The 65771-nt window shown below is 43.1% G+C and overlaps 1 protein-coding gene and 1 pseudogene across 6 annotated transcripts; one reads left to right on the top strand and one right to left on the bottom strand.

Moving 5' to 3' along the window:
• Window positions 1-8170: 8170 nt before the first annotated feature.
• On the top strand, window positions 8171-52203 carry fbxw9 (F-box and WD repeat domain containing 9). Of its 6 annotated transcripts, none has more exons than XR_011883748.1 (13): window positions 14178-14596; window positions 20194-20377; window positions 33846-34321; window positions 38042-38181; window positions 38522-38650; window positions 39199-39311; window positions 41988-42079; window positions 42256-42404; window positions 44608-44721; window positions 44913-45002; window positions 47225-47290; window positions 49067-49248; window positions 51855-52203. XR_011883748.1 is itself a non-coding variant. In XM_072248173.1 (12 exons), the coding sequence occupies exons 3-12, from the start codon at window positions 33880-33882 to the stop codon at window positions 49139-49141; spliced, it is 1410 nt and encodes a 469-aa protein (XP_072104274.1). In that variant the 5' UTR covers window positions 8171-8190; window positions 20194-20377; window positions 33846-33879; the 3' UTR covers window positions 49142-52203. The 6 variants fall into 6 exon arrangements, 4 of the variants coding, with proteins under 4 accessions (XP_072104274.1, XP_072104271.1, XP_072104272.1 ...); XR_011883747.1 differs by having other exon boundaries at window positions 49708-52203; XM_072248173.1 differs by lacking the exon at window positions 14178-14596 and adding an exon at window positions 8171-8190 and having other exon boundaries at window positions 49067-52203.
• Window positions 52204-52844: 641 nt separating this feature from the next.
• LOC140191159 (guanine nucleotide-binding protein G(I)/G(S)/G(O) subunit gamma-7-like) lies at window positions 52845-57618 on the bottom strand (annotated as a pseudogene).
• Between the last annotated feature and the right edge of the window lie 8153 nt (window positions 57619-65771).

The following is a 65771-nucleotide window of genomic DNA, read 5'->3' as shown; positions in this document are numbered from 1 at the left end:
AAAGCATCTCAGTGAGTAGCTCATGAAACGGCTTCACTCCAAGTCCTGCATAGCTGATGTAGTATTTTGTGGCGATAAGTGTCATGATTAATATTTTTGTAAATGGCCTATATCCTCTTATGAGTGTTCAGTTCAATTACGCCCAAGGACTTGAATGCCTTTGCCTCGTGTATGTGAGCATTGAGCTTTATGTCTATCAAACCTGAATCCAGCCTGCCGTGGACTCTGATCTCTGAAGCAAAGTGTCGCCATTTTGGTGTGGACCATATAGATTACTAGTATCACAACAGTTTCCCACCAAAAATAGTGCTGTATAACTGGCTTACAGTGACATGGATACAACTTCCCACGTTTATTGGTGCACTTTGGCAGTGTTGATCAGTGTGAACTATTCATACCCATTATTCTTATTCTAGGGAAGCAGTGTTCTTAACCATTTTTGACTGTCCTGTTTTCTCTTGGCAAGTTTGTTCCTGTGAAGAGTCTTTTTAAAATGTTTTCCAGCTGTTAAGTGAAGTTCTAGGGTCATAAGGATTACAGTTGGTCAAACTTGCCCAGAGTCTGTGCGTCTGTTGCATTAGTTAGGCAGGATTCTATTCACTGCATTCCTCCCGTTTGTCTTTAAGCTTAAAAGTGAAAGATTTTTGTCTGTCCAATTTAATGTGAGAATACTGGTCTGCAATTGAGTTTGATTTTGCTGGGGAATGTGGAATGTCTGGCTCTGAGCTGTCCTGTGGGCTGTGTAGGCACTGGTCATTCATGCATGTTGCCAGGCAAATAGATTGCTTAAACCCTTAATGAGTAACCAGACTTGGTGTTAGCTGGTGTTCCACTTGGTGGTAGGGGGTGATAGTTGAGCAGGAATTTTGGACCAGACCCAGTAACTTCATTTTTGGCCACCTACCCTTAATGTTGGGATTTCATTCCCAGTTTCTTGCCTTCAAGTTTGTCTTGTGTTTGATTTTCTACAAACATTCCCAGAAATCCTCCCACAGTCCCAAAATTGGCTAGTAGGTTAATTGGCTCGTGTAAATTGTCCTGTAATTAGGATGGGGTTAAGTCGGTGGGTGCAGTTCATCGGGCTGGAAGGGCTTATTCTGTAGTATCTTAAATAACCCTCTCTCCCCCTGCCCAAAGTGAGATATTCTTATACGTTTCTGATTTCTGCAGTTTGAAGTGGCACTAGGCAGTTAGTGCTGTCTGTCTGCTGCCATAGATCCTGATAGCAGATCTTTAGACACATTGCCACTAGAGTGGTAGGGTACAAACCTGCCAGGAATTGTCTCTTTTTTTGGGGGGGCGGGGGTGCAGTGGATGGGTATGGAATTCCCTTTGGACAAAAAATGGGACTAAGAGCCTAGGGCTCCTCTGTGAAGCAAGTCCAAATATTAACTTTACCAGCAATCACCAAGACTAGGGTCAAGTTGTATTTTGTATGGCTTGCAATGGGTGCTGAAGAAAGCTGTGCTTGGAGTACCTACCGATAGATTGTGTTCATTGTCTGTTTTAATTTATTAAGTTTGTGTTTAGCTGTGGCCCTCTACAGTACCAGTAAGTAGGCGAGAGTGATCTCTGAAGGTGAGTGAAACTGTTAAAGGGTTTGTGGTGCTCCTCTGCCATGACATCTAGAAGCAAACAGTTGACTTTATCTGGCTGTATCTCAGACTGTCTGAGCACTTGTGGACTGGATGTTGCATGCTCAATGTGATGCATACTTTCCGTATCCTTAAGTGTTATTCATAGATGTAAACAGCAGTGTATCTTTGTCATGCTGATGTAATCAAGATGTAACTTGGGTATATTGTTTGAAGATCTAAACTGGGAAGGTGGTGATTTCAGGGAGTTGGGTGGGTTAGGGGGAAAGGTAAATGGGGAGGGGGGAAGAAAGGGTAATTTGGGATGTTAGTGACAGAGCATTGAACAGATATCAAGCTGCTTTGTTTTAACTGTGTGACCAAGAGTTTTTGGTATATTTTTTGCCTCTTCACTCACTACCATTTCCGTGAGTGAAGTTACACCAAAAAAGTCAAAAGCCCTCACCAGGCCTCGTTGGCTGAAAGGTGTTCTTCCATTGTTTGGTGTTCCGGCAATCAATTGGAATTAGGCAGAGGTGAGATTTCCCCGTGATGGTCTGCAGAGCAGTCATTTTCCCTGGGTGTAGAAGAGGAAGTCAAGGTGGGAGCTCGCCTGGAAACAGCAAGCATTTTTACAGGGGTGTCTGATATGTATTGCATAACTAAATTGTATTAATAAATTATGATTAAAGGGAGGGGTGGGAACCCCTTAGGAAACCTTTGTAGGGATTTGAATTCTACGTCTCCTTTCCTCTGGCTGAGAGTCGAGCAACTGCATTTGCTGTGGTCTGCTTCCTGGCTATGCTGGGTACTAGTCTAACCAACATGACTGCGATGAAGACTGAATTGGAATTTCGCTGCTCCCTGGTTCCACTGCTGCTTGCAGATGGTGGACCCTGTGCACGGACTTTGAGTGGGCAGAGGATTGGCACATTTTCTCACATTGGGATGGACTCTTATACCTGTCTTGTGGTGCGGACCACTAGTAAGGAAATGAGTTGTGTCAGTATACTGTGTACTGTGTTAACATTATCACTGATACTAATCTCAATGGCCTGTAAAAAGATGGTTTAGCTTGATTTTTTTGTCAAAAGTTATCAATTATACAACAAACTATAATGGTTGACTGTTCTAACAGTCCTATTTCAGAATATTTTTATGGAATTTGGGTTTACAGAAAAGATTGAGAATAAAAACACTGTAAGCTGTGAAATCTGGTTCAGGCAAAGAAAGTATCTGAGAAAAGTCTCCCTGCTAGATTTTGCCAAGTCCTGCTGCCTGCTTTTGCCAGCAACTATTTGTATTCAAGTAGAAAATCTCAGTGCCTGCTTCTGAAATGCTGCTGTTGTGGTAATACATTCTTCGGAGAAAACCCAAACAGGAGACCATTTATAAAATGACCTTCATTCACAAAAGCTGTGCAGTCTCCAGTTCTGAGATGTGGTAACTGGGTGCATTATAATGTGGGAAGGCAGTCTGTGGCAGCTGGGTGCATTATAATGTGAGAATGCAGGCTGTTTGGCAAGTCTGAGCAGTGAGTGAGCCAGATCAAGTCTGGCTAAATTGAAATAAGTATCCTTTGATCTGCATGAAGGCAAGCTCTTGCAGGTGTGCTGCTCTGTCAAAAAGTTTGTTATCACACTAGGTGCTCAGAAGGGATGAATTGACTGTTTCTCAGATACTCTTATTGCTGAACCTATGACTAAAACTGACCCCTCCCTAAACTCCTGTACAAGTGTTATGCTGTTGTCCCCTTTTAACTTTGAGTTGTATATTTGTAAATGTGCGGTGTGTTTCCTGTGAATTGATCAGTGTAATGCCGGCCGTTTGCACCTTTGCTCAACTGAGATTTTTTCTCATTTTTATATAAATTTGTTTTTTTATTTTTTTCCTTTATGGACTAAAATCGGTTTCTTGTGACTCTAGTTTGTGCAGTCCTGTTTTTTTATTATGATTTCACAATGAATTGGGTTTCATCTTTTGGAGCCCAGCTTTAGTGACATTGATCGACAGTGGTCTGGAGCTTTCACCTGCACCACATTGAGAAAGAAAGGCTCCATGAAAAAGATGTCATCTTTGGCTGCCGGAGGGAATTTAGGAAGGTTATAAACAACAAAAAGTGGGCACTGCTGCAGAATTTAATAGTAGGTGAGATTAGGAAACTATTTCAAACCAACAAACATTGACATGAAGAGAATGGAAGTAAACTAGCAAATGATATAAAAACAAAGCTTTATAAGCTTATGTACACTAAAATAAATGCTACTGACAGATTAATAATGGACAGATTGTACTGGTTTGAATACTTCATCACAGAAGACAACATCTTGATAAAGATGATGACAGGGCTATATAGAAACAAGCAAAAACAATTTCTAACACTAGACAGACTACTGATTTAAAGGATGATGTACATTGGACCTGATGGCCTGCATCGAAGAAAGTTTAGTGGTTGCTGACCATGAATATAACAAAACACTGTATTCTGGAGATGTCCAAGTGGATTAGAAAGCTGCAGATGGAATATCTAGACTAATTAGCCTATCATCTATGACTGGGAAGTACTGCAATTCATTACGTAAGGCCAAGACATTTCAAAATAAAGCAGAATCAACTTGGTTAACATGAAGGAAATGTATTTGACAGATTTGCTAGAATCTGGGTTAACAGTTTGTAAAGAGGCCACCAAAAAGCCTGCAAGGAGATGCAGACAGGCTGTGGCAAAAAATTGACAGTAGAATGTAATATGGGAAAACATTAATTTATCCTTTAAACACAAATTGAGCTTTGAGTATATAATGTAGTACAAAATCATCTTGCCAACTGGTACACTAAACAAAGTTGTAAATGGGTATGACAGAAACTAATGTTGTTGGCCTTAAAGGATATGGAGAATGAAAGATTTTGGTGCCACTACAGGATTCTGGTGAGGCCATGCTTGGAATATGGAATTCCATTTTTAGGAATTAACAACTTGCATTGGAGGCTATGTAGTGAAGTTGTTTTGAGTTGGAGGGGCAAACAAGAAAGATCAAACATATTCAGCCCATGCTCTTTAGTGTAGAAGACTGAGGGGTGTTCATATTGAAACAAAATTCTGAGGGGAATTGATTTTCTTAGGTGGGCTTAATTCCTACAAGGGGACCTAGTTTTAGAATAAGAGGTTGCTAATTAAAAGTGAAGAGGAGGAATTTGAGTCAAGAAATGTCACCATTCTGTCCCCAGTATCATTGAATGTATTCAAATCTGAGACTGATGTTCATTTGAACTATAGGGTAACAGGGGAATGGTACGGAGGCCACATCATGACCTTTTTAAATGGTATATTTAAATTTAATGTCTTAAAAATCACTAGTAACTCTACTAATGGGAATAGTTCATCTCAGTGTAGCATCAAATCTCTTGACATCTGCTCCAAGAAGAACAGCCACCTTGCTGATTCTCAAACTTAATTCACTGGGAGCTACTTTAGTAAATTGTTTCTCTGTACCTCTTGTGCTTCATCCTAAAGTGTGCTAATCACAATTGGAGAGTTGGCAAACTGCCTTTTCGAAGTCTAAAAATATTCCTAGCTTCTGTTATGTAGCCCAGAATCCAATGTTATCTTGTCAGCAATTAGCATCCTAGTTGTCTGCATGACAGGTGAGTCAGGGCAGTATGATATGGAAATCAAGGTCTTATCCATGCAGCAAGCTTCCCCTCCACACAATACTGTTTGCCAGTCAGCGTAGAACTCAACTTGGAGCTGCTTTAGGGACTCCAGGTCTGGATTTTTCCTTAGTGTTTACTCCCAACGCCTTCCCCATGAGTGAGTATACTGCAAAGCAGCAGAGTTTTGAAATCACTTTTCCTTCTAGGTGAGCTATCCACCATTACAGACAAGCCCCATCTTCCCAAAGCAACTGGTTGTATGGTGCCAGTAACTCACCTTTACCTCTTGTCAGAAATGGTTTCACTAGGCTTAGTAGCTAACCCAAGCGTAAAGGACAGAAGCCGGACTTGGTTGTCAGAGGCTATTTGAAATGCATGCCTTGGGAGCATTTGATAGGTAGTGGCAGCTTATCCCCACTACTGCCCCTGGCTCTGATGACCTTAGCCTGTCAACAATACACATTTATATCCCAACTCTTAAATAAAAGTATTGCAGAAGATGAGTCAAATTTCTTGCTCTCACTGAGCATCCTGGTAAACCATCCCCATCCTTCATAATACCAAGTGTCATCTAACTAGTTTTATAGAGCTGCAATATTACTTCATGACTCTTGAACTCAAACTTCTGACTAGTGAAGGCCAACACACCATACTCCTTAACCACCCTATCAATTTGTGAGGCAACTTTGAGGGATCTGTGAATATGGACACCAAAGTCCCTCCATTCCTCCATACTGCTAAGGATTCTGCCTTCAAGCCAACCTTACAATGTGTAATTTGTATTTCTCAGCCCAACTGTGCATGCTATCAATGACCCATTGAATCCACAACAAGCTTCTACAGTAGACACACCACCTCCAACCTTTGTGTCATCAGCAAACTTGCTAACCTACCCTTACAATTCCTTGTCCAAGTTATTTATAACAATCAGAGCAGGAGTCCTGGAACAGATCCTTGCAGACCACTGATAATCGACCTCCAAGATCTTTCCCCAAAATCATGCCTCTTTATATTCAAGCGTTAGATCTGGGTACTACTCAGTTTAAAAAAAAAAAAAAAAAAAAAACAAACAAACAAACATGCATGCTTGGGTTGAGTAGAAAATTTCCAAAGATTTGCCATCAAGTGTAGTGAGGATACTTTGAGGTCATCATAGCTGTGGAATCCCCATTCAGGAATTACTGGTTTGGTTTTAATATAATTGCACCTTCTAGGGAATGCAGTTCTAATCTACTTACCTCCTATTACCACACTCATCTCTCTTCTCTCCAGTCCCAATCCAGTGAATATCTGTTGCACTTGCTTGACAAAGACTTCCTTAAATTGGGAAAAACAAAATTACAAACAAGTCTCACCAAAGTCTTGTGTAACACTTCAGTGCTCTCCTACTCCAATTCCTCTGTAATAAAGGCTAATGTCCTGGTGTCTCCATTCCTTATGATGTAATAGCAGCTATTCAGAGCCTTATGATGTAATAGCAGCTATTCAGATTCCTTATGATGTAATAGCAGCTATTCAGAGCCTTATGATGTAATAGCAGCTATTCAGATTCCTTATGATGTAATAGCAGCTGTTTCCCACTTCCCCATAACTTATTTAACCTGCTCCTCATGTCCCCTATGATATTCTTGTGCCCACCTGCACTATGGATAATTTACAACAGAAGATTAAGCTGCCAATTGACATCTTTGGGATCTGGGATGAAACAAGAGTACCTGTTAACATACCAAGAAATCACAGCGAGAACATACAAGGTTGGGATTGAGGCCAGGCTGTTAGAATTGTGAAGCAGCTGCTATAACCTTCTCTCTCCACCCCTCCAAATTGGTTAGGATTTGTATACAAGAGCATCCAGTTCCTGCCAAATAAACATGTCTTTCATCAGAAGAAATACTTAATAATTTTTCTCTAATATCTTTGCATGGTTTTATCCTCCAGTCATTTGCTTCTTATTTTGACCTAGTAAGAGACCTCCCAGCTACTGCCTACAATCCAGGTCAAAGGCACCACGTTCTGTAAAGGGTTTGTATGTTCCCTTGTGACTGAGTTTCCTCCTACGTTCCAAAGAAGTAGGTTAATTGATCATCTGTTATTGGGCAGTGTAGGCACATTGTGCCAGAAGGGTATATTACTGTGCTGTATCTCTAAAGAATTTTTTTAAAATCCTATCCAACCTTGCATTAAGAAACTTGGATAAATTATACTTGGTCTCTGCAGTCTGCTATTTTGTATGAATAATTGATCCTTTAGCCCAGTATTTCATTATCCCACTATTGAAAGCTCACCAACTTGGAAAATATCCCAAAGCTCCCTAATATAGGGACTCTAACTTTTAATTATGGCATATTAATGAATATTTTTGGTAATTTAAATATTCTAGACTGGCTTCTCCTTTATCTTCCTTAGTTATTAAATTCTATGAAATAACTATTTCCCCAACAGGTTTCTTAGCTTTCCTAACAGTTAACTGTATCATATTAACTCTGAAGTTAACTCGTTCCTAGTTTTCTTTGCGTACTGATAGTTTTGTCTTGAAAGTATTTTTGCAGTGTTAGGTCATTTAGTCTGTTTGAAGATTCATGTCCTCCACAACATAGCATTTCATTTGTTATACGTGCTTTAAATTTATTCCATATGCAATGGTAGAAAAAGTAATACACTATACTGAATATAGTCTGCAAATGCTTCTAATGTTTCCACCCTTTTACTCATGATCAATCTGTTCCACAGCTTTGCTTTCGTGAATTCTCCAACGCTTCTTCCTTCTTGCTCCACCCCACCATAGTGCAATTGATTATCTCTAACCTTTCACGCAGGTTATGGTTTTTGGCTTTTCCAAGCAGCTAATTCAAGTCGGTTGTGTTTCTTTTGTGGACACGTTGCTATAGAGTTAAGGCAGCCACTTTCTATTGGTGTTGTAGTCCACCCACTCCTTTCCTTGGTTCCTGCTAATTAAAGGAGGACTGTAAGTATGAATATTTCTCTGACTTAACACTGAAAAGACTTCTATTTGCCTTATTTACCTCTTTCTTATACTAGATGTCAGGTTTGTGACTCTGTGCTGCACTATATTGTTCCATCATAGAGTTGTAAAGTCCAGACCCTACTACTTTGAACCATAATCAATGCACACCACAGTGGCGTTGAAAACCCTTCGCAGGTAATAACAAATAGGTTGTTTATAAAGTATTGTTTGCAGATTAATGAGGCAGCGCATGAAGCCACCAGCTTGTGCAAAGCGGCTGCTCCTGCTCCCTTTCCTTTGATTGATCTGGAGTAAATTATTCAATGAAGATAATGCACAGTTCCGTAAAAAGAGAAACAATGTTTGGTTAACAATTAAGACCAGTAAGAGATAAATAAAATACAATTAATATGTTGAAAGCAACAATACTTAAAGAGCCTTCAACCTGAGTAATACGTATATAGTACAGGTCTTTACTTCAATAATTACCTAGGGTTACCCAGAGCCCTGTATTTTTCTAAGCTCTATGTACCTATCCAAGTCTCTTAAAAGACCCTGTCGTATCTGCCTCTACCACTGTCACTAGCAGCCCATTCCATGCACTCACCACTTCTTTTAAAAAAACAACTTACCAAGCGCCTTAAAACTGCCCTCTCATGCTAGCCATTTCAACCCTGAGAAAAAGCCTCTATCAATGCCTCTCATCATCTTGTACACCTCTAGCAGGTCACCTCTCATCCTCCATCGCTCCAAGGAGAAAAGGCCAAGTTCACTCAACCTATTCTCATAAGGCATGCTCGCCAATTTAGGCAACATCCTCGTAAATCTCCTCTGCACCCTTTCTATAGTTTCCACGTCCTTCCTGTAATGAGGTGACCAGACCTGAGCACAGCACTCCAAGTGGGGTCTGATCAGGGTCCTATACAGCTGAAACATTACCTCTCAGCTCTTGAACTCAATTACTCAGTTGATGAAGGCCAATACACTGTATGCCGCCTTAACCAGTCAACCAGCGCAGCAGCTTTGAGTGTCCTATGGACACGGACCCCAAGATACCTCTGCTCCTCCACACTGCCAAGAGTCTTACCATTAATACCATATTCTGCCATCATATTTGACCTACCAAAATGAACCACCTCACACTTACCTGGGTTGAACACCATCTGCCACTTCTCAGCCCAGTTTTGCGTCCTATCGATGACCTGCTGTAACCTCTGTCAGCCGTCTACACTATCCACAACATCCCCAACCTTTGTGTCATCAGCAAATTTACTAACCCATCCCTCCACTTCCTCGTCCAGGTCATTTATAAAAATCATGAAGAGAAGGTCCCAGAACAGATCCCTGGAGACACAGCACTGGTCACCGACCTTCAGGCAGAATATGACCCATCTACAACCACTCTTTGCCTTCTGTGGGCAAGCCAATTCTGGATAAACAAAGCAAGGTCCCCTTGGATCCTCTGCCTCCTTACTTTCTCAGTAAGCCTTGCACGGGGTACCTTATCAAATGCCTTGCTGAAATCCATATACACTACATCTACAGCTCTATCTTCATCAATGTGTTTAGTTACATCTTCAAAAAATTCAACCGGGCTCATAAGGCATGACCTGCCTTTGACAAAGCCATGCTGACTATTCCTAATCATATTATGCTGCTCCAAATGTTCATAAATCCTGCCTCTCAAAATCTTCATCAACGTACCAACCACAGAAGTAAGACTCACTGGTCTATAATTTCCAGGGCTATCTCTACTCCCTTTCTTGAACAAGGGAATAACATTTGCAACCCTCTAATCCTCTGGTACTTCTACCATCCCTATTGCTGATGCAAAGATCATCACAAGAGGCTCAACAATCTCCTCCCTTGCTCCCCACCGTAGCCTGGGGTATATCTCATCCAGTCCCGGTGACTTGTCCAACTTGATGCTTTCCAAATGCTCCAGGACATCCTCTTTCTTAATATCCACATGCTCAAGCTTTTCAGTCTGTTGTAAGTCATCCCTACAATCACCAAGATCCTTTTCCGTAGTGAATACTGAAGCAAAGCATTCATTAAGTACTTCTGTCTCCTCTGATTCCATACACTTTTCCACTGTCACACTTGATTGGTCCTATTCTCTCATGTCTTATCCTCTTGCTCTTCGCATACTTGTAAAATGCCTTGGGAATTTCCTTAACCCTACTTGCCTTCTGGCTCTCCTAATTTCATTCTTAAGCTCCTTCCTGCTAGCCTTACAATTTTCTAGATCTCTGTCATTACTTAGTTGTTGTTTTTTTTTTTTTTTTGAACCTTTTGTAAGCTTTTCTTGACTAGATTTTCAACAGCCTTTGTACACCATGGTTCCTGTACCCTACCATCCTTTTCTGTCTCGTTGGAACGTACTTATGCAGAATGTCACGCAAATATCCCCTGAACAATTGTCACATTTCTTCTGTGCATTCCCCTGAGAACACCTGTTTCCAATTTATGCTTCCAAGTTCTTGCCTGATAGCTTCTTATTTCCCCTTACTCCAATTAAATGTTTCCCTAACTTGTCTGTTCCTATCCCTCTCCAATGCTATGGTAAAGGAGATAGAATTGTGATCACTATCTCCAAAATGCTCTGTCACTGAGAGACCTGACACCTGACCAGGTTCATTTCCTAATACCAGATCAAGTATAGCCTCTCTTCTTGTAGGCTTATCTACATATTGTATGTGAAACTATAATGGGTGCAGGGTCCAGAGCAACACAACAGCATCGAGAGAATACCTGAATTAGTTGTTGAACGACAGGCTTTCAGTCTCCACCCAGTGCTAAGTTATGATTAAAAGGTTACAGTGCACTCTGTTTCAGGGGTGGCCAACTTTTTATATTCCATGCGTCAATTTTTTCATGCATGAGTTCAGATGCGATTTTTTTCACATGCAAGTTTTATATTAACATTTTTACATTTTTGGGGGTACAAGAGCTGTATAGCTCATCTGAACTCGTGAATGGAAAAAATTGACGCATGGAATGTAAAAGGTTGACCACCCCTGCTCTATTTGTTTACTTTAATTTTACATGCATAAAAACCTTAAAAAAAAATCAGCATTATGGATTTGTTCTGGTTAGATTTTCATCAGCGACAATCTTTGCAAACGTATGAATTTATCTGTAGCATCATTATCAGCAGATGCTTTATCTTTTAAAATCTTATGGCAGTGCCTTTTCCGTTTCTGCAAACTGCCTGCTGAATATTCAGTTAACTTCAATTTTTGGTTCATTTTTCTGTTCATTGCGTATGTCATGTCATGTCTCAGATCTGTCTGTGGTGCACTGAGACCTGTGCATTGCCTGGGAACCTTCCCAGCATCTTGTGGATTTTCTTTTTAATGGATTTTGGAGGTTTTTGTATTTTTGGAATTTCAGATGAGGGCTATATGATAGTCAGTTAAATTGAATACAAAGAAATTGTACATCAGTTCTTCCAGGTGAGGCAACACCTCATCTGTGAGTCTTTCAAGGTCATCTATTGTATTTGGTGCTCCCAGTGCAGCCTCTACATTGGTGAGACATGGTGTAGTTTGAGGGGCTACTTTGTCAAGCAACTTCACTTCATCAGGTGTAAAAACGTGGTATTTCCCAGTGGTCTGCCATTCTGACATGGCCTCCAGTGCTACAATGAGGCTGCACTCGAGTCAGAGGAGCAACACCTCATATTCGTCTGAGTTGTCTCCGACCTTAAGACATGAACATGATTTTTTTAATAACTTCTGGCGATTCTGTTTCCTCCCCCCCCCCACTTTATCTCTTCCAAAGTATCAGCTGTTTATTCCCTCCATTGATGCTGCCTGAGTTCCTCCAGCATTTTGTTTTTGTTGCTGAAAATATTTCCAGCATCTGCAGTATATTTTATGTTCTGGACTGTCGGGGTGGTTGATCCAGTTGTCTAATCTTGAGGTTAGAATGGTTCCCGTCTAGTGATACTTGCAGCAAGGGTAGACTTGGATGTCTTCCTCTCCATTCCTGCTTACTTTAACCATACAAACAAGTGGAAGCTGCTGAAACATGGAGCAAATGCTAACAATCTTAAAGTGGACACCAAAGGTTTCTTCAGATCTGTAAAGTGTACAAGAGAGGCAAGAGTGGATATCGGACCACTGGGAAAACGATGTTGAAGAGATAGTAATGGGGGACAATGAAATGGTAGATGAACCGAATAAGTATTTTGCACCAGTCTTCACTGTGGAAGACAAGCAGTATGGTGGAAGTGGAAATGTGTGAAGTTCTTATAACTAGAGAGAAAATTCTTGGGAAACTGAAAGGTCTGAAGCTAGGTAAGTCACCTGGACCAAATAATGTACACCAGGGAGGTGGCTGAAGAGATTGTGAGGCATTAGTCATGATCTTTCAAGAATCACTAGATTCTAGAATAGTTCTGGAAGATTGGAAAATTGAAAATGTCACTCCACTCTTCAAGAAGGGGGAGAGGCAGAAGAAAGGAAACTATAGGCCAATTAATCTGACCTCAGTGGTTGGGAAAATTATTAAGGATGAGGTCTCTGTGTGCTTGGAGGCACATGATAAAATAGACCATAGTCAGCATTGTTTCCTCAAGGGGAAAATCTTGCCTGATAAATCTTTTGGAATTCTTTGAAGAAATAACAAGCAGGATGGACAAAGGAGGATCAGTTGATGTTGTGTACTTGGATTTAAAGAACGCCTTTGACAAGTTGCCACACATGAGGCTGCTTAACAAGCTACGATCCCATGGTATTACAGGAAAGATTCTAGCATGGATAAAAGTGGTTGATTGATAGGAGGCAAAGAGTGGGAATGAAAGGAGCCTTTGGCTGCCAGTGACTAGTGGTGTTCCACAAGGGTCTGTTGGGACTCATTCTTTTCATGTTATATGTCAATGATTTAGATGATGGAATTGATGGCTTTTTTTTTTGCAAAGTTTGCAGACGGTATGAGGATAGGTGGAGGGAAGTGGTTTTGAGGAGGTAGAGAGGCTACATAAGGACTTAGATATTTTAGGAGAATGGGCAAAAATATGGCAGATGGCATACAGTGGTAGGAAGTGTATGGTCATACACTTGTAGAAGAAATGAAAGGGTTGACTTTTTTTAATGGAGAGAAGATACAAAAAAAACAGAGGTGCAGAGGGACTTAGGAGACCTTCTGCAGGATTCCCTAAAGGTTAATTTGCAGGTTGAGTCTATGGTGAGGTAGGCAAATGCAATGTTAGCATTCATTTCAAGAGAACTAGAATATAAAAGCAAGGATGTAAGGTTGAGACTTCATAAAGCACTGGTGAAGCCTTACTTGGAGTATTGTGAGCAGGTTGGCCACTTAGAAAGGATGTGCTGAAACTGGAGAGGGTTCAAAGGAGATTATCAAAAATGATTCCAAGATTGAATGGCTTGTCATAGGAGTGTTTGATAGCTCGGGGCCTTTATTCATGAGAATTCAGAAGAATAAGGGGTGACTTATTGGAAGTCTAGCTAGAGTCTTTTAAGTGAATCTGTAGAATTCTTTGCCACAGGCAGCTATGGAGGCTAAATCTTTATGTATACTTAAGGCAGAGTTTGATAGATTTTTGATTGGTTAGGGCATGAAGGGATACAGGGAGAAGGCTGAGAGCGAAAAATTGGATCAGTCATGTGGCGGCAAAGGGATTATTGATGTTTCAACTTGCTACACTGCTTTTGGAGTGAGAGCTCAGAAGGAAGAAAGCCAAGCTAGAGAGGTGTGTGAAATGGGCTGATAAAGTAGAGCGTGTTGAGGTGGGGGGGGATGATGGGCAAATTGAAACGTGGTGATGGTTGGTGGAAACAGTTAGAAAACAGTGCTGGGGGGTATTTGATGCTGGGAATATATAGGCACGAAAGGTAGAAATTAATTATTTAAGCAAGAGCGTCTACAGTTCTAATCTACAACGCGGTTCAGTGCATAAACTGAATGGATATGTAAAAACTAAATGTGTTCATGTGATTTTTAAAAGATGATGATCCTGTTAAGGACAAATGGCAAAATTAGAAAGCCGTCGTAATCCGGGAGATGAGGAACGGAAGGGGCCGGATCGCAAGCCGAGCCACAGCAGCCTATCCGTAACCCTAGGCAACCCTAGGCGCTCCTGGCCGAGGACTCCGAGCACAAGACGGGGGCGGTGCCTATGATGCGAAATGCTGCAAACCGCAGCAGGGCAGTGACGTCACAAAAAGTCGCCGAGGGAGAGCTTATGTCACGTGGTATTTGTGACGCAGGCAGCAGGCGCCGTAAGCAGGCGGAGCCAGGATGCAGCGGCTAAGCGGGAGCGAAGGCGGGTCAGGGAGGGTTTGCCGCCCGCCGGAGGTATCCGGACCCCCAGCTTCTCGGTTCAGGCCGCCGCCTCAGAAGGGTTCAGTTACGTGCCGGACGCGACCGGCTACTGGTGGTATGGGTCAAGGGTTAGTTTGAGGGGCGAGGTCAGTTGGAGGGGGGAAGGTTAGGGCCATGGGGAAAGGGTGGAGGGATGCAAGGGAGCAGGTTAACTTGGTACATATATAAGCCAGAGGAGATGGTTGGTGATGTCGGGGGTTTTCTTGCGTTATCCTGAGAATCCGGTTTATTGCTACTGACATATGTCATGAAATTTGTTATTTCCCAATTCTCTCCTTTGGAGGTTCGAATAACGATCTCCAGGAAATGGAAATTTAGCAGTTGGGAGTCCGAAATTTGGGAAATAATAGAACATTGTTTGAAACATACATAGAAAGAAAAACGAAGTTAATATTTCAGGTCTGAGGCCTTTCAACTGGAAGAGAAAGGTAACAAAACAAAGAAAGGTGGGGTAAGGGATTGGATTCTGTTCTGTATTCAAACTCCTGTGTAGGAGTACTAAACATAGCTGAGATGAGTCAGAGAGAGATGGCACGGAACCAGGCCCTTCAGGTCATTGTCCATGTTGATCAAGATACCGACCTGAGCTTCTCCTGTTTGTCTGCATTTGGCCTATATCCCTTTAACTCTTTTTGTACATTTCTTCTTAAAACTTGTTCCACATGCCCACCAACCTGTGAAGGGGAAAAAAATTGCCCCGAGGTTCCCTTTAAACCGCTCCCAGTTCAGTATACGTAAACCTATGTTCCCCAGTATTAGTTTCCCTGACCCTAGGAAAAGGACTGTGATTATGTTGATAATTTTGTATAGCTCTGATCCCATTGTCCTAAGGAGTCGCTCCTTAAGATACCTTGAATTCTACATAAACTAGTATCCATGATGGAGCTGACTAATTTTACAAATTTCTGCAACTTACTTTAATCTTGTACACCACACACACACACACACACACACAACCTAGATGGTGGTGCAGCAAGTCACTATATCTCCATGGTACATTTCTAGAAGTTTTTGAGTGCTTTAGTTGACAAACTAAATCTCTCCAACTCCTAATGAAATATGGCTGCTGTCTTGCCTTCTTTATAGCTGTATCAATGTGGTGTGCAAACAGCAGGAATTCTGCAGATGCTGGAAATTCAAGCAACACACATCAAAGTTGCTGGTGAATGCAGCAGGCCAGGCAGCATCTATAGCAAGAGGTGCAGTCGACGTTTCAGGCCGAGAGTTCAGGTTAGGTCCTCAGAGATGTTGACACCCAGGAACCTGAAATTGCTCACTCTCCCCACTCTGATCCCTCTGAGGATTGGTTTGTGGGTTTTTTTTATTAAAAAAAAAAAGAAAATCCTTAGAAAGCAGTGAAATAAGATTGGAAGATGTAGAATCCTTCTGGGTAGAGACAAGAAACTGCAAGTGTAAAAAGACGCTGATGGGAGTTCACACAGGCCTCCGAACAGTAGGCAGGGTGTGGGGTATAAATTACAATGAGAGATTTAAAAAAAGGCCTAGAAAAAAAGCAATGCTACAGTGTCATGGGGGATTTAAATCTGCAAGTAGATTGGGGAAAATCAGATTGGTGCTGGATCCCTAGAGAAGTTGCACTCAGCAGCCACTTTATTGAGTACACCTGTACACCCACTCATTAATGCAAATATCTTATCAGCCAGTCACTGGGCAGAAACACAATGCCTAAACGGGAATCCGTTGTTCAAACCAAACATCAGAAGAGGGAAGAAGTGTGATGTAAGTGACTTTGACCGTAGAATGATTGGAACCAGACGGGGTGGTTTGAGTATCTCAGAAACTGCTGATCTGTGATTTTTCACGCATGTTTTTAGAATTTACAGAGAATGGTGCGATAAACAAAAAAAAAAAAAAATCCAGAGCTGAAGTTCTGAGGGTAAAAATGCCTTGTTAATGAGAGAGGTCAGAGGAGAATAGCCAGACTGGTTCAAGCTGACAGGAAAGTGACAGTAATTCAAATAATCACGTGTTACAACAGTAGTGTGAAGAAGAGTGTCTCTGAATGCACAATGCATCACCCCTTGAAGTGGATTAACTACAGCAGTAGAAGATCACGAGCATACACTCAGTGGCCGCTCTTATCAGTTTCAGGAAGCACCTAATAAAGTGGCCACTGAGTGTATTTTAGAGCGGTGTGGTCAAGTCCCCTAGGGAAGAGGCACTTCTGGGTTGGACGTTGTGTAGTGAAACAAATTTAATTAGGGAGCTTAAGGGAAAGGCAACCCAAAGGAGGCAGCAAACATAATATAATGGAATTACCTCCTGTAGTAGTTCATGAGGGAGATGCTAAATTTGCTAATTCGTGTATAAATCAGTAGATTCAGTTTAGTAAAGGCATGAGAGGACGAAGTCAATGGCGGCAAGTAGCTATCATGACGGTCAAGAGTAAGCTAGCCAATAACATAAAAGAAGATATCAAAAGGTTTTTTTCGTAAGTGTAAAAAGGATGCAGGAGTGAACATGAACAGGCTAGAAAGTGCCACTGGAGAGGTAGTAATGGGGAACAGAGAAGTGGCGGATGGACCAAATAAGTATTTGGCGCCAGTCTTCATTGTTGAAGACAAAAGCAACATGCCAAAAATTTGTGAGTGTTAGGGGCAGAAGTGATTGCAGTAGCTGTTACTAAGGAGAAAATGCTTGGGAAGTGAAAAAGTCTGAAGGTAGATAAGTCACTTGGACCAGGTGAGCTACATCCCAGGGTTCTGAAAGAGATACTTGAAGAGACTGTAGAGGCATTAACAGTGATCACTTGACACAACGCCACAGCCAGGCTCCTGACAGGTGCCCAGAAGAGGGACCATATTACTTCTATCCTGGCCTCTCTCCACTGGCTAGCAGTACGGTTTAGAATTGATGTGAAGGTTCTCCTGTTTGTTTTTAAAGCCCTAAATAGGCTGGCCCCCCTCCTATATCGCAGACCTTCTAATCCCTTATTCTACTTCCAGGTCCCTCAGGTCGGCTGACTTGGGGCTCCTGGCTGTCCGGCAATCTAAATTTAAGTTCGGGGGTGACAGCGCCTTTGCTGTTGTATCCCCTAAGACTGTGGAACAGCATTTCCCTCCCTATCAGATCAGCCCCCTCCATTGACTCTTTTAAGTCCAGGCTCAAAACTTACCTTTATTTGCTAGCATTTGAATCTTCCTGATATGGCTGAATTTTGGCTTGTGCTTAGGCTCATGTGTTGTTTATTTTGTGCCTATAAGATGTGTGCCTTGTTTATACCTGTGTTTCTTGCATTTGTACAGCACTTTGGTCACCATGGTTGTTTTTAAATGTGCTTTATAAATAAATTTGACTTGACTTGACGAGATTCCGCAGATGCTGGAAATCCAGAGTCTCACACACAGTGCTGGAGGAACACAGCAGGTTATGGAGAAGAATAAACGATGTTTCGGTCTAAGACCCTTCTTCAGACCTGAAAAGGACCCAGAATCACTAGATTCTAGAGGACCGCAAAATCACAAATGACACAGAAATGGAGACAAAAGACAGAAAATTATGCATCAGTTAGCCTGACTTCAGAGGTTGGCAAGATGTTAAGAGACCATTATTAAGGATGAGGTTTCGTGGTATTTGGAGGCATACAGTGAAATGGTCTGACATCAGGTTAGTTATCTTGCTTTGTTGGAATTCTTCAAGGAAATAACAGGAAGGGTAGATAAAGGAGAGTCAGTGGATGCTGTTTACTTGGATTTGCAGAAGTTCCTTTAAAAAAAAAGTAACATAATTATCTTTTCCATCCTCGAGAGGTACACCCCTTACCTCTTACAACCCTCAGCCCAGACACACAATTGAGGAAAACAGACAACAGGTCTGTAAGGAGGGAAATATTCTTCATTATCTAATCTTAGGGTACAGGTACTAGTGTACAGCTATAGACTGACTCCACGTTCCAAGTTCACACAGTGTCGACTTCAAACTTCCATTTTATTTTGGCATGAACCAAGGAGGAATCACTATTAACTCTTTCCTTAGAGTCTGTTAAACAAGACAGGAGCCCATTTTATTACAGGAAAGATACTAGCATGAGCAGAAAGCTTGACTGACTGGCAGAAAGCAACAGGAAGGAATAAAAGGGGCCTTTTGTGGTTGGTTGTTGGTGACTAATGGAGTTCCGCAGGGATTGATGTTGCTTCCACTACTTATCACCAAGCTGGATGATATATCACCATCTAACGGGTAGTGTTGAAGAAACTGAGTTTGCAGAAGGACTTGGACAGATCAGGAGAGTGAACATAAAAGTGACAGATGGAATACACTGTAAGGAAGTGTATGGTCATGCACTTTGGTAGAAGGCATTAAAGATGTCGACCATTTTCTAAATGGAGCAAATTCAGAAATCGGAGATGCAAGGGGACTTGGGAGTCCTAAAGGTTAACTTGCAGGCTGCGTCAATAATAAGAAAGTCAAATGCGACGTTAGCATTCATTTCTAGGAGTAAAATATAAAAGCAAGGATGTAATTCTGAGGCCTTATAGGCATCGGTCAGACCACAGTGGAGTAGTGTGTATTTCTAAGAAAGGCAATGGAGACGGTCCAGAGGAGGTTCATGAGAATGATGCTGGAAATGGAAGGTTTAACATATGAGGAGAGTTTGATAGCTCTAGGCTGTTACTTGCTGGAACTTAGAAAGAATTAAGAGTATGAATATTGAAAGACAAACATAGAGTAGAGGTGGAAAGGATGTTAGATTAGATTATAGGATGTTTCCTATAGTGGGTGAGTCTAGGATCAGAGGGCTCAGCCTCGGAACAGAAGGATGTCCCTTTGGAACAGTTGAGGAATATCTTAAGCCAGAAGGTTGTGATTCTGTGGAATTCATTGCCACATGCAGCAGTGGAAGCCAAGTCATTGAGTGTTTTTAGCAGAGGTAGGGCATCAAAAGTTAGAGGAAAATGGGATTGAGAGGGAAACCAAATCAGCCATTATCAAATAGTGGAGCAGACTTGCTCTACTCATCTGTTTTCGGCCTATCTGAGCTGTTGCTTTTGTGCTAACCATCCTCCCCATCTTCATGATACTGAAAATTAACTTGTTTTCTCATTCTCTGTTCCAATGAAGGGCCGTGGATCTGAAATGGTAATTTTGTTTCTCTTGCTGCAGATCTTCTGAGTGTGTCTAGCATTTCTTGTTTTTATTTTGGGACTTCAGTGTTAGTCTTAAAACTAGGAAGGATCAGTTGTAGAATTACAAGCTGGTCAAAAAGTATTTGATGCTTTGTGAGAGTAATGTCACTGTGGCATCATAATGATATACACTCAAGCTATTGTTCTTGCACTGGCTCCTTGAAAGAGCTCTCTAATTAAGCCCTGTTCTTTCTGCATAACGCTGAAAATGTTTCCACTTTCAAGCACTTTTCACAATACCCTCTTGATATAGTCCAATCACACATTGCAGATTGCAACAAACTGCTGTGTTTAAAGAAAAGTTTACCTCTGATTGCCAATGTCTTTGTTTCCTTTGGTTACTGACCCTTCAGCCATTGTAACAAATTACCCTTCATGCGTAATTCCATGTCAGTCTAATTTCTTAACTTGATGCATTGGGGCTCAAAGTATTTAGGCTCTGAGTATAGGGAAAAGTTGGCTTGTGTATTTAAACCTGGGTAAAGTACTTTTGATCTTTGATTAGTGCTGACTCTTGAAACACAACCTCAGGACGGTGTTGTACGTGCCACGCCGGCGGTCGATTCTGGCTTTGAGGGAGGGGCTGCTGAGACTGATTTCAGTCCAACTGATGAATCGCAATGTGGCATCAAGTGATTTGTGGAGACATATTCCATCAGTGTTCTTCAGCTGTGGACTATTCCTGAAATGTAAGTCTCGCACTCAATATCTTCTTTTAGCATATGAGGACTTTATCCTTTGTTTAGTTATTGCTATGACATTGCCTTTTAACCACACTTAGAATGATCTGAGGACTGGTATTCTACCAATGTTTTATTGAGCCTTGCACAAAGTATTGGTTCAAAATAAGTTTTGCAGTGTCTTTTGAAGACCCAAGGTCACCCAAAGTTCTTCACAACCAGTGAAATTATTTATATGAAAGGCCTTTCTTTTAAGTCCCACACTATCGGGCCTCTACCGGAATGGGTTGTGTTGTCTGACTCACTGTTTCCTAACATCTTCCCTACAGTTTAGGTCCCTAAGCACCTCCTGGAGACTCTTCTGGAATTTATATTCTGCATCCCCAATCCCAGACACCAGACTTGCCTGTTTCTGCAGCCAACACTGCAAAACAGACCAGTCACATTCCTGGATTGGAGCAATTTATTGTGCAGTGCACTGAGGAGCATGTTTCTGGATGAGTAGGTTGCGGGGAAAAATATGGTTAATGATGTTAAAAAATCATGGTCTAATAACAGGATTTAAATGTTTTTTTATGTTTAAGACATGTTTTATGTAGGTTAAGCAGTTTTCCCCACAGAAGTGAATACCTGTATTGTCTTTTGCAGATAACCTGAATTAATAAAAGTAATTTTACTTTCTTATCAATACTTTTATTAATTTTTATATATATATGAAAATAGTACAGAAAAAAATATGTCAATACATTAAACTAAATCGCATGTAAAGACTCCTTACTCTATATTTGTACGAGTCAATTAGTTTGTAACATTGAAAAATAATAATTTTATTTTTAAAAAAATCTAACCCACTACCAAGACTGAAGCTGATTAGTAGGGGAAAAAAAAGAAAAAAGATTGTTAGTCATCATCTGTGCTTTAAGAGCAAATCAAAGATTTTTAAAATAATTCAGAAAAGGTCCCCACAATGTTTGAAAGTCTTGATTAGATTCAAAGATTGAACATCGAATCTTCTCTAAATTTAAACATGGCATCACATCATGTAACCATTGGGCGTGAATAGGAGGGGCCACATCTTTCCATTTAACCAAAAGTGTCCTTCTGGCCATACGAGACATAAAAGCCAAAATGTGCAAATCAGGTGGCTCCAAAATAATATCCTTTCCTCCAACAATACCAAATAAAGCAATCAAAGGATTATGCTTGAAATTTACTTTAAAAAGTATCGAAAAGGTTTGAAATACTTTCCAATATTTTCCAAGACTCGGACATGTCCAAAACATATGAATGAGTGAAGCTTCTCCATTACTACATTTATCACAATATGAAGATATGTCTAAATAAAAATGAGACAATTTATCCTTAGTCATATGGGCCCTATGGACCACTTTAAACTGAAGGAGAGAGTGACAGGCACATAACGATGAAGTGTTGACCAATTTAAAAATTTGATTCCAAGTTTCCTCAGAAATTGAAGTCTGTAAATCTTGTTACCAAAGATTTTTAATTTTATCTAAAGGAATACTTCTCATTCCCAATAGCATATTATAAATATTAGATATAGATCCTTTATAAAAAGGTTTCAGATTAAAGATTACATCTAGTAGATTCTTATCAGGACTTTTAGGAAATGTACTTATTTGAGACCATAAAAAATCTTATTTGCAGATATCAAAAAAAATGCATTTTGGGTAAACTATATTTAGTTGACAATTGTTTGTAGGGGGAAGTCTTTATTCATTTGAACAAGTCCTGAAAGCATTTAATACCTAATCTATCCCATTCTTTAAAACCCACATCAGTCATAGAGGGTTTAAAAAAAATTAGAGAAAATGGGACTCTAAAGAGAAAATCTCAGTAAGCCAAAATATTTTAGGAATTGTATCCAAATCCTCATAGTGTGTTTAACTACCAGATTATCAGTTAACTTACTCAAAGACAAAGTAAGTGAGGATCCAAGAAGAGAAATAATAGAGAATTTATTAACAGAATTAGCTGCTTAAAAAAACCCACATCGGGCAATCCTCACGATTTATGTAATATAACCAAAATGTAAGATTTCTTGTATTAACGGCCCAACAATAAACTATAAAGTTTGGTCAGGCTAATCCTCCATTCTTTTTATCTTTCTGAAAATGAATCTTACTTAATCCAGAACGCTTATTCTTCCATCTATAAGAAGATATAATAGAGTCAAGAGAATCAAAAAAAGGATTTAGGAATGAAAACTGGCAATGCCTGAAAAAGATATATAAATTTAGGTAACATATCATTTTGATAAAGTTAATTCGACCAATTAATGATAACAAAAGAGGCGACCAATTTGATAGTATTCTTTTTACATGATTCAGTAGAGTAAGAAAATTTTCTTTAAATAGACACTTATAATTTTTGGTGATTGTTACACCTAAATATGTAAATTGGTTTCTTACAATTTTAGAAGGAAAGTTAGAATTTATTGGTATCAAATTGTTCAAAGGGAAAAGTTCACTTTTATGTAGATTTAATTTATAACCTGAAAACTGGCTAAAACAGTAAAGAAAGCACATGGGGTAATGAAGACTCAACATTAGAAATAAATAGCAGTAAATCATCAGCATACAATGAGACTTGATGAATAGTGTCTCTCTTTTAAAATACCGGTGATATCATTAGATTCTCGAAAAGCAATGGCTAAAGGGTCTAAGGCCAGCTCAAAAAGCAAAGGGCTCAACAGACAACCTTGTCTAGTGCCACGTTGAAGCTTAAATGGTTTGGAGTTCTGAAAATTAGTGATAACCCTAGCAGAAGGGGCTAAATAAAGTAATTTAATCCATTGAATGAAAACAGGTCGGAAATTAAATTTTTCTGAAGTTTTAAATAAATTAACTCCATTCAACTCTGAAAGCTTTCTCAGCATCTAGGGATACCACACATTCCGATTCCATGTTAGAGGGAGAATAAATAACATTTAATAACCAGCGAATATTAAAGTGAGAATATCGAATTTTGATAAATCCGGTTTGGTTACCAGAAATGACAGATGGTAAAATATTTTCAATCCTATGGGCCAAAACTTTAGATAAGATCTTAACATCAACATTAAGTAAAGAAATTGGTCTATAAGAAGAGCATTCAGTTGGATCCTTATTCTTATTAAGAATGAGCGAAATGGAAGCCTCATAAAAAGATTGAGGAAGTCTGCCCGGCTTAAATGAATCTGAAAAAACGGAACATAAATGAGGTATAATCAGTGAGGAAAAGATCTTGTAAAAATTCTCCAGAAAATCCATCTGGACCCGGAGCTTTCCTCAAACGTAATGAGTGCACAGCCTCAACAATTTCCTCAAAGGAAATAGGTTGTCCGAACAGTTTTCTGTTGTAGGCAGAAATTGTAGGAATATTTAGTTGTTCATTACAGTATCATCCTTAGAAGATTCAGAACTATAGAGTTTAGAGTAAAATTCTCTGGAGGTATCGTTTATTTCTAAATAATTAGTTGTCCTATCACCATTAGCTTTGCATATTTCTTTAATCTGTTGTTTAGCTCTAAAGATTTTAACTTGATCAGACAATAGTTTACCTATTTTATCTCCATGAATATAAAATTGACTTTTATCTTTTAGGAGTTGGGTTTCAATTGGATAAGTTAAAAGAAGATCATATTTAGTTTTAATTTCAGCAAATCTTTTATATAAAGCAGGTTCTGGAGCCGTAATTTTACTTTCGCCCAACTTAAATTCAAAGCTGCCATCAGGAAGGAGGTACAGGAACCTTAGCTCCCACACCACCATGTTCAGGAACAGTTATTACCCCTCAACCATCAGGCTCCTGAACCCCAACACTGAACTGATTCTACAACCTGTAGACTCACTTTTAAGGACTCTATGCCTCCTGTTCTCAAAAATATTTTTTAATTATATGTAATTGTTTTTATTTTAGTATTTGCACAATTTTTTTTGTCGTTTGCACGTTGGTTGCTTGTTTTTGTGTACGGTGATTCTATGCACAAGAAAATGAATCTCAGGATATAATGTGGTGACTTGTATGTACTTAGGCAATAAATTTACCTTGAACTTTCGAACTTTGTCTTGTCCACAATTTGGCTACAGTTTTGTTTGAAGTTCACCTTAAGTTGTGTGGAGCCTTATTTATGTGGTTTCCTTTGTAGGGTATGGAGCAGCTAATTTGCCTGCAACAGGCTTCCAGGGAACACCTCTGTTTGTTATAGCATACTGCCTGCCTTATACCAAGGGATGTTTGCACATTGTGGACAACACAAAATCCAACAATGAGCTGATTCTGGTTATTGAAGCTTCTAGTTTATATCATGAATTGATTGCATGATGTGTTCCATCTGAGTTAAGCAGTTGGAGCTGAAACTAGATGAACTCTGGGTCATTCAGGAGGCTGAGAGTATGATAGGACATTTCATTAGCACCGATGACATAGGCAGAAAAGCAGAAGAAATCCTATGCTTGATATTCTGGGGTTCCATTGTTTTAGATATGACAGTGTGGGAGGGGTTACAAACCACCAGCTGTCCGAGGAATTTCGAGGAACAAATTTGTAGGCAGATCGCAGACGTTGCAGGAAACAGGGTTGTTACAGTAGTTGATTTTAACTTTCCACATATTGTCTGGGACTCCCATACTGTAAAAGGACTGGATGGGTTCAAGTTTGTCAAATGTGTTTGAGAAGGTTTCCTCCTTCAGTACGTAGAAGGGAGTGCGCGGTACTGGATCTGCTATTGGGGAATGAGACAGGGCAGGTGACAGAGGTTTGTGTAGGGAAACAGTTTGCATCCAGTGACCACAATGCCATTAGTTTCAAAGTAAATGTGCAAAAAGATAGGTCTGGTCCGTGTATTGAGGTTTTAAATTTTAGAAAAGCCGGTTTTGATGGTATCAAAAGTTAGCTAGCAAGTGTGGGTTGGGACCGGCTGTTTTCTGGCAAAGGTGTACTTCGTAAATGGGAGGCCTTCAAAAGTAGAATTGAGAGTACAGAGCTTGTATGTGCCTGTCAGAGTAACAGATAAAGATAACAAGTGTAGGGAACCTTTGTTTTCAGGAGGTATTTTGGCCCTGGTTAAGAAAAAAAAGGGTGGGCAGCAGGTATAGGCAAGTAGGAACAAATGAGGTTCTTGTGGAGTACAGGAATTGCAAGAGAATGCTAAGAAAAAAATCAGGAGGGCTAAAAGGAGGCATGAAATTGGTCTAGCAGACAAGGTAAAGGAGAATCCTAAGGGATTCTGCAGATATGTTAAGAGCAAAAGTATTACAAGAGACAAACTTGGTATTCCTGAAGATTAGACTGGTAATCCATGTGTGGACCAAAACAGATGGGGGAGATCTTGAGTAAATATTTTGCATCTGTATTTACTCAGGAGATGGACACAGTCTGTAGAAGTGAGGCAAAGTGGCATCAACTTCATGGGCCATGTACAGATTACAGAGGAGGAGGTGTTTGCTATCCTGAGGCAAATCGGGGGGATAAATCCCCCAGGCCGGTCAAGGTATCACGTCGGACCCTACGGTAGGCAAGTGTCGAGGCCCCAGATGAGAGATTTAAATCATCCTTAGCAACACGAGAGGTACCAGAGGGCTGGAGGATAGCCAATGTTGTTCTGCTGTTTAAGAAAGATTCTAAAGATAAAATAGGAAATTATAGGCCAGTGAGTCTGACATCAGTTGTGGGGAAGTTATTGGAAGGAATCCTAAAGGACCAAATATGTAATTATTTGGATAGACATGAACTGATTAAGAAAGGTCAGCATGGTTTTATGTGTGGCAGATCATGTCTAACCAGTCTTAGAGTTCTTTGAGGAAGTTATCAGGAAAGTGGATTAAGGTAAGGTAGTGCATATTGTCTACGTGGACTTTAGTAAGGTACTTGACAAGGTCCCACATGGAGATTGGTCAAGAAGGTTCAGTCACTTGGTATTCAAGATGAGGTAGTAAATTGGATTAGATATTGGCTTTGTGGAAGAAGCCAGGGAGCGGTCGTAAACGGTTGCCACACTGACTGGAGGCCTGTGACTAGTGGTGTGCCACAGGCATCAGTGCTGGGCCCTCTGTTTTGTCATCTATATCATCGACCTGGATCATAATGTGTTTAACTGGATCAGCAGATTTGTAGATGACACCAAGGTTAATGGTGTAGTGGACAATCAGAAAGCTATCATGGCTTGCAGAGGGATCTGCATCAGCTGGGAAAATGGGCTGAAAAATGACAGATGGAATTTAATGCAGCCGAGTGTGAGGATTTGCGCTTAGAAAGGATCAACCAGGGTAGGTCTTACACAGTGAATGTTAGGGCACTGAGGAGTGTGGTAGAGCAAAGTGATCTGGGAATACAGGTACATAATTCATTGAAAGTGGCATGACAGGTAGATATGGTCGTAAAGAAAGTTTTTTGCATATTGCCTTCATAAATCAAAGTACAGCAGATGAAATGTTATGTTGAAGTTGTATAAGACTCTGGTGAGGCCTAATATGGAGTATTGTGTGAAGTTTTGGTCAAAGCTGGAAATATGAACATAGAAATTTATAGCGCCTTACAGGCCCTTCGGCCCATAATGCTGTGCCGAGCATGTAATTACTTTAGAAATTACCTAGAGTTGCCGATAGACCTCTATTTTTCTAAACTCCATGTACCTATCCAGGAGCCTCTTAAGAGACTCTATTGTATCCACCTCCACCACAGTCACCAGCAGTCCATTCCATGCACTCACCACTCTCTGCGCAAACAACTTACTCCTGACATCTCTGTACCTACTTCCAAGCACCTTAAAACTGTGCCCTCTCGTTTCAGCCATTTCAGCCCTGGGAAAAAGCCTCTGACTATCCACACGATCAATGCCTCTTATCTTATACACCTCGATCAGGTCACCTCTCATCCTCTGTTGCTCCAAGGAGAAAAGGCCAAGTACACTCAACCTATTCTCATAAGATATGCCCTCCAATCCAGGCAACATCCTTGTAGATCTCCATGCACTCTCTCTATAGTATCCATATCCTTCCTGTAGTGAGGTGACCAGAACAGAACACAGTACTCCAAGTGGGGTCTGACCAAGGTCTTCTATAGCTGTAACATTACCTCACGGCTCTTTAACTCAATCCCATGGTTGATGAATGCCAACACACCATATGCCTTCTTAACAACACTGTCGACCTGTGCAGCAGCTTTGGGTATCCTATCGACACAGACCCCAAGATCTCTCCAATCCTCAGCACTACCAAGATTCTTAACATTTATATTATGTTCTGTCTTCAACTGGACCTACCAAAATAAACCACTTCACACTTATCTGGGTTGAAGTCCATCTGCCACTTCTCAGCCCAGTTCTGCATCCTATTGATGTTCAGCTGTAACCTCTGACAACCCTCCAGACAATCCACAGCACTCCCAACCTTTGTGTCATCAGCAAATTTACTAACCCACCCTTCTACTACTTTATCCGGGTCATTTATAAAAATCACAAAGAGGGGTTCCAGAACAGATCCCTGCAGAACACCACTGGTCACTGACCTCCATGCAGAATACAAACCATCTACAACCACCCTTTGCCTTCTGTGGGCAAGCCAATTCTGGATCCCCCAAAGCAAGGTCTCCTTGGATCCCATGCCTCCTTACTTTCTGAAGGAGCCTTGCATGGGGAACCTTATCAAATGCCTTATTGAAATCCATATACACTACATTCACTGCTCTACGTTCATCAATGTGTTTTGTTTAATCTTCAATGAATTAAATCAGGCTCATAAGGCCTCTTGACAAAGCCATGCTGACTATCCCTAATCAGATTGTGTGTGTCTCTCCAAATGCTCATAAATCCTGCCTCTCAGGATCTTCTCCAACAACTTTCCCACTACTGAAGTAAGACTCACTGGTCTGCAATTTCTTAGGTTATCTCTAATCCCTTTCGTGAACAAGGGAACAACATTTGCAACCCTCCAATCCTCCGGTACTTCTCCAGTCCCTATTGATGACGCAAAGATTATCTCAAGAGACTCAGCAATCTCCTCCCTCTCTTCCCACAGTAGCATGGGGTATATCTAATCCAGTCAGTGACTTGTCTAACTTCATGCTTTTCAAAAGCTCCAGCACATCCTCTTTCTTAATGTCTATATGCTCAAGCGCTTCATCCCCACAGTTGCCAAGGTCTTTTTCCCTGGTGAATACTGAAGCAGAGAGTTCATTAAGTACCTCCGCGATCTTCTCCGACTCCATGCACACGTTTCTTCTATCACACCTGATCGGTCCTATTCTCACAATGCTCATTCTCTTGCTCTTCATATACTTGTAGAATGTCTTGGGGCTTTCCTTAATCCTGCTCACCAAGGCCTTCTCATGGCCCCTTCTGGGTCTAATTCCATTCTTAAACTCCTTCCTAGCAACCTTGTAATTTTTTAGAGCTCTAACAGGACCTAATTTCTTTAACCTTTCGTAAGCTTTTCTTCTGACATAGACTTTTTACATACTTTGTACACCATGGTTCTTAACTCTACCATCCTTTCCCTGCCTTAACGGAATGTACCTGTGCAGAGCTCCGTGCAAATATTCCCTGAACATTTGCCACAATTCTGCCGTGCATTTTCCTGAGAACATCTGCTCCCGAGTTCCTGCCTAATGGCATCATATTCCCTCCTACCCCAATTAGGTGCTTTCCCAAATTGTCTGCTCCTATCCCTCTCCAGCGCTACGGTTTAGGACGTAGAATTGTGGTCACAACCTCCAAAATGCTCTCGCACCGAGAGATCTGACACCTAACCAGGTTCATTTTCCAATACCTGATAAAGTAGAGCCTCTCCTCTAGTTGCCTTATCTGCATATTGCGTCAGGAAGCCTTCTGGAACACACTTGTCAAACTCCACTCTATCTAAGCCCCTTGTGCAAAGGAGATGCCAATCAATCTTAGGAAAGTTAATATCTCCCATCACAATGACCCAACTACTATCACACTGTTCCAGAGTCTGCCTCCATATCTGCTCCTCCCTATCCCTGTTGTTATTGGGGGGTCAAAAATAAAACACCCAGTAGAGCTATTGCCCCTTACCTGTTTCTGACTTCCACCCACACTGACTTAGTAGACCATCCCTCCGTGACACTGAGCACTGTGAGGGTCATGTTTTTTGACTTGGCCAGTGCGTTCAACACCATCCGCCCTGCTCTGCTGGGGGAGAAGCTGACAGCGATGCAGGTGGATGCTTCCCTGGTGTCATGGATTCTTGATTACTTGACTGGCAGACCACAGTACGTGTGCTTGCAATACTGTGTGTCCGACAGAGTGATCAGCAGCACTGGGGCTCCACAGGGGACTGTCTTGTCTCCCTTTCTCTTCACCATTTACACCTCGGACTTCAACTACTGCACAGAGTCTTGTCATCTTCAGAAGTTTTCTGATGACTCTGCCACAGTTGGATGCAACAGCAAGGGAGATGAGGCTGAGTACGGGGCTACGGTAGGAAACTTTGTCACATGGTGTGAGCAGAATTATCTGCAGCTTAATGTGAAAAAGACCAAGGAGCTGGTGGTAGACCTGAGGAGAGCTAAGGTACCGGTGACCCCTGTTTCCATCCAGGGGGTCAGTGTGGACATGGTGGAAGATTACAAATACCTGGGGATACGAATTGACAATAAACTGGACTGGTCAAAGAACACTGAGGCTGTCTACAAGAAGGGTCAGAGCCGTCTCTATTTCCTGAGGAGACTGAGGTCCTTTAACATCTACCGGATGATGCTGAGGATGTCCTACGAGTCTGTGGTGGCCAGTGCGATTGTGTTTACTGTTATGTGCTGGGGCAGCAGGCTGAGGGTAGCAGACATCAACAAACTCATTCGTAAGGCCAGTGATGTTGTGGGGATGGAACTGGACTCTGGTGGTGTCTGAAAAGAGGATGCTGTCCAGTTGCATGCCATAGAAACATAGAAAATAGGTGCAGGAGTAGGCCATTCGGCCCTTTGAGCCTGAACTGCCATTCAGTATGATCATGGCTGATCATCCAACTCAGAACCCTGTACCAGCCTTCCCTCCATACCCCCTGATCCCTCTAGCCACAAGGGCCATCTTGGACAATGTCTCCCATCCACTACATAATGTACTGGTTGGGCACAGGAGTATATTCAGCCAGAGACTCATTCCACCGAGATGCAACGCAGAGCGTCATAGGAAGTCATTCTTGCCTGTGGCCATCAAACTTTACAACCCCTCCCTTGGAGGGTCAGACACCCTGAGCCAATAGGCTGGTCCTGGACTTATTTCCTGGCAGTATTTACATATTACTATTTAACTATTTATGGTTTTATTACTAGTTATTATTTATACCAAAACCAATTTCTCCTGGGATCAATAAAGTATGACTATGACTAAGACCAAGGAATTGCTTGTGGACTTCAGGAAGGGGAAATCGAGGAAGCACACACCAGTCCTCATCAAGGACCCAGCAGTGGAAAGACTTAGCAGTTTCAAGTTCCTGTCAACATCTCTGAAGATCTATCCTGAGTCCAACATATTGCTCAGCAGCCGTTCCTGCTCCTGAGTCATCTAAGTCTCCGTAATGGCCACAACATTACAGTTCCACATATTGTTCCATGCTCTTAAGCTCATCTGCCTTGTTTATGATACTCCTTGCATTAAAGTAGACGCATCTCAAGCCATCAGGCTGAGTGCATCTTTGCTCTATCATCTGCCTGTCCTTCCTCACCGACTCCCTACAGGCTGTTTCTACTTATGCTTCAACCTCCCCACCTCTGCTCTTCATGTCGGTTCCCAACCCCTGCAGATCTAGTTTAAACCATCCGCAATAGCATTAGCAAACCTCCCCGCCAAACAAGGTTGAAAGAGTACAGAGAAAATTTACAAGGATGTTGCTGGGTCTGGAGGACCTGAGTTATAGGGAAATATTGAATAGGTTAGGACTGTATATGTTAGAACGTAGAAGATTGAGAGGAGATTTGGTAGAGGTGTGTAAAATTGAGGGGTATAGATAGGGTAAATGCAAACAGGCTTTTTCTGTTGAGGTTGGGTGGGACTACAGCTAGAGAACATGGGTTAAGGGTGAAAGGTGAAAAGTTTAAGAGGAATATGAGGGAAAACTACTTCACTTGGAGTGTCGTGAGAGTGTGGAACGTGCTGCCACCACAAATGGTGCTTGCAAGCTCGATTTCAATGTTTAAGAAGTTTGGATGGGTACATGGACAATAGGGGTATGGAGATCTATGGTCCTGGTGCATGTCGATGAGAGTAGGCAATTTAAGTGGTTTTGGCATGGACTAGATGGGCCGAAAGGCCTGTTTCTGTGTACTTTTCTACGACTCTCTGATTCTTCAAGTTCAACTGAATGGTGATTTCATCCAGTATTCACTGCTCATGCGCATGCCCCTGCAGAGACAAGTGATCAGGTAAGCAGCATTGACTGAACTACCTCTCTGTCTCTGTAACCAGGAACAGTGACACTTTTTTGTGGCTCCGAGACTCCTCACTCAAGACATCTAACTCTGTACAGACCATAATTAAAAATAAAATGCCAGAAACATTAACAGATCAGGCAGTGTGTGTGGAAGGAGAAAAGGTCAACTTTTTAGGTCTGTGCCTATTACTTAGAAATGGTTTCTCTTTCTAGATCCTGACTGACCTGCTGAGTGTTTCCAGCATTTTGATATTTCAGATTTAAGTGTCCATTTCAAGCATTGTGAGCATGCCATGTTGGCGCCAGGTGTGTGGGACACTTAAGAGTCATAGAGAACTACAGAATAGAAACGGGACTTTTGGCCCATCTAGTCCTTGCCTGACTAGTTTGTTTTTTTTTTGCCTAGTCCCATCAACCTGCACTTGGTCCATAACCCTCCATAAGGCGGCATGGTAGCATAGTGGTTAGCACAATGCATTACAGTACTGACGACCTGGTTTCATTTCCTGCTGCTGCCAGTAAGGAGTTTGTACGTTCTCCCCGTGACGGCCTGAGTTTCTTCTGGGTGCTCCGGTTTCTTCCCAACAGTCCACAGGCGTACCAGTTGGTAGGTTAATTGGCCATTGTAAATTGCCCCATGAATAGGCTAAGGTTAAATCAGTGGTGCAGTTTGAAGGGCCTATTTCCTGCTGTATCCCAATAAATAAATAAACTCCCCTTCCCATCCATGTACTTATCCAAACTTCTCTTAAATGTTTCAGTTGAACTCCTTCTTCCTCCTCCCCCCCCCCCCCCATCCACCACTGTCCTCAAATGTTTACCTACAGCATTTACACTGTCAGATCCTTACTAAAAGTGATGGGTTTAAGTAAGAATGTGTAGTGAAGGCGTATGATCAGGTACTTGTCTTGAACACCTGCAACAGTATTCATTAGAGTTTACTGCTTAGGGGAAGGGTATAATTGGAGATAAAAGGGAACATTTTGTTTATAATCAGACCTAAATACCTCTTTTCTCAAAGAGCATATAATGCAAAGGTGAAATGCATTTAATCCCTGTGACGTCCAACTTTCATTGGTTTTAGGCCAGGTCTTGTTTGTGATTGGGTTTAAACTCTGTGCAACCCTTGAAGATTTTTGTATTTAAATTAATTAGTAAATTTTAAAGTTTGCAGGGATTCCCGATTGTTAGTGAAGGGGGAGCGGATGCCGTGTTTGGCTCTGGTACTTGGTGCTGCCGGAATGTAGCCAAAAATGCCCATCTGGGACTACGCTCACCAGCTATAGGCACTGGATTGTAATCAGGAGCTGGAAACCTAACTGATTCATCCTTTCTAGAACAAAGGTTAACACAAGGCTGGTGTCCTGACCCTATCCTTGGTGTGTGGACTGATGAAGCATGTAAAGTAACCCATAACCTGTGCAACTCTGCTGTGACTAGAGCGAGGCTTGAGATCTTTGTTCAGAGAGGTAGGGAAGCAGGGGGAAACTAGTTGGGAAGGGTCCATGAGCAATGCAAGTCCTGGCAGATCATGAGCAATCGGAGTTCTTCCAATGCAAGGCACAGACTTGATAGAGTGAAGATGCTGGAGCATGCAACACAGTGATGTTTGGGACTTACTGCCTGTCCTGAACCAGGGTGGATAATGTCACTCACACCAACGCTGAACTGATTCCTGGACTTAAGAACTCACTTTCAAGGACTCTAGCTCAAGTTCTTTATATTTATTGTTTACTTATTTATTATAATTTTGTTTTTCCTTTTCTGTTTGCACAATTTGTCGTCTTTTGCACATTGGTGTTTGTGTGTAGTTTTTCATTGATTCGATTGTTTCTTTGTATCTACTTTGAATGCCGGAAAGAAGATAAATTCCAAGGTAGTATATGTACTTTGATAATAAATTTTTACTTCAAACCTTGGTTACTTCACCTGAATTAGATGAAGCCGCTCAACCCTAAATGCAGACTGTTCATTTCCCTCCACAGATGCTGCCTGACGTGTTGAGTTCCTCTAGCATATTCTGTTTTCTATCTTTTAATGCTGTCAGAGGATTCACCAGGCAAATTTATACTCCTTTGTTGTTCTTGCAGCCTGTTCTGCTGACCCTGGGACAGTGAATGCAGTATGGCAAGTGGATCGGGCGAATTCTGGTGTGACCAGTTTCAGGCCGAGGGCAAGCTTGATCTGGAGACAGAAGAGGAGCTCGAGCTCCAGGCCCAGGAGTACGTGGACCGAATCCGGAACCCTGACCTATGTGGCCCCAGACCCCCAAGCTGCCCGCCGGAGCTGAGCGCTGAGTGTCAGCCCCGCAGCAGCAGGTCCAGCGCTTCTGAGCTGAGTGTGAAGTTGCGATCCAGTCAGGTGCTGCCAACTGACAATGTGCAATCCAGTCTGCTCTCCCTCCCCTGGGAGATTATCCTGGAGATCTTCTCCTATCTAGATGCCAGATTTGTGCTTGGCGTCCTCCCATTGGTGTGCCGAACATTCCAATATGTCCTGACTGATGAGGTGACCTGGAGAATCCGAGCACAGAAGATCCTTGGCTTGAGCTACCCAATACTGGAAGGTTTGTGATTTGTACGACATTGACAGTAAGACATAAGACCATAAGGCATGGGACCATTTGCCCCACGGCTGATTTATTTATCCCTCACAACCCTATTTTTCTGCCTTCTCCCTGTAATGTTGATGCCCTTACTAATCAAGAACCTATTAACCTCCTCTTTAAGTATACCCATTGATGTCGATTACCCTTATCAAATGTGATTTTTCCAGAGATTCTATCTCCCCTCCCATTGCAAAGGATTTCGGTGGATATCAGTCCTTCCACCGTTCCACTTTGGTGTGAGAATTTCAGGAATATTGAATTCCCTCCACTTCTGGTATTGGCTCCAATATGGAGAATGCAGGGATACTGACGTCCCTCCCATGTAATAACAGGATTTTGTGGGGCACCAGCCTCTTCCTCCCATTGCAGTAGAGTGCTTCAAGGGTATAAGATCCCATCCAAACCTACTTCAGGTTTGGAATCAATTTGAACTGGCTCACTACTGAACTTACCCCAGTGTCTATTTTCCACATGGGTGAGTGCTAACAGAGCCTAGCCACACCTGGTCCTCACCAGACAGCCCAGTGGGAAGTCAGGGCAACTGATCTTCCCCTGCACGAGCCAAAAGACCCTAGATCCAAACCTGCTCTAACCCCAACCCTCAACAGACAGCTCAAAGGGAACTGGTGGCATGCTGATCTGTCCCTGGATGAGCCAAGACCCCCTAGATCAGGGGTTCCCAACCTTTTTATGCTATGGTTCCAATACCATTAAGCAAAGGGTCTGTGGACCCCAGGTGGGAGCTCCTGCCCTAGGTACTTTTCAAATGTGTAACACCAGAAGACAGAGGAGCAGAATTGGGCCATTTGGCCCATCCAGTGCTCTGCCAATCCATTATGACTGATTTATTATCCTTCTCAAACCCTACTCCTGCCTCCTTCCTGAAATCTCTAATCAAGAATCTATAAACATCTGCTTTAAATATACCCAATGACTTGGCCTCCACAGCGGTCTGTGGCAATGAAATCAACAGGTTCACCCGCTCTGGCTAAAGAAATTCCTCCTCACTTCTGTTCTAAATAGACAAACGTATTCTGTGGCTGAGCCCTTTGGTCCTGGGTTCTTCCCAATTATGGAAACATCCTCTCCACATCCACCCTCTCCAGGCCTTTCAATATTCGGTAGGTTGCAATGAAATTCTACTTGCATTCTTCTGAACTCCAGCATGGACAGGCCCAGAGCCATCAAATGGTATCATGCAAAACCACTGTCAGCATCTTCTCCCTGGCCGCCATCCCCAGCACTGAGGCTGTATTTACTCTCAGTCAGAGTCACTGGGTGAGTCACATCATTTCTGTGCCTGACACCAGACTCCCAAAATAGTCATTCTGTTTTGGACTCGATCATGACACACCATTGCCAGCTGGACAAGAAAAGATTTAGAAATGTCCTCCGAGCCCCTTTGAACAATGTAACATCCTCATTGCCTGGGAGTACCTGGTCTCTGACTGCTGAAAATGGAGAAGGACATTCAGGATTGTCCTGAGAAGCATGATCCATTGGTTGAGAGCAGACTTGTAGCCCAGTAGAAACGATAGAAGGAGTGCGCACTCTCTCAAACTACCCATCTGCAACCCCAACCATCTGTTCCACCCGTGGCAGAGTTTGCAATTCCCGCATCAATCAGCTCAGGCTCTCTGGGTATTTTTTCCCCGAGGGGATTGTTGTGAACTTTTTACTTGGCGGGTAGGTTGACAGAGGACCTTTACTTTATGGGAATACAAGGCCCTTAATTTAATTTACTTCAGAGAAGGAGTTGACCATGACTTGGCATAAAGCTCTACATTTGTGCATATACAATCAGTATTAGATCATTTGGCCGATTGAGCCCGCTCCGCCATTCGATCATGTCTGATATATCATCCCTCCCAATCCCATTCTCCTGCTTGCTCCCTTTGATGTCCCCCTAATCAAGAACCTATTAACCACCTCTTTGAACATACCCAATGACCTGGCCTTCACAGCAATACGTGACAATGAATTCCACAAATTATCACCCTCTTGCTAAAGAAATTCCTCATTTCTGATTCTAAAGGGACACTCTTCTGTTTTGAGGCTATGCCCTCTGGTCCATAAAAACATCCTCTCCATGTCCAGTCTTTCACTATACAGGAGGTTTCCATGAGATCCCACCTCATTCTTCTAAACTCCAATGAGTATGGGCCCAGAGCCATAAAATGCTCCTCATATGTTGAACCTTTTGATCTTGGGATTATTCTTGTGAAGATTCTTATGAACTTTCTGCAACGCCAGCACATCCCTCTGTAGATTAGGTGCCCAAAGCTGCTTACAGTACTCCAAGTGTCTGACCACTGCCTTATAAAGCCACGGCATTGCATCCTAATCTTTATTGCTCGGCATTATTCCCCTGAGATTGTTACTGCCATGGTGATAAACCCAAAGAAGGGGTATTTGGGGAAAATGTGATGGGGGAAGTACAGACAAGGTCAGGGGTAAGAGAAGGCTGGGAGTTCAAATTGGGGCTTGGTGGACTGTGTATTGGATGGGAGTGCCGAGAAGAGATGAGTCATTATGGCTGAAGATACAGACTTAGGCCCACAAGGAAGGAGGAGAATGCTCTGAGTGTGAACTCGGACAAGGGGCAGGGTGCACACTTGGTTGTGGTGGGGCTACACAATTGTAGAATAGATGCCAGCTCGGAGGGAGTGACATCTAAAACTTTGACAAACTTCTATAGATGGTTGGTGGAGAGTACGTTGACTGGCTGCATCACATCCTAAAATGGAAACACCAATGCCCTTAAGTGGAAAATCCTACAAAAAGTAGTGAATTCGGACTAGTACATCATGGGTAAAGCTCTCCCCACTACTGAGTGCATCTACAGGAAATGCTGTCACAGGAAAGTAGCATCCACCATCAGGGGACCCCCCCACCACCACCACCACCCAGAACGTGCTCTCTTCTCACTGCTGCTATCAGGAAGAAGGTACAGGAGCCTCAAGACTCACACCACCAGGTTGAGGCTAAGTTTCTACCCCGCAACCATCAGGCTGTGAACCAAAGGGGATAACTTCACTCGACTTCACTTGCCCCATCATTGAAATGTTCCACAACCTATGGACTTTCAAGGTCTTTTCATCTCATGTTCTTGATACTTATTGCTTATTTTATTATTATTATTTCTTTTTGTATTTGTGCAGTTTATTTTCTTTTGCATCCTGGTTGAACTTTTTCATTGATTCTGTTAGTTATTATTCTATGGATTTATTGAGTATGCCTGCAAGAAAGTGGGTCTCAGGGTTTCATATAGTGACATATATGTACTTAGAGGTGTGTTGGAAAGGGTGTCCAGGCTCGGCAAGTGTATTCGGAGAACATCCAAGAAGAGCTGAGAAAATATTCAAATATTCACAAGTTCAGAGACACAAGCTCCAAACTGTTGCGATCAGGGAGAGGAACATCAGGGACAGATGGCAGGGGATGAACTTTAGAGGAGAAGGAAGGTGGAAATGACAAGGAGTGAGATTTCAGGATAAGGTCAGAGTTTGGGAAGAGTAGAAGCTACGTTCTTAAGCAATGGGGCATGGAATGGGCTGTCTCTAAACCTGGTAGGGAGACGAGGTGTGAGAGAGAAGAGACTAAACTCAGTGGGGACCAGTGGGTGAAATTCAGGCAGACTTAATTCTGATTCATTTCATTCATTCCTTTTTTTAATAGGTAAAGAATTTGATTGGCCAACTGCATGCATTGAACTTGAAGAACATCTTTCCCATTGGTCAGGCACCAATCCCAAGATGGAGCATTTTACACTGAACGATGGGCACTTTGCCTCGGTGGATTGTGTGCTGCTGATTCAGGTAATGCTCCAGGTCTTGTCCACGTGCTCAGCAGCTGATCCCAGCAAAGCCACACCTATGACTGCTGATGCTTCTCCTCTGTCCCCCCCCCGTGACCCTCCCTAGCCTTCTCTCCCTCATCCTATATGCCTCCATTTTCCAGTTTCTGTGTCTCACTCTCCTCCTGTCTGTCAGCCTTTATTGATGTCTGCATTTTCCTCTCCATGTCTCTGCCTGTCTTTGTCTTTTTGTGGCTCTGTCCATGTCTATTTCTCTTTATCTCTCTGTCTCTCTCCCTCTTTCTGTTGTCTCTGTCAGCACACACAATGTTTAACCATCCCTGCTTCTCCATGTTTCTCAGAACGCTTCACTCTGTATTTCCGGATCCAGGGATCGGAACGTTAACATCTGGGACCTAAGGCGTTTGTCCCAGGACGATGAGAAGGTTCTGGTGAAAACTCTTGGACGTGAACAACAGGGAACTCACAGGGTGAGGATGCCAGCTTTAAAAATCTATAACAGGGAATTTTACACAATTTATATACCCAACAGTGACCTTATCAGCCTCAGAATTTTGTGTTTCCTCTGGTCACACACACACTCTGATTACGTAAATCTGAAGTTTAAAAAAAAACAATAGTGCAGTAAGCGCTCAGCAGGTAAGGCAGCATCTGGGGAAAGAAGAATGGTTTTGTTCAAGTCCGAGATCCTTTATCAGAACTAGGAGAGGGAGGTTTTTTTTTACTGTTTTTCCACAGATACTGCCTGACTTGCTGAGTTTTTCCAACTCATTCTATTAACTCAAAATTACTTTGGTCAGAGTGATTTTGCTTTTTATGAGAGCTTGATGTGCATATTTTGACAACCACTTTTCCTACCTTATAACAGAGACTGCAGATCTAAACTAATGGAGCACTATTAAATATCCTGAAGTGAAAAGCACTGTAGAAATGCTCTGGCTCTGAGTGGGTTGTTTTGTTTTTTTGATTCTATTAGCTCTGCCTCATTGGTGCCACCCTATCTCTGCTCTTGTTGCAGGGCTGGGTCTGGGCTCTCGCAGCCCAGGACAATATGCTGTGCTCTGGATCGTGGGACAGCAGTGTCAAGCTCTGGGACATGGCTTCAGATGGTGCAGCAGTCCGAGACATGAGGTAACAGCTATGTCTAGGGAGTGGAGGTGTGAGTGAAGTAACATTGTGCGACAGTGGGAGGTTAGACCCCAACCCACTGAAGTGGTGCTAGTCATTCACTGTTTCTAGCATTCCACTTCACTGGTTATCTCGGGAAAGTTGGGATATAAGTGCCCCGAGAGGCATTACTGCACACACCACCAGCCTGTGCTTCCCATTCATATTCCAAAAGACAATGAAATAGTTTTAAGGGTGAAAGGTGAAAAGTTTAAAGGGAACATGAGGGGGAACTTCTTCACACAGAGGATCGCGTGAGTGTGGGAAAAAACTGTCAGCATAAGTGGTGCGTACGCGCTTGATTTCGAAGTTTAAGCGAAGTTTGGGTAGGTACTTGGATTATAGGGGTATGGAGGGCTATGGTCCTGGTGCAGGTTGATGGGGGTAGGCAGTTTAAATGTTTTCAGCATGGGCTAGATGGGTCGAAGGGCCTGTTTCTGTGCTGTACTTTTCTATGACTCTCAAAGCAGCCAGTGTTGTTGCTCATTGTTCCAGGTGTCAGAGGATGGTCCGCACATGTCTTGGCTTCATTGCTTTCCATCTCATTCTTGATTCCTGATTTAGGAGATGAGTAAACTGAGAGCATGAGTTGAGTGGCTGTGTGATTCTTCAGTTTTCCATGATGTGGAGGCTGTCAGACACTTGCATCACCCTGGCTCACAGTCAGCACACTTGCTGAATGTTCATACTGCGTGCCTCCCTGCTTCCACCAGAATATTCCAGGAAAATGGGATATGCTGCTCAGTGCCATTAGGAAAGCAAAGCGTGAGTACTCACAGGAAATTCACAGACATCTTTGTGACACCAGGGACATGCGCATGTGACAAGGCGTGCAAACCATAACAAGCTTCATGCAGCCACCATCATTTCAGTGCCCGAGAGAGTGACGGTAACTGGCCAAAACAATTACCACTTAGTGACAGTGACCTCAACAATCATGAAGTCCTTTGGGAGGCTGGTGATGGGTTGTGTAAAATCCCACCTTCCTGCTACATTGGACCCTTTCCAGTTTGCCTACCACTCAAACTGGTCCACTGATGATGCCATAGCCTCGGCCCTCCACTCCGTCCTGTCCTACCTGGAAAACAATGCCTCATACACTGAGATACCGTTCATCAACATCAGCTCGCTGTTTAATGCGATCATCCCTCAGGGGCTGGTGGGTAAATGGTCTTTGTTGGGACTCGGTGCCCCTTTCTGTGAATGGATCTTGGACTTCTTGACGGAAAGAGCTCATTCAGTCCGAGTTTGCAGCAAGTTCTCAAGCTTCATCATGGAGTACTGGTGCCCCCAGGGGCTGTGCAGACAGCCCACTGCTGCTCATGCAGCTGACTCACGTCTGTATTGCCAGATCCAGCTCAAACCGCATCATCAAGTGCATTGATGCTGCAGTGGTTGGCCTCTTCAGCAACGATGATGAGTCGGCAAACAGAGAGGAGGTAGAGAGGCTTGTCGAGTGTTGTGAGAACAACAACCTAAGTCTCAATGTGGATAAGACAAAAGAAATGTCTGTGGGGGACTTCAGGAAGGCACATGTTGACCACTCCCCATTGCACATCGATGTCTGTCATGGATAGAGTGAAGAGCACAAAGTTTCTTGGTGTGCACATAACAGGCGATCTAACCTGGTCCCAAACACCACCTCACTACTCAAGAAAGCACAGCAGCATCTACGCTTTCCGAGGAGATTGAGGTATGCAAGGCTCCCCGGCCCCTTTCTAACAACTTTTTTACAGGAGCACCATGGAGTGTCCTGTCTGCCTGCATTATCGTGTGGTATGGAAGCTGCAAGGAATCAGACCACAAGGCATTAAAGAGGATTGTAAAAATGGCTGAGAGGATCACTGTGGTTTCCCTCTTCCCTCCCCCCTCCCCCCTCCCCATTTGTGACATTTACTGGGAGCATTGCAGACAAAGCTTGAATCATTATCGGGAATCCCCACCACCCATCCCACTCACTCTTTGACCTACAACTGTCAGGAGGGAGGATCCTTGTTGAGGATCCCTACCACCCATCCCACAATCTCTCTGACCCACTACCATCAGGAAAGAGGTGCAAAGGTGTTAAGATTAGGACTGCCAGGCTGGGTAATAATTTCTTCCCTCAGGCTGTGAGATTAGTGAATATTCCGTCACCAAGGAGGTCTCGTCACTAGGATTGCGAGCTGTTTACTGTTTATCTGTGTTGTGCATTTTGAATTTTATTAACTTATTTATGAGCATATTTGGGTTAATGTGATGTGGGTGTACCATAGTCTGGGGGAATGTTGTTTCATTTGTTTGCGCACACACACACACAAATTTTAACTTGTGTATCAGTCCAGGAGTTGGCTCCTGTAGGAAGCATTGGAGTTTACACTGCACTTGTGGGCATAAGCTCCCCAACCGATTTTGTGCTAAGTCCTTGCCATGTACATGTGGATATGCAGTAACAACAGAATGCAATTTTCCCGTAAGAGAATGCTCTTTACTGAGAGACCAGAGGTAAAGATGTGTTCCTGAGCCACTGGGTGGCATGGGAGGGGTAGACGAGGCAAATCAGTGTCTGACCTGCCCCCTTATGGTGCGGTTAGGAAATGTGAGGCAGCAGGATGTGTAATACAAACTGATGTATTGCTGACTGAGATTTTATTTCCACAGCGGAAAAGCGGCTGTGCTGTGTTTGGTGTATCTTCCCAACGTCCTGGTAGCGGGATCATATGATAAACTGGTCACCGTGTATGATCCACGAGGTCAGTATGTGCTTTCTACTGATGGGGGAAGGGGTAGAATTTATCCCTCCTCCTGATTCGCACACAGTAGGCAATCTCATGTAGGTGCTGGTTTGAGCAGTGATGTGTATCATTTTGATAGTTTGCTGTGGGTAAGTCGGTATTTGTTTAATTGCACTGTGCCCTCCATTCCACAGTTGATAACCCCGTGGTGGCCAGATGGAAACTACACTCCAGCGCTGTTCTCTCCCTGGCAGCCGATGATCGTTTTGTACTGTCTAGTAGTGAGGACAGGACCCTGGTGGTAGTAGATCGCAGAACTAATCATGTTCTACAAAGGCTACAGGTATGTGTTGTCGCCCATCAGCCTGCTTTTGACCCCGCCAGGGCACCCACGCCCCTTGGGTCCATTCGCCATCACCTCCCTGCTCTCCCCATTCACTCACACACTATGTAGGAACAGGGTGGCCGCAAAGCTGATTCATAAACCACTCACCGGACTGATTTGGCTGAAAGTGTAGAAGAGTCAGTTAGTAAGTTTGCAGATGATACGAAGGTTGGTGGAGTTGTGCATAGTGTAGAAAACTGGCAGTTGCAGATGTGGGTTGAGAAATGGCAGATGGTGTTTAAGCCGGCAGAATATGAAGTGTTGCACCTTAGTAAGTCAAATGTAACGAGACAGAACGCTTGAAGGCAAGACCCTTAATAATGTTAATGAGCAGAGGGATCTTGGGGTCAAAGTTCATTGCTTCCAAAAAGTGGCCGTACAGGTTAATGGGGTGGTTAAGAAGGCATATAGCATACTTGTCTTTATTAGTTGAGGCATTGAGTCAAGAGCCAGGATGCTATGATCCAGCTTCATAAAATTCTAATTAAGCCATGTCCAGAGTATTGCATATGGTTCAGGTGACCCCATTGTAGGAAGGTTGTTAAGGCTTTGGAGAGGGTGCAGAAGAGGTTTACCAGGATGCTGCCTTGGTTGGAGGGCAGGTGCTATCACGAGGGGTTGGACAAACGGATTGTTTTCTTCTGAGTGGCAGAGTCTGAGGGGAGATCTGATAGAGGTCTATAAGATTATGAGAGGCATAGATAGGATTGACAGTATCTGTTTCCCAGGGTTGAAATGTCTAATACAAGAGGGCATGCATTGAAGGTAAGGGGGTAATTTCAAAGGAGGTGTGAAGGATAAGGTTTTTTTTAACATAAGGAGTGGTGACTGCATGTAATACGCTGCCTGGGGTGATGGTAGAGGCAAATACATTGAGTATTTTTAAGAGGTGTTTCAATAAGCAAGTGAGTGTGAGGGAAATGGATGTTGTGTAGTTTAATTGGCCATTTAATTATTAATTTAATTGGGTTGGCACTACATTGTGGGCTGAAGGGCCTGTTCCTGTGCTGTAATACTATGTTCTATTGAGTCCACGGGTCTACCAATGTCAGCTTTGAATTTACTCTCCATACGAGTATCGTTAGACTCTGCAGAAGAACTTCACCCTTCATTTCTAAATGTGATTTGATCCTGAGGCCATGTGCCCAATTAGTAGACTCCTTGTCTGAAAGGAATGGCCTTCAGGTGTCTAACTTGTCAGTACCTTGTCAATCAACTCTATAGAGTGCTGCACTTGCCAAAGCCACCACTCCTCCAGCTCCAGTTATTGTGAGTAATAGTATGCAGAGCAGTGGTTCCAAGTACCATTGAATCGAGAGTGCCACAGTGGCACAGCTAGTTGAGCTGCTGCTTCACATCTCCAGTGACCTGGATTCAACCCTGATGTCCATTGTTGTGTGTACGCGTGTACACTCTGCAAGTAATTCTCTGTGACCGTGTGGGTTTCCCTGGGTGCTGCAGTTTCCAAAGGCGTGTGGATTGATTGATCGGCGGCAACTTACAGCAAGTGGTAGTTAAGTGCAGTGGTTTTGGACAAAAGATGAAGGGAATATTGCGAATAAAATAAGATCAGAGCCTGATTAGTGTTGATAGGTGCTTGATGATTGTTGCAGACTCAGTGGGCCAAAAGGTGTCTGCCCCGTAGATCTGGGCGGAGAAATGGCAGATGGAACTTAAGCTGACGAAATATGAAGTGTTGCAACTTGGTAGGTCAAATATAAAGGGAAGGAACACTGCTGAAGGCAAGACTCTCAACAGATGATGAGCAGAGGGAGCTTGGGGTCCAAGTTCATAGCTCCTTGGAAGTGGCTACATATTTTAATAGGGTGGTTATGAAGGCTTATGGCATGTTTGCCTTTATTTTGTCAAGGCATTGAGTTCAAAAGCAAGGAAGTTATGTTGGAGCTTAATAAAATTCTAATTAGGCAGCATCTGGAGTACTGCATACAGTTGTGGTTGCCCCAGTTTGATGGTGAGGGTGTGGAAGAGGTTTACCAGGATGCTGCCTGGATTTGAGGGCTTGTGCTATCACGAGTGGCAGAGGCTGAGGGGTGATCTGATAGGGTTTTATAAGGTTATACGAGGCATAGATAGAGTAGACAGCATTCCTTTCCCAACACTGAAGTGTCTAATACCACTTGCTTTTATCTCCTTCTCTCAGTTTGACTCTTACCTGTTGAGCATGTCATATGAACGTGGTGAGCTTTGGGCCGGGGACAGGTGGGGCTTGGTCCACATCTTCGACCAACAGGATGGTAAATTCCAACATGTCAAGGTAAGGCCCTATGCATTTTTTCATTGTTGTGTTTGGCAATAAGGGAGAGTTGTGTGTGCTGATAGAGCATTTCTGAGTGTAAATTGCCTATGGGTTATGGATTTGGGAATGGTGGAAAAAGAAATGATTTTTCATGGAGTGTTGAGACTAATCTTGTCTCTCTCAATTAACGATTCTGCTTTTCTCCCCAGTGCTTCAATGTTGGCCATCGTTCCCAGCTTACAGGAATCAGACATTCTGTAGGCACCCTGTACACTTGTTCAATGGATAAAACTCTTAAGGTAGGTGCCTGAGCTAGTTAGCATAGTTTCGCTTCATGTACCATCATGTCCCATGGAGGGTCAGACATCCTGAGCCAATAGACTGGTCCTGGACTTATCTTACATCTGGCATAGTTTGCTTTTTGTTGTTTGATTGTTTGTGGTTTTTGTATTGCTATATTTATGTTCTATTCTTGGATGGTGTGGCTGTAACGAAACCGAATTTCCCTCGGGATCAATAAAGTATATCTATCTATCAATCTTTTACTACTTGGCTCCCTCGTCTTGACTGGACAGCTTTGAGACTGGGATGAGCACAATGGGCTGAATGGCCCTCCTGTAGAGTAACAGTTTTATTTTACTGCCGTTTAGGTGCTCCATTTAGGGCCTCTTTTACCGTGTCATTAGCTTCTCTCAGTTTTCACTGCTGTTGGTCTTGCAAGTCCCGGAATACCATCGCACTCAGATGTAGGAGGATTCTTCATTGCTGTTTCCATAATAATTTTATTTTATCAAATCAGGGCTGTTAGCCCTGAGCTAAACCCTGAACCTGAAGGTCTGGTGGACCACTCCTAATCTGGCCTCTACTCTTTGACCTGTTGGGCATGGGTGACCCTACCAAAAGCCAAAACACAAGGCCCTCACACCAGATACCATAATTCTCCAGGTTATTGAGGCACACAACCTTCCAATCAGAACAAGGTGGCCCTCTTGGAGGAGGATAACAGAGTATGAAAGTACTATTCCTTGTATTTTACATTACAACAGCCTTTGTAGATAAAATCAGTTAATCTGTTCATTTAACCCCTAATTCCCAAATAATAGAAAGGGCACAGATTAATCTTGTTTGCTATTGGTGGCTAACATTGGTGTAAGATATCAGAAACCACAGAGAATTTATTATATCTGAAAGTCCTAATGAACTCTTCATGACAACTCATAATGAGATATCATTCAGGACCTGGAACCTTGTCTGTGGAATCAGGTCACGAATCGTGAAGGCTGGTTCCAAGGGAGCAAGGGGTAGCCATTCAGTTCTTCCAGATATACTATACCATTCAGTTAAATCCTGACTGGTCTTTTTTTAATTCTAAATTCATTAGTTTCATAACCTATTAACTTACTGCCCGTTACACCACAGTCACTTAGAGCAACAATGAAAATCCTCCATCTCTGTCTATATAGAAGGATTCTTCACTGGAGTTTCCACAACAATTTATTTTGACCAGTCAGGGTTGTTAGCCCTAAGCTGAACCCCTGAACCTGGAGAAATGGTAGACCACTTTTAGTCTGGCCTCTACCCTTTGACCTGTTTGGACTACTCTTAATCTGGCCTCTATCCTTTGACCTGTTGGGCATGGGTGACCCTACCAAAAGCTAAAACTCACCCTCACATCAGCCAACGTAGTTCTTCAGGTCATTGAGGCACATAACTTTCCAACCACAACAAGGTTGTGGTCCTCTTGGAGGATAATCTATTAAACTCATTCCAAAAATCTTCATATTTTGGAATACAGTTTGTGATAAAATAAATTCAGTGACTACCTCCTAGTGTTGAGATTGTTCTCTTTAGTTTGGCCTTGGGAAACTTTTCTCTGGCCCTCTTACTGCAAACGCTGATTAGATCTTCCCCTCTCTGGCAGTAGAATACGTGGTCAATGTTTCCTCTAATTTGTAATCTCAGTGTGTGCAAAAATCTTGTGCTGTGAAATTTTTGCCCAGTGATGACAACAGGTGCACACTGAATATTTAAGTGAAAGTAAACCTAAAGCTATTATAACGACAATAAACTTCCAAGTCCAATTTGTTGTTCATTGTTTTCAGTGTAGCAGTTTCTACTGTTTCATTAAGCCATTCCGCTTTAAAGAAACTGACAATTCTTTTGAGCTTCACGCCATTTGCTTCTTGAGTGAAAAGTATCAATAAGCCAGTTCTAAAATCTGCAGACAAGTCATTGCAAACTCTACATTGCGAACACTGTCCGCATCAGAAACCAGAAAAGGAAATGTGATTGTGTATGATTGTGAAATATATTTAACATGCCAACGTGATAGAGGGTGACAATCTTTTGTGCGCAGTATAAATTCCTTTGTGCGCTATTAGCGAAAGGTGTGTAAGCGCGCGCGCACCCTAGAGGGAGCATTGCAAGTGGTTTATCCAAGTTTGTGCCCCAACGCAGAGCTCCAGCACCCTTCTGATTTACTGGTGGGTTTCTGTAATTGTATGTGTTACTTTGTCCACAGGTGCACGTGCCAACGGCGCCACCTCACACAATTTGCACTTTACCACACAATGACGTCGTGAATGGGGTGAGTACGATATCTGCACGTGGCTATTCTTGAGTCAGTACTTAAGGTTTGGTGCTTGCTGCCTGTTTCTCAGTATGATAGTCTTAGACACTGATGATGTGGGCAGAGGGTGGAGCGGTGGAAGGTGAGGGTTCAGAGGAGGATCATGATCCTAGGAAGAAAAGGTTAAAGTATGAGGGGAATGTGATGGCTCTTGGCCCATACTCGCTTGAGTTTAGAAGAATGAGTTGGGGGGGGGGGGCTGGCGCTCTCATTGAAAGACCTTAGAGTGGATGTGGAGAGGATGTTTGCTGTGCTGGAGGAGTCTAGGATCAGAGGGCACAGACAGAGATTAGGATATATTTAGCCAGAATCTCTGGAATTCATTGCCACAGACAGCCGTGGAGGACGTCATTGGGTATATTTAATGTGGATATTGATAGGTTCTTGATTATTGAGGGCGTCAAAGGTTTCAGGAAGAAGGCAGGAGTAGGATTTGAGAAGGATAAGTCAGTCAGTCATAATGGAATGGCAGAGTGCTGGATGGGCCAAATGATCTAATTCTGCCTCTCTGTCTTCTGGTGTTACGTACTTGAAGAGTATCTAGGGCAGGGGCTCCCACCTGGGGTCCACAGACCCTTTGTGTAATGGTATTGGAACCACAGCATAAAAAGGTTGGGAACCCCTGATCTAGGGGCTTTTGGCTCATCCAGGGACAGATCAGCATGCCACCAGTTCCTGCTGAGCTGTCTGAGCGTCAGGTCTGGCTAGGGTTAGACCAGGTTTAGATCTAGGGTCTCTTGGCTCATGCAGGGGAAGATCAGTTGCCCCCACTTCCCACTGGGCTGTCTGGTGAGGACCAGGTGTGGCTAGGCTCTGTTAGCACTCACCCATGTGGAAAATGGACGCTGGGGTGAGTTCAGTAGTGAGCCAGCTCAAATTGATTCCAAACCTGAAGTAGGTTTGGATGGGATTTTGTACCCTTGCAGAACTCTACTGCAATGGGAGGAAGAGGCTGGTGCTACACAAAATCCCGTTATTGCATGGGAGGGACGTCAGTATCCCTGCATTCTCCACATGGCAAAAGAGGAGGGGATTCAATATTCCTTAAATTCTCATACCAGTGTGCAGTGGTGGGGGAATTGATATCTACGAAGTCCCTCACAATGTGAGAGGAGATGGGATCTCTGGAAAAGCCACACTTGGTGAGGGTAATCAACATCCCTGATTCACCTGCAAGGCAGTTGCGAGAAGAGCCAGTGTACGTGTCAACGTTATCGTAGTATTAAGCGCAACACCCTACAACAGCCAGCTGTAAGATCAGCGTTTCCTTCTTGTTGCTGTCTGTAAAGTTGGTATATTCTCCCCATGACCATGTGGATTTCATTTAAGTGTTCTTGTTTCCCCCTTCTCCCTCCCCCCCAACTCCAAAGACATCCAATTAGGGTTAGTGAGTTGTGGGCATGCTGTGTTGGCACTGGAAGCACGGTGACACTTGCGGGCAGCCTAGCGAAATCCTCACCGATTTGATTTGACAGAAATGACACATTTCACTGTTTTAATGTACTCGTGACAAATAAAGCTAATCAATCCATAGAATTCCTAGACGAGGTGGGAGAGCGGTGAGCGTGGGTATAAATTAGTCGGTAGCCCATGAACGTCCACACAAGTGGGTGTGGGAGGGCTGAGTGTCTGCAGAAATGGAGAGAATTCTGTGCAGAAAGGGCATGGGGAGAGCTGTATATTTTGGATTGGGTGTACCCTCTGCTAATGCTGGAACGGTGTTCTCTGCTCCAGATAAGTGTGGAGAAGGACGTGTTGGCAGCAGCTTCTGGATCCATGTGTGTGGAGATCTGGAGAATGACCAAGTGATGAGGATATTGGCTTGAGCTCAGTGTTTTGGTTTCTGAAGAGCAGCACAAGGAGGTCTTCAGCCCCTGTCATCATCAGCAAGGCTACAGGTGGTGTCCGGATCTTCAGTAAGAACCTCCACTGACGTCATATGACTACAGACAACACCCCCATCATTTTCCTAATGCATTAAATTCCTATTGAATGAGACACTTACACACTAATATTCTTTCTGTTGTTGCTTGAATCTCTCCTTTCTCTTTGTGGGAGTGGAAGGTGCTAAGAGAGCAGAACTGGACATCAAGAGCTGGTTGTGATGTCAGTGAATGGCCCTGTCATTATATGCCAAAGTTTGACGCTACTCTGGTTTAGATCAACTTTTCGTCCTGCAGCAATTCCAATCAATGTTCTGGGATCCTTCCACCTGCTTCTTTGACACTCATTCAGAGACCTGAAGTTATAACTGCATGTTTAATATGCACCTATTTTGGTGAGGGGCTTAGCAGTGGGATGGGAAAGGTGATACCCTCAAACGTTAAGTGACCAGTGGTGGGATGTTTATGGTGGACATTCTGTCTGTTTTTCAGGCTGTGTACGCTGAAGAGCAACTCTTACTCGAGATTGTGCTGACATCTGGATGAAGAATCACACTGTAAAGTTCTATGGCATCACACTACAGGCCATGTAGTTCACTCCCACCCTCCATTTCTCCCCCCTCTCCCTCTCCATTGGTGAATCATTTCCTCTGTGATTACAGGGATTGTGCCTGTTCTGTAAATGGGTTTAGTGCGGGTAGTTACCCTTCATCTTTGCCTTACCTGCAAGTTAGCACATCTGCCTGAATCAGAAAGTTGTGGGTTTAATTCCTACGCCAGTGACTTCAGCACAATAAACTAGATTGACTGACACTGTCGTGCAGTGGTTTTGGACGATCCCTCTGCTCTTCATGTGGGTTCAAAATAACTGTGGCAATGCCTCCGACTTAGTTGTTCATAAAAACCATATCCCTGCTGACATGCAACTCTGACGCTAGTTCTATTTGCCTGTATGCAATCCTGGTACCTGAACTTTTCCTTGTATACGGCACCGTACACAGAACGAGCTATGGGTCTCACCGTGATGAACCGACTTCAGCATCATCAACCAGTCAATCTGAATGTGTCCTTAGAAACATAGAAAACCTACAGCACAATACAGGTCCTTCGGCCCACAATGCTCTGCTGAACATGCACTTAGTTTAGAAATTACCTAGGGTTACCCATAGCCCTCTATTTTTCTAAGCTTCACGTACCTATCCAGGAGACTCTTAGAAGACCCTATCATATTGTATTATGACTTTTCCCCGTTATCCTAGGAAAAGTTAACCTCTAAGCCGGTACTCCAGAGGCACATTATCTGGCCATCCAACATCTTTTTACTTGAGGTGTTCAGGTTTGTGCAAGTCAGTTGCCAAGTTTCCCAGGCAGCACAGCCTACTGAGAAATGGGGCTTTGCGTCGGTTGGAATCTGTGCATAGGTTTCACCGTTGTTCTTCATTTCTCTGAGGCTACGAAAGACACTGGATAAATGTATCCATGAATGGATTCCTTTAGCACTCCTTTTTGGGACAAGGTTGGTCAACTGAGATTGGAGCTCAAGGCAGGCACTTTAATATCATTTAGGTAACAGAACCCCAACTGTTTTTTTTTTCTCCCTATGTGGCCACAAATCCTCCACCAACTGACGTCCCTGAGAGCTGTGATTTTAGGGTAGAAAAGCTGTCCGTTTGTCTAGACTCTGGCCTAAGACAGATCTGTGTGGCAATTGCCCAGCCTTGCTTGAATCAGGTGGAGACTAAATCTCTTTGCGGATAAGGTATGGCTCTGAACAATATTCGAGTGGAGCTGGTGAGTGGAAGAGGCGAAGATGCGGAGATGGTACCCAAATAGCAGAAAGAAACTTAACATAAGAGAATGCTGTAAACTTAAATACTTGTAAGCGTCTTTGTTTTAATAGTTGTCCAACTGCATTCAAGACTTGTTCACTTTAGTCTGAGGAGGAGGAAAGGAACATTAGTGTCCTGTACTTGGTCCTGTTCAATGCCCTAGGCTGAAGAGGTATTGCAGATGCTGGCAATCTAGAACAATACACACAACATTTATTCCCATGCCCAATCTGCTGAGATCCTCCAGCACATTGTGTGTATTGCTCTGGAATATCTGTTCACTGTATGCAGTTTTTGTGCCTGTACATGTCGCTGTGGTGGAACTCTACTTCCACCATGGAGGCAGAGACACGGAGCTGCAACATCAGGTGTAATGGAGAGATCGGGTCCTATTAGAAGTGCTCTTTCTTTACTGCATCCCTAGCCCTTAACTGGTGACACAACGTCGGGAGGGACCGTGGTGTAATTGAGCACAGGAGGCTACAATGAGATGCTGACTAGTTAAGAGATCAAACTATGACAGGGAAGTGACCTTACTCGAGCTCATTGACTGCTGGCCTGAATCTTTTCCAGAGCTGTGGGCCTTCAGTTTCCCACAGAGAGTAACTGTATAAATGAGGTTATCCTGCTCCGCACTGCAGTGAAAGCACAAGTGGACTCAGTATTGAAAGTGCTGAAAAGCAAAAATCTGCAGATGACAGAAATCTGAAACATAATCAGAAAATGCTAGAAGCACTCAGCTATCAGTATTTCTGGAGAGAGGAAGAGTTAATATTACATGAAACATTAGCTCTGTTTGTCTTTCTACAGATTCTGCCTAACTTGCAACATTTTCTGAAATCACTGATGAATCCCCAGGCTGTTACTGTGTCCCGTGTCTCATCACTGGATAACCCACACCCCATGGAGAGGTGCACACAGGGCCCAGAGCTGACGTGTTCCGACCACAGGCGTGTATTTTTTTTTTTTTTTTTTTTTGGCCTTCTGCTCTCACAGATGCCTCAGATTCATGAGGTCAGCCGCAGACACTATTGCACTGAGGGTATGCTGTGTTGCCAGTGGGACAGCAGTGGGGTTGTGACATCCACTGCAGGGGGCAGCATTGAGAGTGTGTCACACTGTTGTATGGGATTCAATAAAACTCTATCTGATCACGTCACTCTTCTTGTGAGCTTGCTATACTATTTCTATCACTACAAGAGCAAATTGACCTTAGAACCATTCAATGCCTATCTTTAATTTGCCCTTTGGTATTGATTTTCACCAGTAGACAGCCCAGCTCCAGGTTAGACATGTCATAATCTTGAAGCTTCTTGCTGGTATCAATTCATCAGTGTCTACACCCTCACTCCCCAACCCAGCTTGCGTTCTTCCCCATCCCTTTTCCATCACCACCATTCTCTAACAGTAAATGCTTCCTGTTCACCCTTCTTGGAGAAGCAACATAAAATTCTGGATAATTAACTGGATCTTAGTGTCTGATTATCTTCGTGTTATCCCTCCTCACCCTGACACTTTGATACCTTTTGGATTCAGTCTGCTGTTGTTGATCTGGGGAGGTCCTGCTGCTGTTGTGGAACGTGAGGAAACTGGGGCAGATGCTAATCAAATAACTCATCACCTCTCGCACCTTATTGCTGGAGCACTCTCGGTCATGACAAACAGAAGGCTGAAGCTGAATGAAATGTGACAAAAGCCTTTAATTTCCAACAATTGTGCATCAAAATTGATGATCCCTATAAACTGCATCAGCCTCAGCGCCCCTTCCCCCCCCCACCCTCTGTCTGCGTTTCTGCCCAGCCCCCAGGATCCTTGCTAACTAGGTCTGCTGTCAAGGCTGAAGTCAGAATGCAGCCTGTACTCAGGGCAGTGTCTGAGGTGAACAATCAAATTCTGGGCAAGTAGGAAGACACAAAGGCCCTGTGTCATTCCCACTCCAACTCAATTCTCTGGGCAAGCTATAAAACAATTGACATTTGCAACAATTGTGCTTGGGTAATTTCCTATGTTTCTAGAGTTTTTTTCCCCGCCATCACTCCTCAGTCTTATGACAAGCTCCTTTCCCTTTGCAACCTCCCACTTTTGAAAGGATGGTGAATACGTTATCCAAAATGGTGAGGAATGAGAGGCTGATTCTATTAGGATAATGCAGGAATGGATTGTGGTTCCAGGGCATGTCAGGTAGGTGCTGGGTGTCGACATGTGTCAGTAAGGCTACAATATGATGCAAGGCTTCTTGTCTTTGAAAGGATTCTCTGAGGTTGGGATTCCTGTCAGCAGTGGGTCTTTTGTTGTGTGTTCCTCGCAGTAGTTCATCAGGTCTGTTGCAGCTTTTGAAACCTAGAAGAGAAATTAGGTCAGAGAAAGAGAGATGGGGTGATGCTAGCATGAGGGGTGGTAGACATACACCTAACTCAAACTTCTCTTCCCCAATCCAAAGTTATTGACCATGAAAATGAGATTAAAGTCATGAGTACTGATGAAGTCTGGGCTTGAAACGTTGACTCATAACTCTTTTCCATCGATGCTGCCTGGCTTGCAGAGTTCTCCAGTATTTTGTGTGTGTTGCCTTAAGGTCATGGTGCTTGAGACCTTTCACAGCTGATTTTGCAGGGAGCAGCCTTGGAGCTGGTTCCCCTGGTAGTTAAATTGTCCCGCTTACCAGCAGCTCCTAACTTTCTCATCTCTGGTATAAGACAGTACGACTAATTATGAGCATTTTCCCTCCCTTTTCTCCCCCCCCCCCACACACCCTCAACAATAAAATCATCCCCAGAGCCTGGCAGAACATAAACCCGACAAATCTCATTAGAAATTTAGGAAAAATGTGGAACTGTTTCACAAAGACTGTCACTGAGGAGAATAGTACTGTCATGTTTCTGGGGACTCAGAATCAGATCTAATATCACTGGCATATGTCGTGAAATTTGTTGTTTTGCAGCAGCAGTACATTGCAATACATAAAAATACTGAATTGCAACCTAAATATATTTAAAAATTAAGTAGTGCAAAAAGAGCAAACAAATAAAAAGAGGTAATGTACGTGGGTTTATTGTCCATTCAGAAATCTGATGGCAGAGGGGAAGAAATTTCCTAAAATGATGAGTGTGTCTCTTCAGGCTCCTGTGCCAGCTCATGATAGTAGCAATGAGAAGAGAGCATGCCCTGGGTGATGGGGGTTCTGAATGATGGGTGCCACCTTTTTGAGGCATTGGATAAACAAATAGGGTGACGGGAGTAGAAAAGAATGTGCTGATAGGAAGAGAGGTGGTGAAGAAAGATGGAGCAATATCCCGCTTGTGATCAATATCCACACCAGTTTTTTGACTGATGTATGAAATTGATCAGAATTTACTTCATGTAGCTTGAATGAAACAAAATGCAAACTTCAAAATGTACTGAATTACTGCGAGTTGGAAATTTATTTATTGAGATACAGCAGGGAATGGGCCTTTGAGCCACGCTGCCGAGCAGTATCTGATTTAACCCCAGCCTAATCATGGGACAATTTACAATGACGAATTAACCTACCAACCAGTCAGTCTTTGGACTTTGGGAGGAAACCCATGTGCCATGGAGAGAACATACAAACTCCTCGTAGGCAGCGGCTGGAATTGAACCCCGGTTGCCTGTACTGTAAGGTGTTGTGCTAATCACTACGTTAGTGTGCCGAAATGAGATAATTTTAGGATTAAGTTTAAGAATGTAACCCACTGTCTGATTTTTAAAAAGTCCTTAAAATCCAGGAACATGTCTTCTCTGCTTGGATAGATTTGTCATTGATTTTATTTTTGTTTTTCCTACAGAATTACTAACAATCCTTTGCCCGTTTTACACCATTTGCCACTGAGTTTGAATCTAATCCCAAATTCTTCTCTACTGGAAATCAGTGAGCCAGTCGAAGGCTGCATCACAACCACACAGTCAGGGTGTTGTCTTCTTAAGCCTATCACCCATACTGGGGGCATAGGCTGCGGACAGCATCTCTCCAGATTTCTCTGTCCTGTGCCAGTCTTTCAAGTGGCCTATTTTTATCTTTCCTCTCCCAGGGAATAGATCTTTGGAGCTTTCGTTGGTATTTCTGTTGTTCTGGGTTCTTATGGGGATGGAGTTGCTGGCCCCATGCCCAATCCTCCTCCTCTTGCAGCTGGGGTTGGTCAGGGTGTCCTCTGCTCAATGTGTCCAGAACTACTAGATCAGTATCATCCACCCCTTCCCTTCCTCTAGGTCAGTCACTCACTGACTCCCCTCTCCCCTTCACCCAGTCCATCACTGAATGTCAGCACCTCCTCCTTGGTCTATCCCTCACTATTCAACACTGTACAATACTGTCACCACAACTTAATGGTACTCATGTGGCCTAATTAAGATCCCCTCAGCTAATGGTACCTTCCCCTTTCTTAAACCCCAGTGCTTGGTTTGGATAGTTTTAATTGCTACGTTAACCCATGGTACAGTTTTAAGTAATTTGTGTATCCGTGCTCCAAATCTTCCTGTTCCTCTACCCTGCCCAGTCATTCAGTAACCTGCCTATTTTTGCACCAAAATGTACTACCTAGTATTAATGTGTTGAACTTCACTTGCCAATTCTGCAGTTACTGTTACTGTATTTTGCTATCAGTCTACAGTCCAGCATCTACTACCCCGACATATTCTCCAGATAATCTTTTGACCAATTGGGACTGCTAAGGTACCTTAATCCTGTCGATGCCAGCCTCCATCCGCAGCTGTTCCACTGCCTTTCTAGTGTGAGCAATGTAATTTGCTGTGACCGCCTTTGTGGACATTCTTGAGCCCGTGTGAAGTACAGTTAGCAAGTCCAGCAACAGTCCTGTGGGAGGCAAAACAGGGCAGAACTCAAGGAGCAAGTACAAGTAAACACAAGTGTCCACCTACAAAATATGATCAACATCTCAGCATTTGTTGGAGTAACAAGCTCCTGTGAAACATGGCCCCTTGTGTTAAATAATTGGTTTTAATCTCCCTCTAGACGCTTGGCGAGATGGATTAAACCAGAAATGCCCGAAATGGAGGAAGGTTGGCTACATTCTGGGGTATGACCAATGTCTGAATGATGGCATCAGTTTTCAGGGGCTCAGTGAAAGACAGATTAACAAATAGACAGCAATTAATCTGATCTCCCTGAACACAGCATCTGTCTGGGTCAGTGCTCCCAATTCTCCATCTATGTCTTCCTCAATCAGACAGACCTGCTGGGTCTGGTTTAGCAGTATAGTGATTTTTGTCCATGGTGTGAGGCTCAGTGATGGACTCCCTGCTCCCTCAATATTGTGCCCAATTCCAAGGTTTTTCTAAAGGTGCTGGCACTTCACTGCCCTCACCCCAAACCCCTGGGAGTTTGCTGATTCATTTGTGGCTATGCTAACACCATCTTATTTGACTAGGCAAATAATTTTGTCTCCAAAAGCAGCTGTGGGCCAGAACTATTGAACATACAACTGCATTGATTCTGGTCTGAGAATTGTACCAACAAGCAAGAGATACTGCAGATGCTGAAATGTTGGAGGAATTCAACAAGTCAGGCAGCTTCTACGGAAGGGAATAAACAGTTGGTATTTTGGGCTGAGATCCTCGGGTCCTAGCCCGAACTACCAGATGAAGGATCTTAACCCAAAACATTAACTGTTTATTCCTCTTCGTAGATGCGACCTGACTTGCTGAATTCCTCCAGTACTTTGTTTAAAATTAGACTCAATGATCACTTTATTAGGTACAGGAGAGGAACTCAGTGTGCTGTTGTGCTGCTGTACCCATCACTTCAACATTCACTGTGTTGTGTGTTCAGCGATGCAGTTCTGCAATCCACAGTTGTAATAGTTCAATAGTTCCATTTAATATCAGAGAATTTATAACCTGAAATTCTTACTCTTCACAGACAGAAGAAATTCCCCATAGAATGAATGACAGGAAAAATGTAAGAACCCAAAGCCCCCAGCCCCCTGCCCCCTCCCACGCACAAGCAACATCAACTCTCCCCCCCATTTATTCTAGCATAAAGCATCAGCATTCTCACCACCCACCATGCAAGCAACAACAAAGCCCCCCCCAAACGTGGTTATTTGAGTTACTGTCACCTTCCTGACAGCTTGAACAAGTCTAGCCTCTAGTTTTTTTCTGACCTCTCATTAACAAGGCATCTTTGCCCACACAACTGCCACTCAGTAGTGTCTGAGATACTTAAACCACCCCATCTGTCACCAGCAATCATTCCACAGTTAAAGTCACATTTCTTCACCATTCTCCTGTTTGATCTGAACAATAACTGATCTCTTGACCATATCTGCATGCTTTTATGCATTGAGTTGTTGCATTAGATAGTTGCATTAATAAGCAGGTGTATCTAACAGAGTGGCCATAGAGTATATACTTACTCCTCTCTCACCTCCTTTTGAGAATATTGAAATTAGCTCAAAAATTTCATTCCTAGTCCTATTAGCATATCTTACCTTCAGGCTCCTATTGTTCTTTCTGTCTGAGCAGTCCCACAACAGGAGATACCTTAGAGAACATCCAGCACAGATGTTTTTTGATGGATGTCATCACAGAATGCCACCAAAGTCTCAGAGCAGTTGCAGTTAGTGTGGTGTACTGTCCATTAGCAACAGCATTTCCCATAGATGTATCACCTCTAACACTGCAAGCTGTCTGAAGATACTCCACCGTAGTGTAATCAAAAATAAGGGGGTTAGGGGGATATCTCAAGATTGTGAAAAGAGGTTTAGGGAAAGTGGTGGTGGGAATTGCAGAGGATGGAGACCAGTAGCAGAGAGATGAAATCTGAGAAAGGATCAAAACTGGGACAGTATAAATAAATGGTAAGTTATCTGGAGGTAACATCAGTCTTGGCAGACGAGCTTTAGGCAGCGATGAGTTGGATTTGTTAATGACCAAAGTTTTACTGTACTTTATCAAGTTATTCAAATAGCAGTGATTATATTAATAAGATGTTAACAACAGTTTGTTAATTGACCACGATTAGACAGAATACATACCTGAGGCAAGGAGCGGTTTCCAGTCTCTGCTTTCCCTCTTCAGAGCTCCGTATAGATAATGCAGGTAAATCACTTCAAATGGGAACCTGATCTTCCTTTGAAGGGAGAATCAGAGAGACGGCAGCCCCTCCTCCTGCTTGGAGTCGAGTCCTCTGACTGACTGATACACCACTGCTGCTACTGGGTAAGGCTCACACTAAGCCACCACCCCACCTCCCTGCCTGATTTATTTGCTACCTGGTGCTTCAGAACGGCAGCTCACTCGCTGAAAGCTGCTTGCACACCAAGGGGTCATACAGTTAAATGTCAGGCTTCAAAACAACCCATCCCTCCTTCTGCTGCTCTTCACTTATTTATAAAGTCTTTGTTTTCAAAATGAATCTCCTTTGGAATTCTTTTAATCCTTGAGGAGCCCCAGATCAGTTCTCCTGTTCTAGTACTTCAAGGGGTGTCTGTGACAATAAATGAAGTTGGGAGGTGGTTGATAAAGATATTAACATTCCCTTTGGATTTGTTGATTTAAAGCTTCCTGTTCAAGTTCTTCACCTTGCACTTCACAAGAAGGTAAAACCATCTGAACAGAGGGTCCTGCAAAGCTCCCACCCAGCCAAGGCACAGGCCACTGTGAAGCCCAGATCCAAACCTCCTGGCCAGGGTTGCTCTGAGGTGCATACTGTGCTATCAGGGAGGAGAATTAAAACCCAGAGATCTGTGGAACTCTGGAATAAAATCTTGAAATAGCAGAAATACTGAGCTGGTCAGACAGTGTCTGCAAAAGGAGAGTTGAGTTAATCTTACAGGTCAACAGCCTTTCATTTGTAGAAGGCTGCAGAACGATAGTAGCCATTGGATGTGAAAACTGGTTAGAAACATAGAAAGCCTACAGCACAATACAGGCCCTTAGCCCACAATACTGCGCCAAACATGTACGTACTTCAGAAATTACCTAGGGTTACCCATAGCACTCTATTTTTCTAAGCTCTATGTACCTATCCAGGAGCTTTTTGAAAGATCCTATTGTATCTGCCTCCATCACGGCCGCCAGCAGCCCATTCCACACACTCACCACTCTCTGCGTTTTTAAAAAAAAAAATCACCACTGACACCTCTGTACCTACTTCCAAGCACCTTGAAACTGTATCCTCTCGTGTTAAACTATTTCAGCCCTGGGGAAAAAGCCTCTGACTATCCACACATTCGATGCCTCTCATCATCTTATACACCTCTCATCCTCCATCACTCTATCTATTCTCATAAGATATGCTGCCCAATCTGGGCAACATCGTTGTAAATCTCCTCTGCACCCTTTCTATAGTTTCCACATCCATCCTGTAGTGAGGTGACCAGAACTGAGCACAGTACTCCAAGTGGGGTCTGACCAGGGTCCTATACAGCTGTAACATTACCTCTTGGCTCTTGAACTCAATCCCACGGCTGACGAAGGCCAATGCCCTGTATGCCTTCTTAACCACACAGTCAACCTGCGCAGCAGCTTTGAGTATCCTATGGATACAGACCCAAGATCCCTCTGTCTATCTGCTCAAGCTTTTCAGTCCACTGTAAGTCATCCCTGCAATTGCCAATGTCCTTTTCCATAGTGAATACTGAAGTAAAGTATTCATTGAGTACCTCTGCTATCTCCTCTGATTCCATACACATTTTTCCACTGTCACACTGGATTAGTCCTATTCTCTCACGTCTTATCCTCTTGCTCTTCACATACTTGTAGAATGCTTTGGGATTTTCCTTAATCCTGCTCGCCAAGGCCTTCTCATGGCCCCCCTCCTAATTTCATGCTTAAGCTCCTTCCTGCTAGTCTTATCATTTTCTTGGTCTCTGTCATTACCTAGTTTTTTGAACCTTTCGTAAGCTTTTCTTTTCTTCTTGACTAGATTTTCAACAGGCTTTGTACACCATGGTTCCTGTACCCTACCATCCTTTCTCTGTGTCATTGGAATGTACCTGTGCAAAATTCCACACAAATATCCCCTGAATGTTTGCCACATTTTTGCCGTATGTTTCCCTGAGATCATCTGTTCCCAATTTATGCTTCCAAGTTCCTGCCTGATAGCTTCATATTTCCCCTTACTCCAATTAAAGCTCCAATATTTCCCCTTACTCCAATGGTTTAGTGAGACAATTGTTATCAATAGACTACAAGAAAATATTACAAATAAGTCAGTTAATTGTTAGTTTGGAGTACATTGCCCCCACCATCCAATGTAATTAAGGCTGATCTACAATGTCCTTAACTCCTCTTGTGCCAAATACCCATAACTCTCAATTCCTGGATCTTTAAAATCCAAAGGGGTTGTCTTTCACCTATCTCCCAGCTTAAGTGTATCTCGTGGACTGACCCCTATTACTTTTGGGCAGAGTAGAAACCAGGAGGGGGCAGAGAATTCCAGGGATTTACTACCTCCTGAGAAGAAATTTCTGTGCACCTTAGTTCTAAAATACTGGGTCCTTATCTTGGAACTATTTCTCCCCGTCCATGTATCTCCCACTGGTGGGAAACATCTCTACATCTATCCTACCAAGCTCCCTTAGGATCTCGAGTAAGGCCACCTCTCATTCTCCTAAATACCAAGGAATCCCTGATGAAATAGCAGAGTTTGTCATTGAAACAAGTCGGAGAAGAGTTTATTTGTCATAAAGCACTAGATCCTTTTTCAGTAATGAAGAATACTTCTACGTCTGCGTGCAATGGTATTCCTGAGTCTCCACCCAAGACTTGCATGGCATGACTGACAGAAATGAAACTTGAGCGGAAGCAAATGTCACTCCATTCTTTAAGAAAGGAGTAAGGCAAAAGTAGAAATTATGGGCTATTTGGCCTAACCTCATTGGTTGGGGAAAGTATTATTAAGTTTGAGGTGCTGGGGTACTTGGAGACCAATGATAAAATAAGTCAAAGTTGGCATGGTTATTGTAAAAGGAAACCTTGCCTGACAAATCTTTTAGAGTTCTTCAAGGGAGTAACTATCAGGGTGGACAATAGGAGAGGTAGTGGATGTCACTCATTTGGATCTTCAGAAGGCATTTGATAAGGTGCCATACATGAGGCTGCTTAATGAGATAAAATCCTATTGCATTGTAGGAAAGATACTAGCATAGATAGAGGAATGGCTGACAGACAGGAGGCACTGAGTGGGAATAAAGGGAGTCTTTTCTGGTTGGCTGGTGGTGTTCCTGAAGGGTAAGTGTTGGGAATGCTACTTTTCACATTGTTTGTGGTAAAGCTTGCAGATGATATGAAGATAGGTGGAGGGGTAGGTACTGCTGAGGAAGCAATGTGATTGCAGCAAGACTTAGACAACTTGGAAGAATGTGGGGAAAAAAAGTAGCAGATGGAATACAGTGTTGGGAAATGTATGATGATGCATTTGGCAAAAGGAACAATAGTGCAGACTATTATCTAAATGGGGAGAAGGTTCAAACATCAGAGGTGCAAAGAGACCTACGAGTCTTGTAGGTTGAGCCTGTGTTAAAGAAGGCAAATGTAATGTTGGCATTTATTTCAAGGGGAATAGAATATAAAATGAGATAATGCTAAAGCTTTATAAGACTCTAGTATGGTCAACAGTTTTGGGCCACATATCTCAAAGGATGTCTTGTCTTTGGAGACTCCGGAGGAGGTTCATGAGGATGATTCTGGGAATGAAGGGGTCAACATATGTGTAGCATTTGGCAGCTTTGTACCTGTACTCACTGGAATGTAGAAGAATGTGGGTGGACATCATTGAAACCTACTGAATGTTGAAAGGACTACATAAGGTGGATGTGGAAAGGGTGTTTCTTATGGGGGGGGGGGTGGTATCCAGAACTAGAGAGCACACCCTCAAAATTGACTGGCAACCTTTTAGAACAGAGGCAGGCAGGAATTTTTTTTAAGCTAGAGAATGGTGAATCTGTGGAATGCTCTGCCAAAGACTGTGGTAGTTGATAGTTCCCCAATTGGTCAGGGCATCAAAGGATAGGGGGAAAAGGCAAGTGTACGGGGTTGAGTTGGATCCGGAATCAGCCATGATGGAATGGTGGAGCAGTCTCGATGGGCTGAATGGCCTAATTCTGCTCCTATGTCTTATGGTCTAAGCTACTGGCATGATGAAGGAAGCCCTGAACACCATGAGAGATGGACGACCTTCATTGCTGCCCTAAATGCCAGTGGTGTAATGGGCAGTAAGGACTATTTAAATAATAACCTGCCTTGTGTTGGACTTCGTATTTAAACCCCATTTGCCAGGTTTTCATCCAGTCACTCAATCAATCTACATCCCATCACAGGATTGCATTGTCCTTTCCACACTGCCATTTCACCTATTTTCATGTCATTGGCAATATTGTTTCCTTCACCAGCTCAGTAATGCAAATATCAGGATGAGGTCCTGAAAGGAGAATATAGGGAGCTAGGAAGGGAGTTGAGAAAAAGGACCGCAAAGGTAGTAATCTCAGGATTACTGCCTGTGCCACGCGACAGTGAGAGTAGGAATGCGATGAGGTGGAGGATAAATGCGTGGCTGAGGGATTGGAGCAGGGGGCAGGGATTCAAGTTTTTGGATCATTGGGACCTCTTTTGGCGCAGGCGTGACCTGTACAAAAAGGACGGGTTGCACTTGAATCCTAGGGGGACCAATATCCTGGCAGGGAGATTAGCGGGGGCTACTGAGGTGACTTTAAACTAGAATGGTTGGGGGGTGGGAATCAAATTAAAGAGGCTAGGCGTGAGGAGGTTAGTTCACTACAGGGGGATGGGAACCAGTGCAGAGAGGCAGAGGGGTGTAAAGTGAGGGTAGAAACAAAAAGTACTATGGAGAAAAGTAAAAGTGGCAGGCCGACAAATCCAGGGCAAGCATTAAAAAGGGCCACTTTTCAGCATAATTGTATAAGGGCTAAGAGAGTTGTAAAAGAGCGCCTGAAGGCTTTGTGTGTCAATGCAAGGAGCATTTGTAATAAGGTGGATGAATTGAAAGTGCAGATTGTTATTAATGATTATGATATAGTTGGGATCACAGAGACATGGCTCCAGGGTGACCAGGGATGGGAGCTCAACGTTCAGGGATATTCAATATTCAGGAGGGATAGACATGAAGGAAGGGGAGGTGGGGTGGCGTTGCTGGTTAAAGAAGAGATCAACGCAATAGAAAGGAAGGACATAAGCCGGGAAGATGTGGAATCGATATGAGTAGAGCTGTGTAACACTAAGGGGCAGAAGACGCTGGTGGGAGTTGTGTACAGGCCACCTAACAGTAGTAGTGAGGTCGGAGATGGTATTAAACAGGAAATTAGAAATGTGTGCAATAAAGGAACAGCAGTTATAATGGGTGACTTCAATCTACATGTAGATTGGGTGAACCAAATTGGTAAAGGTGCTGAGGAAGAGGATTTCTTGGAATGTATGCGGGATGGTTTTTTGAACCAACATGTCGAGGAACCGACTAGAGAGCAGGCTATTCTGGACTGGGTTTTGAGCAATGAGGAAGGGTTAATCAGCGATCTTGTCGTGAGAGGCCCCTTGGGTAAGAGTGACCATAATATGGTGGAATTCTTCATTAAGATGGAGAGTGACATAGTTAATTCAGAAACAAAGGTTCTGAACTTAGAGGGGTAACTTTGAAGGTATGAGACGTGAATTAGCTAAGATAGACTGGCAAATGACACTTAAAGGATTGACGGTGGATATGCAATGGCAAGCATTTAAAGGTTGCATGGATGAACTACAACAAATGTTCATCCCAGTTTGGCAAAAGAATAAATCAAGGAAGGTAGTGTACCTGTGGCTGACAAGAGAAATTAGGGATAGTATCAATTCCAAAGAAGCAGTATACAAATTAGCCAGAGAAAGTGGCTCACCTGAGGACTGGGAGAAATTCAGAGTTCAGCAGAGGAGGACAAAGGGCTTAATTAGGAAGGGGAAAAAAGATTATGAGAGAAAACTGGCAGGCAACATAAAAACGGACTGTAAAAGCTTTTATAGGTATGTAAAAAGGAAAAGACTGGTAAAGACAAATGTAGGTCCCCTGCAGGCAGAAACAGGTGAGTTGATTATGGGGAGCAAGGACATGGCAGACCAATTGAATAATTACTTTGGTTCTGTCTTCACTAAGGAGGACATAAATAATCTTCCAGAAATAGTAGGGGTCGAGGGTCCGGTGAGATGGAGGAACTGAGCGAAATACATGTTAGTAGGGAAGTGGTGTTAGGTAAATTGAAGGCAGATAAATCCCCAGGGCCAGATGGTCTGCATCCCAGAGTGCTTAAGGAAGTAGCCCAAGAAGTAGTGGATGCATTAGTGATAATTTTTCAAAACTCGTTAGATTCTGGACTAGTTCCTGAGGATTGGAGGGTGGCTAATGTAACTCCCCTTTTTAAAAAAGGAGGGAGAGAGAAACCGGGGAATTATAGACCGGTTAGCCTAACGTCAGTGGTGGGGAAACTGCTGGAGTCAGTTATCAAGGATGTGATAACAGCACATTTGGAAAGTGGTGAAATGATCGGACAAAGTCAGCATGGATTTGTGAAAGGAAAATCATGTCTGACGAATCTCATAGAATTTTTTGAGGATGTAACTAGTAGAGTGGATAGGGGAGACCAGTGGATGTGGTATATTTGGATTTTCAGAAGGCTTTTGACAAGGTCCCACACAGGAGATTAGTGTGCAAACTTAAAGCACACGGTATTGGGGGTAAGGTATTGGTGTGGGTGGAGAGTTGGTTAGCAGACAGGAAGCAAAGAGTGGGAATAAACGGGACCTTTTCAGAATGGCAGGCGGTGACTAGTGGGGTACAGCAAGGCTCAGTGCTGGGACCCCAGTTGTTTACAATATATATTAATGACTTGGATGAGGGAATTAAATGCAGCATCTCCAAGTTTGCGGATGACACGAAGCTGGGTGGCAGTGTTAGCTGTGAGGAGGATGCTAAGAGGATGCAGGGTGACTTGGATAGGTTGGGTGAGTGGGCAAATTCATGGCAGATGCAATTTAATGTGGATAAATGTGAAGTTATCCACTTTGGTGGCAAAAATAGGAAAACAGATTATTATCTGAATGGTGGCCGATTAGGAAAAGGGGAGGTGCAATGTGACCTGGGTGTCATTATACACCAGTCATTGAAAGTGGGCATGCAGGTACAGCAGGCGGTGAAAAAGGCGAATGGTATGCTGGCATTTATAGCGAGAGGATTTGAGTACAGGAGCAGGGAGGTACTACTGCAGTTGTACAAGGCCTTGGTGAGACCGCACCTGGAGTATTGTGTCCAGTTTTGGCCCCCTAATCTGAGAAAAGACATCCTTGCCATAGAGGGAGTACAAAGAAGGTTCACCAGATTGATTCCTGGGATGGCAGGACTTTCATATGAAGAAAGAATGGATGAACTGGGCTTGTACTCGTTGGAATTTAGAAGATTGAGGGGGGATCTGATTGAAACGTATAAGATCCTTAAGGGATTGGACAGGCTAGATGTAGGAAGATTGTTCCCGATGTTGGGGAAGTCCAGAACGAGGGGTCACAGTTTGAGGATAGAGGGGAAGCCTTTTAGGACTGAGATTAGGAAAAACTTCTTCACACAGAGAGTGGTGAATCTGTGGAATTCTCTGCCACAGGAAACAGTTGAGGCCAGTTCATTGGCTATATTTAAGAGGGAGTTAGATATGGCCCTTGTGGCTATGGGGGTCAGGGGGTATGGAGGGAAGGCTGGGGCGGTGTTCTGAGTTG

Source organism: Mobula birostris, chromosome 32 (assembly GCF_030028105.1).
Source record: "Mobula birostris isolate sMobBir1 chromosome 32, sMobBir1.hap1, whole genome shotgun sequence".
NCBI lineage: Eukaryota > Metazoa > Chordata > Chondrichthyes > Myliobatiformes > Myliobatidae > Mobula > Mobula birostris.
The sequence above is the reverse complement of the archived record's forward strand: the minus strand, read 5'-3'. Positions and strand labels throughout refer to the sequence as shown.

What these genes read in the sequence shown, in the direction of transcription:
- fbxw9 (XM_072248173.1), top strand. Translation starts at nt 33,880, where the DNA reads ATGGCAAGTGGATCGGGCGAATTCTGGTGTGACCAGTTTCAGGCCGAG. An exon ending in ATTGTGTGCTGCTGATTCAG is followed by an intron (nt 38,182 to 38,521) that starts GTAATGCTCCAG and finishes CATGTTTCTCAG; the next exon opens with AACGCTTCACTCTGTATTTC. An exon ending in CAATGGATAAAACTCTTAAG is followed by an intron (nt 45,003 to 47,224) that starts GTAGGTGCCTGA and finishes CTTTGTCCACAG; the next exon opens with GTGCACGTGCCAACGGCGCC.